This window comes from Dicentrarchus labrax, unplaced genomic scaffold (assembly GCF_905237075.1).
Source record: "Dicentrarchus labrax unplaced genomic scaffold, dlabrax2021, whole genome shotgun sequence".
In the NCBI taxonomy this organism is placed as follows: Eukaryota; Metazoa; Chordata; class Actinopteri; family Moronidae; genus Dicentrarchus; species Dicentrarchus labrax.
In genome coordinates, this window is record NW_026136714.1 from 10,800,951 (window position 1) to 10,871,580 (window position 70,630).

The window sequence follows — 70,630 nt, forward strand, 5'->3', positions numbered from 1 at the left end:
CAAAAAGTTAGTCTTTCAAGAATAAATCTGCCTGATTTTGTATTTGAAGGCCGTATTGTTTGGATTCGATTATTATTGGCTTTGGAGTCCTGAAGCTGATTTTGAATTTAAGCCCACAGACAGATTTATTTTGTCCCAGTGGAGGACAGATAATTGTGATTTGGATGAGGTTGAGAGTGAAAAGTATGTTTTATTTTACTCTCCATTTATAATGCTCTTAAAGTTAAGCTTTCCCTGAAAATATGTGCTGGACTTCCTCGTCTGGTTTTGATACGACTGATGAAAGTGGCTTAAAGCGCATGTTTACATATAGGGTGTTTGACTTAGCTCCAGTTTTGTTAAAGGCTTATTATCAATGCACGAGAGCACTGTTTATAACTGATATACTGATTTCAGACACTGTATGGAGACATTTGTTGGTTTGCTTTCAGTCTCTCACTCATTCAGATGTTACATTTTGTCAAGAGTTGATACACTTCTGTAGCAACTTATTATATACATTAATTCCAATATATTTCTCAACAAATTAAGCATCAGAAAAAAATGATCACAGCCTGTGATTTCTAGTCTCCGCCAACCAGAGGACAGCAGAGCAGCACAGAGTTTATATGCTGATGGTTACTGCACTCTGCTGGTCAACTGGAGAAGTGTTTTTGTGTATTTATACATAGAGAGTAGGGATTGTCATCTTCTCCTTGTCCCACAATCCCCTTTATCAATATTTTTAAGAAAATGTGACAAAGATAAACCTTTCACTTTTCTTATTCTGTCCCCCATCTGTTCCTCTGTCTCACAGAGAGACACTTAAAGTACGAACGGGAGAGAAAGGGAATAGTAAGAAAAGAGAGAGCCCTTAAACAAAAAGGTGGCTTTCTCAACTTCCTCAATGTTATTTATTTGAAAGAAACAGAGAAAAGAGAGCTAAGAAATGGAGAGATAAAGAAAGGGAAACAAAGAGAAAGAGGGATGACAGACAATTAAAGTCAAATTATGTTAGCATGCCAAGTACATTAGCTACCAAAGCTGATAATTAATCATCATTGTGCAGCTTGTCAGCGGATAATGTTCACATCCATAACTGGGACAAATTGGTAACCAGTGGGGCATTTAAACTTCAGCATGTGTGTGTGTGTGTGTGTGTGTGTGAGAGAGAGCATACTTTTATGTTCTCATTAATGTGCAGAAGGTAAAATGAATGTGGAAAAATCGAGGATAAACTGTGTCGACTTTTCTTTCCAACTTAACATCTCGGCAGCTGATTTCACTTAACTGATGATCACCTCGTTAAGCACAGAGGAGAAAATAATGTGTGAAATGAGTCATACGTCATACGTACATTAAACTGAAAACTTTAATCTATAACTTCTGCAACACCACAATCTTGAAATTCATTATTATTTATTCAATTTCTGTCAGCACATACTGTGGAATATGTTTAGATTTACATTTACTTTGTATATAGGCTCTTATCATCTTATTATATCTCTCATAATATTATATTTCCATTTTTATTTTATTTTTTTTTACTTATGTACATACCTATAGATACATTTCTATTCTGTATATTGTGTAAAATATTGTAATATAAGTATTATTTCTATTCTTTAACATGTGTCTGTAACAAACAAATATCCATCAGGGGATCAATAAAGTTTCTGATTCTGATACAGTATCAATATATTTTATTCTATTAGCACCTTTAATAATAATTATAATAATAATATACCATTTAGGAATAGGACAAGAAGTAATTAGTTATCTAATAAAGATACACACACGCACACACACACACACACACACACCTTCCTCATTTTACGCATGCGCAACGCGCCATTGTAGGAACTAGAGTGAGGAGCGAGTGAAGTGAGTCTGACACGAAATCTGAGGTTTGACTCTGATCTGATCCGCGCTCTCGTTTTGAGGATGTGAGGTTACATCTTGAGGACAAGGACTGTTTTTCTCTCTCCCCCCGGATCATGTCTTCTGTAAACAGTTGGTGAAATTTATGAGGATAATCCAGGAGGCGTACCGGATCAGCCCCACCGCACCGCACCGCACCGCTGGCCCCGTCGGCTCGGTAACTCGGTACAGAGGCAGGGCTCGTCTGCTAGCTGCCACACAAGCTAACTCCAGGTAGCGTGAAGCGCTAGCTATTTACGTGTCTTTTATTTATTTATTTTTTTAAATTAGTTTGCATTTTAAACTACCAACTAATGCTTTTCATAGTCGCATGCAGTTAATTTGTTGCTAGGCATCAAACAAAGTAGTCTGCGCATTTTATTTTTGTGCGGAACTGAGCGTGATAAACAAACACGCATGCTAACCTCGTAGTAGCATGCTACGTTAGCCAGGGTGCTATCAACAATCATCGGTAGCTAGCAACTGCGACGTCAAGTTTTTATGAATGAAAGCGGTTATATCCGGTTAGGCTCTCCAAAATAAAACTCGTAGTTAAACAGTAATCAAAGAAACATCTGACAACAGCAGTAAAATAAAAAAGTACAATTAATCATAGTTTGTTGTGAGCAAATGTGTTTAACAAATATATATGTTAAATATATAAATAGTTAGACGTATCAGTGCTTTATAAAGAATAACGTAAATAGACTAAAGTTACCTTCAAAAGGTAGGAAACGTTGTCTCAAGTTATATCTGATGCCACAGCCTGCATTAGATTGGTTTTATATCAGAATTAGAAATACTTTATTGATCCGGGGGGTAAATTTGTTTGTTACAGTTGCTCAAGGTGCTCACACGATGTTAAAGAAGAGAAAGTAATAGAACATAATAAAAATATTATTTATATTACAATATCTAACAGTAAAGGTCTGTATATATAGGTATTTACATATAAGTAAAAGTAAAAAAAATAGAAATATAATAAGAGTCTAAGTACCGGTATGTATTGGTTCTTTTGCATGCCTCCTGTTGATGTTATTTTTTATTAGTAGTACTTTGCATGCCTGTGAATTTCCCCTTGGGGATGAATACATACATACATCTATCTATCTATGTACCTTTTTATAATACAATATATGACAATATAGCCAGAAGTAAATGTATGTGACTGACAGAAATGAAATTAGTAGTAGTAGTGAACTATGTGTGTGTATACACTATGTAAGAAAAGCACATAATGTCACTTTTAATGTTAATAATTCGATGTCTAAAATCTCAGTTTGCCAGCAGTCGACTTTCATATTTCTAATACACGATGTAAACATGTTTGTCCTTCTGCTCTAAAAAGTTTGGCCTTTTATTTTGAAGACAATATGTGCTCACTTCCGGTTAGTTGTGTCCGTCTGCTGTAGCTTCCCCGGACTAACGGCAGCCAGAGTGGCGCCGCTAGCTTAAACAACAACGTAAACTTTCTTTTTACCCCGCAATAAACAGTTCCGGGTTTCTCTAAACTCAGTTGCAAATGTAAAAAATACCACACCGTCATGTCATGTGGTCGTTTGTGAGCTAGCGTTATTATTATACAGGTAAAAACTTGGTGAACTGGAGCATTATAGTTTCTGGTTCATGCTCTCTGCCAACCCAGCGAGACCCTCAAAACAGAAACATTGTGTGTTTATCGGTTTTTACTGGAAACTAATCTGTGCTCTCAATCTGCTCAGTAGTACAACACAATAGTAACAAGGCAGCGACAAACCTCTGGTAAAAAAAACAACAACAACACGGAGGTATATACAGCCTGTATTATTTACACATTTAATTACCTTAATGTAATCTAACAGCCCTGCAACAAATATCTATATCACTGCAATCTTTCATATGGGTTATAATGTTCAGATTTGTATTTAACTTTATGGTAATTCCAGAGGTTGTAATTCGTGGTGCTGTTGTTGAATTGTATTGCATTATACTGAGAGTTGTTCCTAATATGTATTTTCATTGAGCTGAATATTAGAAAGACCTCTTATTGTAACGTTATCAGCAGCACCGCAAGCTACAGCCTCCAAAATGACCTTAAAAGTTAATAACACCTCCCTGAAACAGTTTTGATAACTTGCCTGTTAAACCCTCTCGTTTTCCAGTCACAGATCTGTTTCAGCTGCAGCTTTTTTTTTTTTTTTTTAATCAAGGTCATCTCTGATCGTCTCTGCTCCGGCTTCCTGATTATGTGAAACTGTGTCAACAACACACACATATTCCCCAGAAAGTGCAGTCAGAGACAACAAAAAAAAAGCCAAGATGTCCATCACCAACACACCTACCAGCAACGACGCCTGCCTGAGCATTGTGCACAGCCTGATGTGTCACAGACAGGGTGGCGAGAGCGAGACGTTTGCCAAGCGGGCCATCGAGAGCCTGGTGAAGAAACTGAAGGAGAAAAAAGACGAGCTTGACTCCCTCATCACGGCGATCACCACCAACGGGGCCCATCCCAGCAAATGTGTGACCATTCAGAGGACACTTGATGGACGCCTGCAGGTACGACCATACGGTTTCCTGGATCGTTAAATACACACGGCTGCATAAATATGAATCCAGTTATCTTCTTAATAGTGTAAATACATTTGTTAATGTTTGGGGATTTTTTTCCCAGTCTTTTTAGTCGTAAACTACCAAGTCATCAGAATCCATTGCATTTCAATTAGGTTACATTTAAAAAATAATAAATAGCCTCAGTAAATTTTTTTCATTAATTAAAACAAAATCCACGATATTCGTTATTCAGCATAACATCCAGGTCTGCAACTCATGACAGTTTCTATATAGATTCATCTGCATTTATTGTTTTTGCCAGAAAATAGTGAATATATTCTAATATTATGATTTATTCTCATTGCTTGGTATATTTATAATAATAGTGCATTTATTTTATAGCCCTTTTTAAAAGGTACCCAAATGCACTTTATGTGGTAACACAAAGACAACATAATCGGCAATATCAGTATAAAACTATAAATAGAAGAAGCAAAACAGCATAAAAAACAAGTTGAGCAATGAAAAAAAGGGGGAGTGATAGATCACAGACTAAAAGCAGAGTGGGGTGAATGTCTGAGAGGTTGGGGAGGGGGGTGAGTTCCAGAGGGAGGGGGCAGCAATGGAGAAGGTCCTGCCTCCCCACTAATGGACCTAAACATTGGGCATTTTTTGTTTCAAAATAGCAGTAACAATAGTTTTCCAGCAGTCGGCTTATTGTTTGAGCTCTAACAACATCCAAAATGTGAGATGAGAAACCTGCCAGTGTAAACATCGCAAACTGTGATTATAAAATATAATCATCATTATTTTAGAACAAAAAAATAAATAAAGAAAAAAGTGAGAAGATTAAGGAAATCTGATCCAAGTTGCGCTTGAGCCATTTTAAAAGCATTTCGACGGCGTGTATTCGTGTAGTCGGCCTTTCACCACAACATTAGAAAATAAGCTGCATGCCAATAATTGTTTTAACACTACGTTTAGCCCCAGCTGTAAGGAGAACTAACTCTGTGTGGTGGTGGTGGTGGTGTTGTTGTTGTTTCCAGGTGGCTGGACGTAAAGGGTTCCCTCATGTAATCTATGCCCGGCTGTGGCGGTGGCCTGACCTGCATAAGAATGAACTGAAGCACGTCAAATACTGCCAGTTTGCCTTCGACCTCAAGTGTGACAATGTGTGTGTCAACCCCTATCACTATGAGAGAGTGGTGTCTCCTGGCATAGGTGGGTAACATGGAGGGTTTTTTTTTTTTTTTTTTTTTGTGAGAGGTTCAGTAGAAGCCTTGGAAACGAGACAAGAATATAAGAAATGAAATGTCAAAGTCTCAGTTCTCTGTTTGTAATAGAGCACTAAAGTAAACTGTGACCAAAAGCTGACTTTAAAGGAGGTAATCATTGTAAATACAGCAGCAGCAGTTGAAACTCTTTCCCTTCTTTGCTCCACAGACTTATCAGGACTGACACTGACCAGTTCTGGACCCAGCTCAGGACTAATCGTTAAAGACGAGTACGATTTTGATGGGCCGCAGAGTCTGCCCTCCATCGATGGAGGGCACTCCATCCAGACCATCCAGCACCCCCCATCTGGCAGCCGCCCGGCCCCCTCTGAATCATTTGCGACCCCAAACCTGCTCCCACCTGCTGAGGCCTCTACCTCTGCCTCAACGTCATCCTTCCCGGCCATTGCTGCTGGATCAGGCAGTAAGATACAATTGTGAAATATTTCTATGTGTGTGCTTGTTTGTCAGTCTGTTTTGTCTCACTTTGAAGATATTTTCTGCTTCAGTTTTGTGAATTGTCACTGTGAGATTTGTGAGTTTCTTCCTCTATCGATTCATCTGTGGATCTCTGACTTCTGTTCTCCTTTTCTCCTCAGGTGCCAGCTCGACCTGGACTAGGAACAACAGCTTCCCCCCCAACATACCCCACCACACCAACGGTCATCTACAACACCACCCTCCTATGCCACATCCAACACACTATTGTGAGTACACACTGGGGCCGCAGCTGTAAATGAATCCACAAACCAAATCACATACTTGTATTTCATTTTGTGCGAAGTGTGTAATCATTATTCTCCTGTTTTTCCCAGGGCCTGTGCATAATGAGCTCGCCTTTCAGCCTCCCATATCCAATCATCCAGGTGAGAACACACAGCCCACAAGTACATAAACCCTGAACAGAATTTGTTTTGGTGTATTAGAAAACTTGTGAAGAGATTTGATAGTCGTTGTTTACACATTTTTATCCACGCTTCAGTTGTTCACAGAGTACTCTTGGCTATCAATCATAGGCAGCATTGTTAAATGAGATCAGCCGTGTTAATACGCTCAGTTTGGTTGCCTCTGTGTTAAGTTTGTATTGGCATAATGGCAAATTCACCTTTTTATGTTATAGCATGTAGTTCAGAAACAGTCAGATAAAGTACTGTAGTTTTAGTATTTTAGTTTTAATGGTGAGATTATTTAAATTCAATAAATTGTAATTTTAGTCATTTATCAAATGAAAATATCAAACATTTAGTCATCACTAGTGCTGTCACTTTTGATAGAAATTACTGAATTAATTCAAACAATCTCAAAACAACTGTAAACATAACATAAAACCTGCTCTTATCACATCAATGGGCCACATATCCTTGCATATATATCTTGCTATCTTATCAGTGATGGGCTTTTTACGAGCTTCTTCTTTGGCTGAAGCTGATTGTGCCTGATAGAACCAGTCAGACGAGGTTGCACACTTGGCGTTGCTCCACACGTCTGTGGTGCGTCCGCTCCGCTGTCTCACTCGGGTGGCGAGCTAGCGTTAGCAAATGAGTCCGCTGATTGGTTGTCGTTGTAGAATTTGACAGCTGCAAAGTCGACAGAAGTACACGGCTTCTCAGATGCTCTGTGTCGCATTTGTCCACTTTATTCCAATGTTCTTCGTAGTAAACAACATACCATTACTGGATCACAAGAAAGACTACTTTAAACTGTCTGTTGTTCTTACAGACTGTACATTTTGAATTCAAACGGGTGCATTACAGTTTAAAGTTTGAACAAATTTCAAGTATGAAGTGACAGCCCTGGTCAATACACTTATAAATTATAATTAATTAATTATGAATTTTCATTCTATATCTACAACCTGAAAGAAGATGAGTTAATAATAATAATAATAATAATAATAATAATATTGCCTTGACATAGGGCAAGTGGCAGCACTGTTATTATTATTTTTATTATTATTATTATTTTCATCCATGACTTAAAACCATTGACATCAGGTTCTTCCCTCTGTTTCAGCTCCTGACTACTGGTGCTCCATTGCCTATTTCGAGATGGACGTTCAAGTTGGGGAGACATTTAAGGTGCCGTCTTCTTGCCCCATAGTGACAGTGGACGGCTATGTCGACCCCTCAGGAGGGGACAGGTTCTGTTTGGGCCAGCTCAGCAACGTACATCGCACTGAGGCTATTGAGAGAGCAAGGTAGGTGACCGGTTACCTTCAATATTTAGAGCTAAATAATTAAATCCTCACAGCTAATGTAGTTTGTGAAATAAAATGGCATTTTAAAGCAGGGAAAGAATCACAGAGCTAATCTTGTTTTACAGAAACAGGCTCTATAATAACAACACATTAAATCTTTGTCATTGGTGGTATCTCTAGATGTGTGTTTATGCAGATATAAATATCCCAACATATTAAGAGAGAATGCATTTTCATATTATGGAGCATGTATCGCTGTTTGGTAGCATATTTTGCTGGGTGCAAATAATGCTTTTAGGTAAAATTGATTGTATTTACAATGAAAAACCACATGGATCTGTCGTCTTTGCTCTCTCCCAGGCTTCACATTGGAAAAGGAGTTCAGCTGGAATGTAAGGGCGAGGGAGATGTGTGGGTGCGATGCCTCAGTGACCACGCAGTGTTTGTTCAGAGTTACTACCTGGACAGAGAGGCTGGCCGAGCCCCTGGAGACGCTGTTCACAAAATCTACCCCAGCGCTTACATCAAGGTAGGGACATGGGTCATTGGACTGTAAAAGGAAAAAAAAGAGGACATCACTTAAGGTTGACATTTCATATAGTGTTCTTTCGCCTCTTGGGGAAAAGACTGAGTGCATACTGCAAACACTCCTTTCCATGCAATCCCCTCAGGCAGTGTGCTCTTTATTGACATTGGTTTAAACAGGAAACGTTCCTCCATACTGCCACGTCTTTTCCCCTCACATTATCTCATTAGGGGTAATCGTACATCTTCACACAGTCCAGCTCTTACCGAGGTTCTCCCTGATTAGCTGCCTGTGGTGGTGACAATTTTCCTTAGGAGGGGGGTAATTGCTGTTGCATGTACAGTATTTACAGTCTCTTCTCTCCTGCCAGGTGTTTGACCTTCGTCAGTGCCACAGACAGATGCAACAGCAGGCTGCCACGGCTCAAGCAGCAGCTGCAGCCCAAGCAGCCGCAGTGGCTGGGAATATTCCTGGACCTGGATCAGTAGGAGGGATAGCTCCAGCTATTAGTAAGATACTGTAACTGCAAATACAGATTCACAGTCACACACGGGGACAGTGGGAGGTAGAGGCAGCGTGGCAGTGGTTCCAGCTGTCAGTAAGACTTATGATGCAAGTTGGATGTAAATTTTACTGCCAGTGAGTGTGAGCCATGTACTTGCAGAGAATTGCTCAGACAGATGTTCAACTCAATTTGCATCCAAATGAAATTAAATCAACATGCTCTTCAATATTTGATACGACAGCAGTACAGAATTATATTTATTCCTACTGGATGATACATATATGCTGGCTTCACTGTTCCAAATATGAAGCTGAAGGTTTTTACATATAGTGTTGGCCTGTAGGTTGTGACTTTAACATAAACTATATGCAAGTATTTCCATTATCGATTAATTTGCCCATAATTATATTGATTAATAATCCAGTATTTTAAAATTTCCTTCAAGTTTGAATGTAAAAAACATCACATGCAACATCACACTGACCTGAATGCGACTCCCTCTCCTCCCGTCCTCTCAGGTCTGTCAGCAGCAGCCGGTATTGGGGTAGACGACCTCCGGAGGCTGTGTATCCTCAGGATGAGTTTTGTCAAGGGCTGGGGGCCCGACTACCCCCGCCAGAGCATCAAGGAGACCCCCTGCTGGATCGAGATCCACCTGCACAGAGCTCTACAGTTACTGGATGAGGTTCTGCACACTATGCCTATTGCAGACCCACAACCTCTGGACTGAGACCTTCACAGCTGCAGCAGCACACTGCAACCTACAGTGGCAATGGAAAGTCTTCCTCAGTGAACTGTTTTGCATGGAGAAGCCAGTGAAACAGCTGTGACACTGAAGCTGTCCCACATGGAAAAAAAAAAATACTTTCAGGTTTGTTTGAGGCACCGTTGTGCACTGTGGCCCCTACTTTTACTTTTTAAGCAAGAGTGACACTAAAATGAGCCAAAGCCATATATTAAAGATATATTTAGCTATATTTTTGATAGATGGCTTTGATTTGTGATGACTGGAATCATGACTATAAAAATACGTTGCATATAACTACAGTTATAAAGCATCACAACATGCACATAGATGACCTGCAGATCCCATGAAACTGGAATGTACACCGACTACTCAGCGTCCCCGGAGTCCAGAACCACCGACTACTCAGACATTAGATTCACTGAACAATAAAAGGACATTCGAGTGCCATACAGCTGAGGGATGAGACGCTGTACACAGAGGCTCTCATATCCAGTGTCTGGGCACCAGAGTACTGCGGTCAGTTTCCATTCAAGCTGTTAGCTTTACATCTGGGATGACAAGCAAGTTCAGTCCGCCGTCATGACTGGATAGAAAAGCAGCAGCACTCCGAACAGCGAGGATCACTGCTCAACATCAATGCTGATCGCTGCCTCTCGGTCACTGGTCAGGGTTGGGGGACCACCCAGCTGGAACCGGTCATACTGGGGCGTTCACAGCCAATCCACAAATATCACAGAGAACATAATGCATCATGCCTAAAGCCGACTCTCAACCTCTTTTACTGGGTCTCTTAAACAAGGTCAAGTCTATGGACTCTTCTAGGTCAGGTGTTGTCAAACTACAGGTTTGGACCTTTTTTATAAACTGGCAGTGGGCCTGACAAATCTATTTTCTCCCCTTCTCAATTAACTAAGATTTCGGACTAAAGTTAGAGTTGAGGTTTTTGGACACAGACAATTATTTCCTCCTCTACATGTCACAGCTATGTTTTTTTTTTTTTTTCATGACACACAAAGTTGAATGAATTACCCAGTGATGATACAGTACATCTGTTTTCACTCAAATAACCACAAATGATGACAAGATTCTCATTTAAGTGATCATTGGTCACCTGGTGTATGGTTCCTGCCTTCTTCTATGCTGCCATGAAGGATTAATCTCACGCTCCTCCTTTGAACCGTTCAGTAAGACGGGAGCAAGAAGAGCCACACAGCTGATCACAGTACAAGGAACAGGGTTTATCAATGTTTTGGCCAACCAAAGTATTCATCGCTTACAAACATACTGTGAGCGTAGCGTGATCATGAGAGTGAAGACGTCCAGTCAGCTGCTGAACTTTGCCCCAGTTTCGTTAATTTGGAGGTTTTCTTTTATTTGAATTTTAAAGCTTAATTATGTTTACTTGTATTTCAGTTCTATCTTTTTTTTTTTTTTTTTTTTTATCTCCAAACATACGCAGCAGTATCTCCACACTCGATGAGAATCATTGTATTTAAATATCTTATGACTTGCAGCCCACATATATACTACTCGATCCAGGTCTCTTGTATGTAGTTTACTGATAAAGATGAGAGAATTTGAGATGGTTTCCCAGCAATATTCATATATTTTCTTGGTTTTATTTTGTTACTTTTATTAATTGATTTGTATTATATTTTTAGCACTTTACTTTTTTTTCTTGTTTTTAATTCAGTAACCCTTATTTTGAGGTGGTTGTCGTGCGATATGAACAAGGGAGTGAATAGGTTGGTTTATATTTTACATAGGATTGTGAGCAGACGTGAAATTGTGATGCATTTGTATTAAAAACATATGTAACACTATGACACCTTTTTATTTTTTAAATCTGCTTCTACCCTTTCACTCATAGCCATTGACACACACATCTGTAGGGTTTCTTTTGGCTGTTCTGAGTTGCAGTCTTTCTATTTTTGATTGCAGTTTTTTTCCCCTCCTTTTTAATCCATGTAAATAACTTTGTTTTTGAAGTGCATGTCAATGTTTGCATGAATTTTAATGGAAAATAGACCCATTTATCTCTACGCCCTTTTTGAAATACAGAACTCGCCCTGTACCACACAGGGAAACCGGACTATCTGAGGAGAGTAGGGAAAAAAAAAGCACTTGCTGTATACAGCGCAGCAGGTGTGTTGTCTGTGTCTGGTTTACGAAAACGGCATTAAATGCGCACAGAGCTACACATTCATAACTGATGTAAATGATCAAATCTGACTGTATAAATTTTAGCAGCCAAGCCCCTAAAAAGAAAAAAGGTTTTATATAAATACAGTAACGAGTCAGTTATTAGTGTGGAGCCTCTCTTGAAAGTAAAACAAGTACAAGCATATTTTCTCTCTCGCAGGCAAAGTTGGTTTGACACAAATAATTTGATTTCGGTCCCCTCCTCTCAGCCCCCGCGCTGCATGTGATACATTTTGTTTTTAAAGGCATTTGTAATAGATTACATATTGATTAGAGTACAGTTTTTTTTTTTTTTTATTTACTCACAAACATCTGCCCATGCTTGTTATTTTTCACACCAAACTGCCATACAGTATATTCTTTCTGGTCATCCGTTAACGTATGACATTCATCTGGTTTTATGTCCATAAACACGTGTGATTTTTTAAATTTTTTTTAAACAATGCTGTCTTGGTGGGTTACAGCTGAAATTGAATTTGTTAAAGGTTTAGTTGAAATTTGGGGTCTTTTTCTGCTGTGCCCCCATCTCTGTCCCACCTTTTGATTATTTCATCATTTGAATAGCATTGTTAAAAAATAAAATAAAAATGTATATCCTACATCAGGGAGTCCAACTTTTGGGATTTATTCTCATAATTATGCATCTTGATTGATTAAATGGCAGGAACGTTTCTGATGATTTTATTTTATGTTACTGAAAGAAGTGATTCTGAATTGTGTCTGGAGAAATAATCTGTTATTTTCTGTTGTGCTTTAAGGTGGACAGATGTTTTTATAGTACTTGCAGTTATTATAGGAGCCTAAAGACAACAGCTCAAATGAGTTGATGTTGACTACTATGACAGATTGCAGATATAAATTTTACCTGTATTTCTTATGTGAGAGTCTGTAATTAAACATGGAGTGGTATTCTCTAAGTGGTGACCTGTTTATTTTCTCAACAAGGGAACGTGTTTACCAGGATAATAACTGTCTGTCTGCCCTGAAAAAGTGGCTTGAGAAGAGGGCTGATCAGGCACCAAATTCAAAATCCATTTGATGGTTCGATTAAAAAGAAGTAAAGACAGTTAGAAATAAGCAACTTTCTGCCATTTGTGTGACAATTTACTCAAGCGCACACACAGGAACACCTTACTGACTAAAAAGCTAACACAACTATGCTCATGGTAAACCTTGACTGTGTTTCCCCTCCCTCTCCTGTTCGTTACACTTTTATCATACTCGTTTCACTAAAGTCTTTTTGTCACAGTAGGTGTAAATAACATTGATGATGGCTGAATTAGTTGCTGCGGTTTCGGGGGGTCCTGGTGTTGGGCATGCTGGCTTGAATAGAGCGGAGCCATTATTAGTGACACCTGAGATTCCAGCAGAGCGCCACCCTCCTACAACCTGAGCGGACGTCTAAGCAACGACAACTGAAAACACTTGTGTGTTTGCAGATTATGGTCAAAGACGTGCAGTGTGGTCTGCTGTCCATCACTCAGTTTTTTTAATTAGACCAGCTTCAACTGGTCTGAGGCGCCATCAAGAAGTGAAATTATTTCAATCCTATCCCCACACACTGCAAGTTGATGTGTGTGTTATTTTGTTCAATCTTCATTAAGAGCTATCAAAGCCAAATTGGTGTTTCAAATCTTTTTTTTTTTTCCTGTCTTCGTGCTGCAAGGTTCAGAGATTCAAACCCTCGTAGACCTTTTTCACAACCTTTGAACAGGCTTCTGTAGCTCTCCCTGTGACGTGTACAGCAGTGCTGTTGTCAAGACCACCTTCATCAATTCCAAGACCATCTGGAATATTTGGCAAGACCAATGGCCAAGTCCAAGTGCAAATACCAACGAGTCCAAATCTGAGACAATAGAAAAAATGTCCTGAGGCTGGACTCTAGTACTGCAGCCCTCTACGGGGACATGGGCCAGAGAATCTTTGTTTTACACCAGAAACATATCCAATGGGAACAAGAACATTTCCCCGTTTTGTTCCCCATTAGGAGCTCCATTGAAGTGTAAACATTAGAGAGGCAATAATGTGAAGAACCACTACATTGTGAGTACTGCACCTTGTATCGTTTTCAACTGCAAACTTGGACCCAATAAATTGAACTTTTTGGCCAAAGGGACTTTTTCATGCGGTAGGAATTATGACCAAAGAACCACAATCAGAACCAGAAGCCCGGAGTTCAAACATTTAATATTTGTGCTTACACTCATCTTGCATGTTCTGGAAGATCTTTTTCACAATGTCTCTCTAATTATTGACATGTTTCACTAATAAAAACATCACTGTTATTACCAACACATGAGCATCTGAGAGCCCTGTCGGACACGCATATTTAAATAAACACCATTTTACAAAATGAAGGAATCACAAGTCAGACGTGGCTTTAAATGAAACCGTCTTTATTAAGTAACTTTAATATCAGAAAAATAAAACTCTTAAATTCTCTTTACAGCAAATATATAATATCAGTGCTTTGGCCGCAATAACTTAAAAGGCCGTTATAAAATATAGTCTGCTTTTAAACTCCTGACTCAATTTGAAGAATTTATATGCCATAAGACTCCCCCTACATATACAAAACAAAAGTGTAGTAAAATTAGCAAATACTTTGAACTGTTGGTACAGCTTAACAATATATGTATTTATATATAGATAATCTAAGATACATTTTACAGTATACCGTTCTTAATTTGGTGGCGTACAGACATGACAGGCAGCTTGAATCCTTGGCCTTTATACAGTTGCAGTGTGACGTTTTACATTGGCGGTACATTATGAAGACATGCTTGTGATGCACATTCCATTTTCCACTAGGTTAACGGCAGCTATCAATACTATTATCATCAATACTGTAAACTAATAACTAGACTACAAGCAGATAGCATTGACACCCTCCTGCAACATTTCTGGGTTTCCAACTCTTCATTCACTTAAATCACTCGGAGAAAAAGTAAAAAACAAAATTTAAAAATCTTATTGTAAACATTTTAATATAGATATATTTATGTATATATATGAAATGTAACAAAATAAAAATAATTCTGTATATTTATCAGTCATTAACAGTAATATTATATGATACATACACAAAAATGTCATTAGATTCATGTCAATAAACTGAGGGCTGACACTGTATTGCATTCCCTCAGAGGAAGAGAGCAAAGAGAGATCGACCCTTCGTAGATCTGAGAGACGTAAAATAAAAAGGACGGAGAGAAGACCAGAGGGGGGCAGAAGCACTTTTTTTTGCACTTTTGGGACTCGTTGGTTCCATTTCCTCAAGAAAGCTCACTCATCCATGAAAGAGGCGATATTAGGGAAACGGAGCTAAGCGATGGAATAACACCCAAATACTGTTTACAGCTGGAATGCTAAGAGGAACTGCAGTCCAATGTCCACACAGTAAAGCAACAGTATTGACCTTGACGAAGAGATGAAATTATTCCAGCTGCTTCCCCTTTTTTTGAAATGTCCGTCAACTCATTCAATCCTGTAAAAAAAAGTCTAGATAGAGACACTGGTGTTTAAAGCTAAGATTTGAGATGATTTCCACCAATTTGTACCTTGTCTTCACTTTTCAGGCGGAGGAACGGACAGATGCACACATTGAAAGGGGGTGAAATAAAATAAAAGGTCAGAATGTTGTGTGGAGTCCAGTCTGGTCAATAGTGTGATATTGGGGGGGGGATCTATGCTTAGTAGAGCACAGGACAAAAGAAAATGAGCTGATGAAACATGAAAATCAAAAGTGTGTACCATTGAAACATCTCATCGATGCAAGGCTGACCCCCGACTGAAATGTAGTAGAAAAAGCAGACGTGATATGTCTGTCTACAAGTCAAAGCTCAAGATTGAGCTCTGTAATTAAAACCAGAGGAGTTTAATTTATCTAGCGCGTCCTCGATAGTTAACATACTGAGACGATTTTTGCATAGGCCTGGTAAATGACGTGGGATTAAATAAAAATGGAGTAAAGCCATGGGTGGCCTTCGTCTCAATTTTGCATCCCAACGGAATTATTTTGCTGACTGCTTACCAACAAGGACACAAAATGGCTGCAACGAGACGGCCACAGGGTGGAGCAGTTCAGGTGAAAGAAAAGGGTGCTATTGAGATGGCTGAACTAAAATCAGCAGGTCGTCTGTACAGTACGGGGATTCGTTTCAGATCACAGCTGTCTTCATAGTAGAGGTTTCAAAGAATATCAGCTCTTTTTGCTCCCAGGTGAGGTTTAACTATTATGTAGCCATACTACTAACATCTACTAAAGTGTCTGCAATAAAGGAGAGGAGGAATGTTTACCAAAGGTACGAGCTGTGCACATCGTTCTAGCTGAAAACCAGCACATGGATGTAAATCGACATATAAACAACAAAAAAAAGGCAGGGGGAAAAAAAAGCAGGAAGAAATATGAAAACAAATGAATTAAATGGGAGTGTTTGTTGCTAAAAAGATAAAGCAATAGGCGGTAAATAGGCTCAACAAAATAGGAAGCAAAAGAAAACATCCCTGTGATATAACCTTTGTTCCACCGAGATTCATTTAGGAGATTGAACTTCAAGAAATACATTAAGACTTCAGTCTGTCAGCTTGTGTTCTTTTGAGCCAAAATCTGGATTTGTAGATAGTGTTGTCAGTTAATTACAGGCTTTCCAAAAAAGGCCACAAGTTTGTTTTAAGACAGAGCAACACTGTGTCCGCTGAACCAGTTGTTTCCTTTTGTTTACTCAGAACGGAATTAGGCACAAGTTAACCGTAAACATTTTTTTTTTTTTTTAAGTAGAAATGGAAAGCAACGTGGCGATACTGAAGTGGTGTAACATCCTGGTACAAAAAGGAGTTGCCCACTTGTTGGTTCTAATCTGGGAAGAAAGAGACCCGGGGCAACAAGAGGTTGCCATTGGAGTGTGACATCTTTTGACCAACTTAGTTTAAAAAACCCTCTGTGGGTGTTTTTGTATGGGTATCAATATGCTATTAATATCTGCGATGCTTTAAAAATTCTAATTTAGGATCTGGCACATGTTAAAATCATATGCTGTTAAAAAGTAGTGCCTGGATAGTGTGGTATGTGTACATTATATCCAATTTACTACAGCAGGCATTCAAATTCTGTGGTTAAGAATACTATAAATTTATACATATTCATATGTGGGACTCACTATATGTAAACATGCTCACCTCATCTTTTTTCCTTTAAAATTTGCTGCTGTGAGCACAATAATAGAGAGGCAAAGGGGTGGGGCCATATTTCAGCACATAAAAACAAATGTAGCAGCAAAAGAAATATGTAAAAATGGATAAAACTTTTGAGATGTAGACAAAAAAAAATAAACTCTGACCCAAAAGCCAACATCATGTATCTAATAAGTACATTAAAAATGTAATAAAATATAGGTAGGCAGAAACTGATAACTAGATATTTCAGGGAGAAGAAAATGTAAATCAAAAATCATGATGAGCAAAAAAAAAATATATATATATATATATATATCCCACCCCACCCAATGCTACACAGAGGGTTTCCAACCCTCCCATTGATCAAATCAATCAAGGAAGAAGACTTCACAATAGCAGGCACATGAACGGGCTGCACACCCTTACCCATGCCCTAAATACAGATCATTCCTTATTCACCTATTCGTCCTCACCTTTGTCAACCAAACACCAGCTTGGACAAAACCGGGATGAGGACATACCTAGATACTGATTTGGGGTCAGTTTTGTAATTTCCCCAGACATGTTATGAGTTGAAAGAGTCGGGGATGCTGATCCCTCATCAGCCGTCAAGGTAAATGGATTAAAATCACATATTGCGGAGCTGAATGGCCTGTGTGGCCGGGGACAGGCACACAGGGCAGACGGCATCTGGACCCTGGCATATGTTGGTGGCACAATCTAGACAGAAGAGGTTATGGCCGCAGGGAACCAAGGCAGCGATCACCTGGTTATCCATACAGTGGATACAGATCTCCTGTCCTCTCACTGCTGATCCAAGCCCCGGTCGATAGGAAAGGGAGGATTCGGGTGGAGAGGAAGAGGAAGCGGTGCTTTCACTGGAGGAGGAGAAGGCCGAGCTGTAGGAGGGGAACCTGTGGGCATCGAGGGTCCCAGCCGAGACGAGGGGCCCTCGGTGAACACGCTGGGCCTGAGGGTGCTCCAAGGCTTCTGTCCCAGAGAAGGTTGGAGAGAGCCGGGGAGTCCCAGGCTGACTGGTCTGGAGACATCGACGATGACAACAGTCATTAGATGACCATCATAAAGAAAATAGCATCTTAAAAATACCTGTTTCAACCTGATTCTCAGATTACACATTTAAAATAAATAAACGAACACCCAAAGCATGTCGTCTACAATAAAAGATTAAAACTGTCATTTGCTTTAACCTGTGAGGTTCTGTAATGTCTACGCAGGGTGCCATAAACTATATGCACCAATTGAATTTCACCCACCTGAGACTGGCGAGAATCAAAGGCCTGGGGGGGTTGGTGGTCCACAAAGGGGCTCCAGACTTGCGGCTGTGCACCAGGGTGCGGGGCTTGGGCAGTGGAGATGGTCAACGGGTCAAATCCTGACGGAGAGCCTCCACCTCCCAGGGTGACGAGCTCCTCAGACCCCACAGGAAGAAGGCCGTCGCCAAACCAGAAACTCGCGGTGCCGCCATTACTGTTGTTGTTGTTAGCGTTGGCGTTAAACGCACAGGTCGGGCTGAAATCTGCCATCCGGTTACCATTCCCACTGCCAGGGAAAGAATCAGCTGAGCTGGAGCCACTGCCGAGGGAACTGGAGCTGTCGTTGCGGTAGGTGGAAGACATCCTGACACCACTGTTAATATTGCTATTGATTCGCTGAGTACCGTTGATGCTCATTGGCAGCAAGCCACCGCCACCCGGTGATGATGCACCAGCATGAAGCCACCCAGCCTCCCCCATCCCCACTGGCATCGCAGAAGTCTCAAAGCTGACGTCTGTCCCGTTGAATTGAAAGTCATTGTTGTCCACACCAGGAGCCTCAATCCCTCCGCAGGTGCCTGTGCGGAGGGCAATGTGCGCCTCTATCTCATCCTTCGCCCGGTCCACGTTCTCCGGCATCCCAGTGACCTCGAACACCGGCTCTTTGTCACGACTCGGTGTTACAATGTACGTGTGGGTCTGTTGCTGAATACGTTTGATGGTTGCCCCTGAAAGATATGACCAGACTAAGACCCTTGTACTACAACTCAAACACAAAATTTAAACCACTCCTGAGAAATATACATCTGAGCATCAACATACACAAGTAACACATTGAAGAGGACAAAAGAATAGTTAAGTATCAAGGAGAAAAGAATAAGTATTAATAGTGCTAAATATAATAGCTGGAGAAAATTAGAAAACAAAAACGTGCACAGATCTGTGTACTTTGTCCCGTCTTCACTACAGCTTGACCCAGTTGTGTCAAGTTGACAAATTAGCCAAAGCAGAGTAATGCTAAAGATGGCACAACAACAGCGTTATATATTTTCAGTAATTACGCTCGTTTCTTTCTAACAATAACATCTAACATTGAAATTGGAAGAAGCACAGCTGTGCAATAATTACAAGACTGAACTGCAGGCGGTCCTGGTGACTCAGCTGTCTGAAGCACGTACCACTCAACCTAAACACCATGAGTTTAGTATAGGAACCTTCTCAAATATCAATACTATATATATCTAAAAACAATGTACGTCTTTCATTTCCTTTTGCAATATGGCTCAATGGTTAAAAAAAAAAAAGAAAGAAAGAAGCAGCAGCACAGAAACAAACACTGTAGTGAATTCACAAACTGAATGGTCAAGTAACAGACACTTTATCTCTGTCTTGTCAACACTAAACATTTCTAAACTGCCTCTTCTGTGTGTGTGGCTCAGCGTTTCCTTGCTATTTTCAAATTTGATGTCATTTTGACTTGTTACCTCACCCTCTGCAGGTTAATGGCACATGGTTGAGAACCGCTGCTCAATTTACAAATCAACCCAAGGACTTTCTGACACGGAGGTGGGAATGTCAACAGGGCAAGGGGTTAAAGACTTGGTGACAGCAATAAACGTAACCTCCTGGAGTAGAGCTGAGCATATTAAAACTATGTGAGAAGCTCTGAGGAACTTAAGACATATTAGGTAAAGATTCTCTGAAAGAAACAAAAACCTGTTATGTATTATTGCAATGTGTCCCATTTATTAACATTAGCATTACTTTAATATTAAATATTAAATGTGAACAAATTCGCCTTTTGAGAGCTTTTTTTCTGTCCCCCACACCTCATTGTCATAGTATGAAACTCATAAAGACATATAAAATATATTGCCTTATTGTAAATACACATTGTGCAAAACAAACGTAACTTAATAAAACCAAAATACAGGTTTACTTTGCACGTTGCACCTGGTGAAGAAATTACACTTGTTCTGCCATTGAAACCCATAATTTGTTCTAAAATTACAGTTTGGCTTTGTTGGTGTATGCTGGCACACGCCTGTCCATACCTGTAGCTACACAAGCTTGTCGTTTTACAAACAGAAATCATTATCGAAACGAATACCAAAGCTGAAACCTGGATCAGAATGAATAAAAAAAAAGACCCACCTTTGGGACCCACGACCAGCCCTACAACACGATACGGCACCCGCACCTGTAGGGTTGAAATAATACACGGGTAACTATACATACTTTAAATGACAAACATAAAACGAACAAAGCCTCCTTCATTAAAAAACAAACGTACTTGTATGGAAACACACACAACCCTCAGTTATTAGAAAGACGTTAGGTGATTCACTGCATAAGAATGTCTGTTTCATATCTTTGACGGTGACCAACACCATGACTCATAATCACATGCTTGCTGACCTGAATGGTCGTCTGTCCAGGTAGAGAGGGGGTTCCTGGGCCGGTCGCAGCTGACAGAGGGCCCGTCTTGTTTCGAGAGGCTCTGATGAGGGAGAAGTGCTCAGCTGCAGACAGGATCTCCCTCTTAGCCATGGCCACATCTTCTTTGCGCCCTGTCACAACAAAGACAGGCTGCTCTCCCCTCACCGGTGTCTTAATGTAGGTGTTGGTCTTGGCTCGAAGTGCCTTAATCTTGCAGCCTGTTGGTTAAAGAGACACATGGAAAATATGGTGGAAACTTGGATTATTTCCAATTCTGTTTCAAAAATGTACCGCAAAACAAAACATACACGTGATAATAAACTTCAATACTCAAAAACAACATCTTCATATTGAACTAAAAAAAAAAAAAAAAAAGATCACAGCACCTGCAATTTCAGTATGCAGCTACTAATGTCATTAAGAAGTTGCATAGCTTATAAATTAAATATTCCTTCAGCTGTGGTTGAGAGTCCAACATCATTACCAGAGCCATTTCCTGTTGTTGTCAACACTGCAGTATGTGCACCCTCCCCCATCTGATCTCAAAGCCGACATAACAACACTCTCCCAACCCTACCATTGAGCTGTGTAAAGTTTATGTAAAAGCCCAGATAAATGCGTGGGATACCTAAGAAAGGCCAGTCGTGTTTAGAGGAACTCCGAAGCATTGGTTATGTCATGGAGCTAACTATAACCTACAGCTGATGTGGCAAAGCAATGGTGACCAACACACTGCTCTTCATGTTCTCCTCCGAGACAAAGCCGAGCCTGCTTTAGCTCGACAAGCCACGACTCAGGACAGACTCAGTGTCAGCGAAGCACAGACAAAAACATCCATAATACATAGGAGCTGTCAAAGCGAGGAGACACTGACCGGGGAGGGGGGGGGGGGGTCTGGTGGTTGATTATAACTTGTGATGTAAACTTTTGTGGAGGGTGTTTTGGGGCGAGGGTGGCGTTGACCCAGTTAGAAGGAGTGCTAAGCTAGCCTAGCCTGTTTCTAGCTAACGCTGATTGTGGTAACACAGCTGAATATACTGAATGATAGTTTGGTTTAATTATAGAATTTTTTTATTTTGTATGTTTAAAGTCAATCAGATCTAGTAGGATGTCCCGTGTAAAACGTATAAAAGTGTAAATTAATGATGTAAAACAGCGCGCACTCGTTGAGCTAGCTAGCTAACAGTGACAACAAGTCACTGCCCAGTTAGCTTTGATTCACAAAATAAACTTAAATTAACTTACACGTTGTATCATAACTTTTTTTAAAAACACTCCAACATAAATGAATGACTCTGTTTTCATTCCCTGCCCTGTTCTCCCTCTTATATACACACGTTATCCTGCTTTCTTTACTGCTGCCTGAACTATCTTCCCACCAACTTTCGTCCAAACTCTCATTAGCATCGTTAGCTCAACGGATCCGACCAGAAACCTCCCGACGGACCGCGGAGGACTCACCCTGCCTGCCCACAATCTCCGCGACGTGCTCGGAGCTCGGCACGGCCACACACTCGGTGGTGTTGACGCTCTTTCGCCGACTCAACAGCGAAGGCTCGGCCTCGTAGCCCGACTCCCCGTACACGCCGGACGGTAGCATCGCCATGCTGCTAGCCGGTGGTAGGGCGCTGCCGCCGACAACCGTATCATCCCGCTCGTCCCCGTTGTACAGCAACACCGTCTCGACGTGCGGCGGCTCCATCCCGGACGGCATCCCGGAGCCAACCGGCACCGATGGGAGGTGTCGGTGGAGGTGGGCCTGCGCTAACAACAAGCTACCGCCGCAGACCGAGGAGTCGGCTCCAACTTCGGGCTCCTCGTCTTCGGGCGCTGCCGTGATGTTCACTTCATCTCCCGAGGGCGGCCGGTGCAGCGGCAGGGGCTTCAGGTCCAGGACCGTACCGAGGAGGTTGAAATGAGGAACCGCGGGGAGCTGGTGGTGGTGGTGGTTATGGTGGTGGTGGTGGTGGTGAAAGGAGAGGTTCTCGTCTGCTTGTTCGGGGGTCTGGCTCTGGGTGCCGTGGTGCTCCTCGAGGCCCATACCGGCGAAAGCGTGCTCTAGCGGCGGCGGGACCTCGGACTCTCCCTCGTCGGCCTCCAGCAAAGACGTGCTACTAGGCATGATGCAAAATAATGTTGTTGTTGTTTTTACACGATAATTGATACGAATAATTGATCAAATGTGTTTTGATTTACAAAAAATAAAAAGCGACCAGCGCCTGTTGGTTGAAATGTGTGGCTTTTGTTTTGTCTTCTCTCCATGCAGCCCTCCCACTCTGTAATCTCGTACGGCCTGATCACGCGAGACTTTGATTTTTGGGTCAGACGTGTATTCGCAACTGTCAGAAAGTCGCTCTCAGTGCGCATCATGCACAGAGGTGAGGCTGTAATGAAATTAATTCATTATGAGATATGAATACTTCTGTGTGCCCTGCTGAGGCCTCAGAATAGATACAGCCACTGTGGCTTTTATACTTTACACTAAGCTCAGAAAGAACTAAAGTTTTATTGTAAAGTTGTAACATTTGTTTTGCAAAGGCATAGTATAATAAGCACAATATTTACTGACCCAGTTTCATCTACCATGGCTGTATGCTGGGGGCATAGGAAGTCTCCAAAGAGGTCGTTCATCTAATTAACTACATGCTGGTTCGGTACAACCATAATTTAATAGAGCAAAACATTCATTTTAAGGATAAAGCAGATTTAAATACAACTGTGAGCTTCCAGGGAGTTTATATAGAGATATAAAACAACAACAAGCTAGAGAAGTCTGAGAACATAGATAACCTCCACATGAAGGACCTTCATCTACTGAGGAGGACTTGGAGTCCGTGTCTGATATTCAGTGACTCTGTGGTGGTCTGGTACACGCTGGTGTAAAGCGGGGCAGCCAGCTCTATCCTGGGGTGTCTGTTTGACTCCATAGAAGAAATGACAGAGCAAAATGATGGTTGCATGGACAACAAATCCCACTCGCTATATGAAATCCAAAATAGGTCTACGACTACTATAGTGCTTTTATCTCATGTACTACAAGGCACGGTTCTCAGTTGTCCATTATAGCCTCAGTTACTTCATAAGGGTTGATATTTTGCTACTGTACGACACACTTACTCTCACCATTATCATTACTATATTGCATATATATATTAGAATATAGGAACACCTTCAGACACAGTGACAACCCGTTGTCTCTTAAGTCTCATAACTGGAAAAAAAAAGGTATCCAAGGAAAGCACAGAATCCGATACACCATCAGTTCTTAAAAACCCATGTCTTAATATGGATATAGCCTCATAAGTCCTATAAAAACAGTGGTCCTTGCATAATTTTGGGCACCCCCAAGAAATGTTGTCATGACTGGGGACTGATGATGATTTGGATTTTGGACTTCTGTTGAATGCATTCATTTGAGATTTTTTTATTTGTAGATTTTTGTTTAAAACCTTTTCAAATAAAAATGTATTGTCTCTGGTAATTTCCCTCTGGAGAAACACGTCTAACCACGTTACAGCAGCCACGTTGGAGAGCATTGAAGAAAGCTGATCCACTTCCCAGAATGTGACGTGGTCCACGTCATCTAACAAGCGCTCCTCCCATTATCTTCTGACCAATCAGAGAGAGCGGGGGGCGGGCTTCCGCGGACGACAGCCAATCCCGTGTCACGTTTGTATTACGTTACTTCGCCTTAGTCGCATCCGGGTGAGCACTTTGTGGTGAGTAGCTAACACAGATTGAGACAAAAATAATGAATTAAGAAATGTTCATGTTTGATTTTACTATAACTTAAATGACAATAATGCGCCAATAATGCGCGAACACACTAGCTACAGTGAAATGATCTAGATTCCACGTGGCTTTTTTTTGTCTTTAAAATATAGCTAAAGGCTAGCTAGCCAGCTAGTTAGCTTTGAGCTAACAACTTGTCGCTAACATCCATGTCCGGGTTTGCTTTGTCACCATTTTTGTCTTTTTGCCACCCCCTCGGCACTGGTTTTTAGTTTGATTCCTGCTCATGTTCATTTCGGTAGGTCCGCTCAGGTTGTTGCTTTGAAGCTTGGGCCTTGGTCTTCAGGATGTGCGGGTCGTTTCGGGTGCTGCTGCAGGTGCTGTGGGCCCAGCTTCTCTGTGGGTGGGTGCTGGGCTCCGAGCTCACTTTTGAGCTGCCAGACAACGCCAAGCAGTGTTTCTACGAGGACATCATCATCGGAACCAAGTGTACACTGGAGTTTCAGGTGCGTGGCCCCTTTTTCGGCCCAAAGCTAAGCCTTATGAGTTGTCCTAATGTGATGTTGTCTTTTTTTTTTTTATTCAAACGAGTTGAACCAGACTGCCTGGCTTGAAAGATTAACACCCCGAGGCTAGGGACAGCTTCATATGAGCACTTATCTGAATGTTGAATAATGTTACACCGTAAACTTTCTCAAATAAACACAGCAAAGGTTTTAAATATTATTTTACACACACATTTATCAGTGCTGTGTGGATGATCAAATGCATAAAGTATTGTTGGCTGATGCAGGTAGAGTTTGTCCACACAAGCAACATTTCATCCTCTGTGGGTAAGATCATTTAAATATGAATGATGTACTAGGAAGCTGGGTTTTTATTTTTATTTTATTACAATACACTGTAAACCATATAATTTATACATATATTCATATAAATCAGTTTTCGTGGTTCGTCTTCATTGTTTTATTGTCTGTATCCAGTTGTCTGTTTACCGTGTTTTAACAGCATTGTTTTATGTTACTTTTGTTCTGTAATAAGCTGAAGCTGTCAAACAGTCACGGGATATGTGAAAACCAGTTGTGTAAAACTAAACAACCGTATTATTGCCCACATTTGCCTTTAGAGAGAGCCGTATTTGAGCTTTAGATTTAATTAGATTGGTCTTTTTTTTAAATTAGATGATAGTAAACCCTCACAGTCAACTGATTTGCCTCTTTCCTAGTACTCAGCAATAATTCAGTATTTATTATAGTGGTTAGTTTTGTTAATAATGTCCACCCTTCTTCTTTCTCTCTATACAACTTAAGACAATTTATAATGTTTTGCAGAGAAAACAAATATTTAAATGAATGTGTCATATGTGACTGAATTGATGGTCCTCCTGTCTTTACGTGTTCCCAGGTGGTGACAGGTGGCCATTATGACGTGGACTGTCGTTTGGAAGACCCAGATGGCACTACACTCTACAAGGAGATGAAGAAGCAATATGACAGCTTTACCTTCACTGCGTCCAAGAACGGCACCTACAAGTTCTGCTTCAGTAATGAGTTCTCCACCTTCACACACAAGACCGTTTATTTTGACTTCCAGGTCGGCGATGACCCTCCACTCTTCCCCAACGAGAACAGAGTTACTGCTCTCACCCAGGTATGTGTGTGTGAGGATGCACAAGCTCATGTATTTGGTAAGGGACTGCATTTATATAGCCCCTTTCTAGTCTTCTGACCACTTAAACCACTTTACACTACATGTCAACATTTACCATTCACACTTATGGACATGCAACGTTGTCATCATAAACGGAAACCAATGCTCATTAGCATACACACGCACATACCGATGGCCAGGGATTGAACCAAACAAAGCATTTGTATGTTTGTGTGTGAGGTAGTGGTTTTTTTCCTTAGGTTTCTCCACATTTTATTTTATAATACTGAGTACATCACAGATAATTGTGTACATGCTCTGCATAAGCCCAAATTTGACTAAGAAACTACAGGCTCTTATTCCAGACAGCATGTGCTGCAACATGAGATGATACACATCTCTCTTACTCCAACAACCAACATCTTTGCACTTCCTATTAGAACATGTAGTTTTGCGACCTCTACAAATTTCTCTCAAATACTCTCATTGCCTATAAGAGCATCTATAGTTTTAACCAGGATGGACATCAGCTGGCAGAATAACAGACAATATATTGAAAAAGATAAAAACACTTTGCATATACTGCAAGGCTGGAGGTGCTGGCAACTACAAGATAAATGTATAGACAGAAAATATAATAAACCACAAGTGTTTGTTGTAGTGATCAAACTGAACATTTTATTGTATTTTTACAGGCTTTTGTAGTCACTACCACACCCAGTTGTGGTTAAGGAGTTACTTATACCAGTTAACCTAATATTTTATAGCAATAAACTAGTTAGATGCTTGATTCTAAATCCTAAAGGGGATGGATGGTTGTGCGGTTAAAATATCTGATTACCCTAACTTAAATTTTTTTTCCACTAGTTTGTGATTTACGGTTAAAATTGTCGCCTTGTTAGCTGATCGATCATTTATTTGCAGCCACTCTAAATATCTTATATTGGTGTTTGCTTCCATTTTGTTACCACCTCCAGATGGAATCAGCCTGCGTGTCCATCCACGAAGCCCTGAAGTCGGTTATCGACTACCAGACACACTTCCGCCTCCGTGAGGCCCAGGGACGCAGTCGGGCAGAGGACCTGAACACCCGTGTTGCATTCTGGTCCATCGGAGAAGCCATTATCCTTTTGGTGGTCAGCATCAGTCAGGTGGTCCTGCTGAGAAGCTTCTTCTCTGACAAGAAGACCACTACAACACGCGTCGGATCATAACAGTCTCTGAGCCCTGGGATCTGATTCGTCTTTTTCTTTATCCGTACCTCGGCTTGTGTGCATAGAGCGAGTCAGAATATTAGTGCTGATCTGAAATTGGATCATATCAAACTGCCAGGTCATACAACCTGACATGTCATCCTCATTCAGCATTGGTATTCTTACAAACTTTATGCAAATTAGGAGGAAAAAGGTTATTTGTGTTTAAATTGTTTTTGAGGGGGTTAAAGAGAACCGGAAGAAATGCTTGCTTGTGTTGCTTGTAACTATCTGTATTGGAGGCAGGTCAAGCCACTGGTCATATAGTTAAAGCAAACCGTAAATACTTTAAATATTTGAAATTGTTTCTAAATGTGTTCTCATTTTATTTGTGTCCTTTTCGATCCCCATTATCTCAGACCCCCTCTCCCTGATCTGTTTCATTTTTCATCCCAAACTGTGCACTGAAATAACCAAGGGAGTGGAAGTTGTGACTTAATGTACTCGAGGATTTCTTTCCTTATCTGCAGAGCATTGGGGCTCTAAAACCACATTGTCAAGGCAAAGGATTTGGTTATGAAAAAATCTGTTGTTTTATTTTTTTTCTTTGTTATTAAACCTCACTGTGTTAAGTGAGAGACTAGATTTTTGTGTTTGCTTTTATCAGCTTTGTCATTTTAGAGGAGTTATTAGAAGGGAGTATGCTGTACAGAGAGTAAGCCATCCTTTAATCTATTAATAGCTTGAAAAAGGTTTGTATTTGGGTTGAAGGGTTGAATTTAGAGATGCAGACAGTCTCCCTGTAGGACTGCAACCAATTCCTTTAGTAAACTAAGTCAATTTTTCAACTTTTAGATTCCATTTGCTCGATTATACATTGAGCTAAAGTCATACTTTGACCACACCTAGGTGAGTGGTCTCCAGGTACAGGTTGGGGCTTCTTTATTACATCAATGTGATTCAGTGTGGGAGACAAAAAAAGAAGGAGAAATAACTAATACTATTATTGTGTTTTAAAAATGACACATATGGTGTGTTAAGTGGCAATGCCGGCAATTTCAAGTGCACCAACTTGTTATAAAAACTTTGTCTTTCACTGGTTGTGTTCCAATGTCTAATTCTGCCTTTGCTGTTTGAAGTGTAACAACTTATTTATCTCTCGGGCTGATATTGTCCTCTTGGTTTTATACAGCACTGTTGTAAAATTCATGTTGTTTTGCAAAAATATTGCTTGAATATAAGATAATTCTAGTAACTTTGAGTTGTAGTTGTAATTTGAAATTTGATCCCCTCACTGATTACTCAGTTCTCTAAAGGAGGGAGGAAGATCTTGACATATTTCTCTAATATGACTAGTTGTGGCCCTTTCCTCAATCATTTTTTATTTAATTACTTGGCAATACTGAAATGAAAAACAGGCTTTCAAGTTTCATTCTTCAGATTTTCAGGAAGCACAACATATAGCAGTTGTGGGCTTAGTTTAATCTGTCGGTCAGTCAGCAGGTCAATCTTTCTCTCACTAATCACTGATTTACAGACAATAGCTGACGGCTTTTAGACAAAGGCTTGTCTGAAACATGAGATAATTGTCATTCTGCAGTTTACATGTATAATCTCACACAGTACACAACATCAGATCAACTCCTGGCAAAGATAGAAGACGTCACTGTTGTAATGTGAGAATTTTATCATAAATATAACTTTTATATTTACAACAAAGACAGATTACTTCTACGCCTAATCCACTGAAAGACCTGACTTTTATAGTTTGGTCTTGTTTAACTGTCAGAATTGATTCCAGACACATGGAAGAACTGCTAAAAGATTTATTATTATTACAATTTATTGGTCCTGGCCTTGGCTTCCTAACTTTTGTTATGCTTGCCTTTCTCTCGCTATAGATCAGTTTTGGTAGGCGGCACAGTGCTGCCATTTCACTTTTAGATTTTTGCACTGGCCGGTCAGTTTTGGACACAAATTCAGCTCTGCTCGGCATTCTGGGGAACTTTGTTAAATTATTGGGATGGCTGAATAAACTTTCTGTTTAAATGCTTGGGGTTATGCTTGTATTTAATAACAATTAATGTACACCCTTGGGATGAAGTTTCTGGATACATCCTCCTGGTCATGCTTCTTTTATCCTGCAGGGAGTGATATAATCAAGGCTATCACTGTCAGCATCGCATCCATACAATATTTAAAAATAATCCTTAATCCGGTAAATACAAAGAAGGTAATTTAAGATCTCTTGACGTTGGTTTCCTTATCCATTGTTGTACTTATAAAGCAACAATTCTGTTTTAATTAGTGTTATTAGTATTATTATTATTATTGGCTACGTCATCGTGTGCCAGCTCCACGATTGGTTGTTTCTCACGTCAATCACGCGCGTTAGTCGAGAAAAAAGGGTGCGTTGGGTTCGCGATTTGACAGAAACTGAGTCGTGATCATCCGGTGGAGCCGTGGGTGGACAGCCTTCCCTATTTACCTTCCCCTACGCTGAGATTACTGTCGGTGCCAGCTTGCTTGGGTGGCTACATGGACGACAACTATTCGCTGCATTTGAGGGGGTAACGTCGGTCGTTTGTTTCTCGGTTGTGTGGGTGAGAGTGAGGGAGAAACAGACTCGGGATACTGGGGATATCCCCTCTCTACCCCCCCACCACCACCCCGGCTCGTTTGGACGAACAACAGAGCGAACGTCGTTTTCCCAGGCTAAGCTAACAACAGCGGCGGCGGCGGCGGTGTTACGGGTGGGGGTGGATGTCTGTGTCGGCCCTCCGAAAGCAAATGTAAGTAACGTCTCAGGAGTATGTTGTGAAAAGATGACAAGCACAGGAAGCGGAGCTAATGGAGGAGAGCTTCTTGGAAGGGGAAGACGTGTCAACGGATGAGTATCGGTTGAGCGATCGATAATAAAAAAAAAGAAAAGTGTTTTAAGCTAAGCGAAGCTAGTCGGTTAGCTTGCGTTGATCAAGGAAGTTGACTAGCCACCTTGCTAACTCGGCGACAATTAACTGCACCAAGGGTTGTTTAGAAAATAAAAAGGAAAAACACCGAGTTGTTCGATAGAGTTGGAGATTCATATAATAGGCAAGTGATGAGACATTTTTTTAGAAAAGCTGAAGTTTTAATATAAAGTCACGTATTGTGAGCTTTTAACCCCAAAACAGAGGAAACAAAAAGGTTAGCTGGTTCGTTTATCGTTAGCTGTAAAAGCTTGTTGTAAACAAACAAAGAGGGGTCCGAGCTCCACCGGTCCACGGACGCGGGTACACCTCGGGGGGGTGGGGTGGGGGTTCACGGACATCGCTGGCTCTTTTTTTATATTTAACAGTGAACACTTTACACTCAGAGATGGATTTAAAGACCGCAGTTTTTAACGCAGCCAGGGACGGTAAGCTCCGTCTGCTTCAGAAACTGCTGGAGAACAAAGATGGACACGAGGTGACCAAGCTGATGGGCGAGAAGACTAACGGGGCCACCCCGCTCCTGATGGCCTCCCGGTACGGCCACCTGGACCTGGTAGAGTATCTGCTGGAGTGCTGCAGCGCTCCCGTGGAGGTCGGTGGATCGGTGAACTTTGACGGGGAGACCATCGAGGGAGCGCCCCCTCTCTGGGCGGCCTCGGCGGCGGGTCACCTGAAAGTGGTTCAATCCCTGCTGGGCCACGGAGCTTCTGTCAACAGCACGACCCTGACCAACTCCACACCCCTGAGGGCAGCCTGCTTTGATGGCCACCTGGACATTGTGAAATACCTGGTGGAGCACAAAGCGGACCTGGAGGTGGCCAACAGGCACGGACACACGTGTCTCATGATTTCCTGCTACAAGGGACACAAGGACATAGCGCAGTACCTGCTGGAGAAAGGAGCAGATGTCAACAGGAAAAGTGTAAAAGGTGAGTGCTGGTTTGCTGTGAGTGTGCGACCCAGTTTCCTCTTTTTATTCACATGTTCTCTGACCCTGAGATAAGAAACTGATTCTGCAGATAAAGGTGTTTTATTGGCTTCATAGCAGTGTTTTTTTCTGATTTTTATATGAGGAGATCTGTTCACTTTGCTATAACAGCAATATGAGATAATCAATAAAAAAGGATTTGCTCTTTCCCTTCTGAAATGACTCAACATAAAAAAAAAAAAACACGAACTTCTGGTTCCACAATGGAAAGCTGTGAGGATGACTAGTCAGCTTGGACCGATTCTGTGGGTGTGTCTGAAAGATCTTATTTTCTCCTTAGATGGTATTTTATAAATGCATGAAAACCAGTGACCATCTGTTTTTGTTTTTTTGGTTTTTTTATAAAGTCACAGACCACAGGATTGCTTAAAAAGAAAAGCATTGAAGTGATATCCTGCATTTTAATAATCTTCTGTATCCAACACATGACCACTGTAGATGAATAAGAATGCGGGGAAATGTGTATTGTTCCTTCCTTGTTCCTTGAATCAATGTTCGTTTCAGTGGATTTTGAGTGATCAAAATGTCCTTTTTTTTTTTTTTAAAACGTCTCAAACAATAGTCCACTTCCCCTTTTTGACCAGCTGTTTGCTCAGTGTGTTCCAAATTATCTTGCTCTCAAAATATATGTGGCGTCTGTGTTAATATTCATGCACGACTCCGTCAAACTTGTGAGCAGGCACTTTGTACATGTGTTGCTTTGTGCACATTTTGCGTGTCCACCTCCTACACAGAACTGTGCTCGCCTTGCCTGATGAACCCACCGTAGGCCACTAAATTCATTCACTCCCAACATCCAAAACACTAAAGTCAGGCAAGTAGAAGAGCAGGAGGAAGGCGATCTATTGTGCACAAATCATTACAAGTGAGCTTGACAGCATCATGTGATGACTGAGGAGGTCTTACTAGCCCACTATTCAGACTCTTGCCTTTCCCGTAACAGTTGACCCGACAGGAAGGAGTAGATGTGTAATATTAGATATGAAGTTTCAAATTTCGCAAAAACAATGGACGTTTTGTCGGAAGGCAAGCAAGTTCGGTGGAAAATTGTCAGACCAGCCAGTTGAACTGTTTAAAAAAAGCGTGGTCAGCTCTCTTCGTTCAGTAACAACACCTGTTAGTGAGGTGCTCTGCTCACTTGGCTTTAAAGGTAGCCTAAATTCTGTTTGGAGACACATAATGAGTTTTCAGACTAATCCCTGGCTGTAGAAGGGATTTCCCAAGTTTCTGGATTAACTTCTTTTGTAAGTGGTAGTGAATTTATCATCTCAACAAGCAACACACATTTTCTACACCACGTAAAACTATTGATGTTGTAAAAAATTAAGACTATTGAACATGTTTCCCCCTCAAAAGTGGTGTCAAATCCAGTGGAAGCTGGTTTAGAGACCCAAAAGAGACATTGTAGTTAATAGTTACATGGTGATTAAAAAATAGAGTAATATTCCTCTAGAAGAGACTATTTATAATATAAGAAACATTAAAGTATTGACTGTATAATCACTTGAAAGCATTTAGCCATCCACAACCACGTTAAACATTTTTTTTTTTCCTGCAATCTTAACCCAGCTTGCCCTGTCAATCATATACTAGAGGAGAAGCCACAGTGCTTCTCTCCCCAAGTTTCCATTGTCAAGAATAAAATAATCTGATTGGCGTAGTTTTGGAAGAAACTGGAGAGTATACATAATAGTTAATCCCTGACTAACCCTGTTTGGTCTCGTCTGCTTGAATATGGATTAGCCTCAGTGTACTGAGAGTGGCCAGGCTGGAGGGAAGCGAAAGCAAAGCATTACACTAAAGTTTTATATTGAAATGATGGGCTGGTCAGGATCGACATGTATATTTTTTTTATTTTATTTTATTTTATTTTATTTTATTTTTATGGATTTATTTGAAGGAATTTACTTGTATTTGTTTTTACTTTTAACTTTCACTAACATCAGTCATCGTCATGTCACACCATATACTGAAGTGTTACTCACAATGACTTTTATACATAAGGACTTCTTGCTTTACTCATTAAACACTGAAAATAACCTATCTTTTTCTAGGGCTCCCTTCAGTCTTTCCACTCAAACAAGTGTTGTAGTCAGCCTCAGCACTGATCACACGTACATAAGCTGAAATTGTCATATTGCATGCTTTCAGTGAGGACTTATGAGGACATGAATACATATGTTACAGTTCACAAAGTGCTCCATTACGTGTTGATGGCTGTTTTTAGAATACCAAAAATGTCTTAAATCACAGCCCCGCCAGGTTTCACCTATGACGTGACACACCCACCAAGTGAAAGAAAACAACTCGGACAACATTGCACAGTGTCACGAGAGGGCATGTTGTTTAATGGAGAAATCGTTGCAAACAGGTTTGCTGCAGTTGAGCTGACATCCCCACCGGAAAGCTTTTACTCAGTCGGTTTACCCATTAAACTAACACTAGTGGCAGCATGACCTGCTGTTTTCTATCCGAGTGAGTGGTGTAGAGAATTGCATGCACATATTGTGAATCATTGGGTGGAAATGAGCGTGTAACAAAAACTGAAAGCTAGAATCCACAATAATCATGGTATCAGCAGATCTGCAGCCATTTTGAATATATTCCAAGAAGTGATGGTGTGCAGCTGACTTCTAGCTAACTCTGATTGTCTATGTAGAAACAGTGAGGATGTTATTATACTAAATCTAATAATCTACTTAATAAGTGCCACTTATTACCAGTACTAAAACTATACTAGGCTTTATCAGTGTAAGTGTATCTGCAGATCCTCTAACATTACTGGTTAACTGGTCAGGAGTTCGTGTATATTAGGTTTGTAGCTAAATATAAACACAAACCCTTCACTGCATGAACATATAACGAAGCTTCTGTGTGGTGACACGTGTCTGTGTGTACCAATGAATATAAATGACATAATCTGTATCTTATTGTAAGACATGTGTGTCTTCTTCTGTACGCAGGCAACACGGCACTTCATGACTGTGCAGAGTCAGGAAGTCTGGAGATCATGCGGATGTTACTGCAGTATGGGGCATCCATGGAGCAGGACGGTTACGGCATGACACCCCTGCTCTCTGCCAGCGTCACGGGCCACACGAACATTGTAGACGAACTGACGACGCACCAGCAGGTCAGGGTTTCTGTCCCTTACAATGGAGAGCGTGTGTGAAGTTGTGGCTATGATGTTTTTGAATCTTGAATTGTGTTGTTCTGTTGTCTGTAGACAAGCCCCATGGAACGCATTGATGCCTTGGAGCTCTTGGGAGCCACGTTTGTTGACAAGAAGAGAGATCTGCTCGGAGCTTTAAAATACTGGAAGAGAGCCATGGACCTCAGGTACATGGACAGTAACAACATTGTCCATAAACCAGAACCCAAGCAGCTGATCATGGCATACGACTATGCGAGAGAGGTGAGTTTCAGTTTGAGTCTGTCTTTCCAAACCTAACACTACCCCTGGGTGATTCTGCATGGCATTTAATGTTCATTAAATAGGTTTTTACTATTGCTGACGTGGTTATATTTTAGTGCAGGTGGCACACAGTTAAGAAAGGTGACTGTCACATTGTCACAGGCTTGTTTTCTCTACAAAAATGGTTCTTAGACACAAAGGAAACAATAAAAAAAAAGTATTATGCTGGAGTTATATTCATCAGCGAACCTACAGTAAGAGTCTGGTGTCAGGTGTTAAAGCTATTTGCTTCTGGAAAGCCTGACTTCATTGCATGTACACGGAAACCCTAAACTGCTTAAATCACTGAACCCTGTCATTGTCTTCACCTTGTAATCCTAATCCCAGGTAACGAACGGAGAAGAGCTGGATGGGCTGATATCTGACCCGGATGAGATGCGCATGCAGGCACTGCTCATCCGAGAGAGGATCCTCGGCCCCCAACACCCAGACACCTCTTACTACATCCGTTACCGCGGTGCTGTCTATGCTGACTCTGGGAACTTTGAGCGCTGTATCAATCTGTGGAAGTATGCACTGGACATGCAGCAGAGCAACCTGGACCCCCTCAGCCCCATGACAGCCTCCAGCCTGCTGTCGTTCGCTGAGCTCTTCTCCTTCATGCTGCAGGACAGGGCCAAGGGGCTCCTGGGGACATCTGTGTCATTTGAGGACTTGATGGGGATCCTTTCCAAAAGTGTGTTGGAGATCGAGCGGGCAGTTAAACAAAATGGACCTATGCCTCCTGACCCTGCCCAGCTCAGCAAGGCCCTGTCAATCATCCTGCACCTCATTTGTCTTTTAGAGAAGGTGCCGTGTACTGCAGAGCAGGACCACTTTAAGAAGGAAACTATCTATAGGTGAGTTTATGTGTAATTTACTTGTATTGGCAGCAATTTGTCTTCAGTGATGGAAAAATCAGTAACCTTCAAATATAGAGGGAGGCCATTCATGTGTGTCATCCACTTAAAACATGGAGGGAGGGAACGCACATGTTTTGTGATTTTTTTCTTTGACCTCATTTCTGAAAGTCTTTTTCCTGCCCTGCCTTGTCTGGGTTCCAGAAAATAAGAAACAGATTCCACCTCTTGTCTTTGGTGAATTTGTATGCATTTGTGTCAATTAATCATAAAGATGACTTTTGTCTAACTTAAAGTTCTCATTGTCAGTTGCGACCTGTTCTTCCATAGTGCTGTTACCATTGATGTTTGTAGATAATTATCACTTTTTTGCTAATCCTTGACGGAAAAGTTGTCATCCTTTCCATATCTTCACAGATTCCTGAAGCTCCAGCCGTGTGGTAAGAATGGCTACAGTCCACTACACCTGGCGGTCGACCGCAACACCACCTGTGTGGGCCGCTATCCCGTCTGCAAGTTCCCTTCCCTCACAGTCGCTTCCATCCTTCTCGAGTGTGGGGCGGACGTTAACAGCCGCGATGAAGATGACAACAGGTTTATTTATTATTTTTCTTCTACACTATTTTCAGCTCTCATCAGTTCTTTCGCTATCCTGGTTTTAACTTTTACCAATAATTGTGTTAATAAGAAACCGGGTTCAAACAACAATTGTTTCTCTTTATATTGTAAACTAAGAAGAATACTTAACTGTTTAATCTCATATATCTATTATCTTTTCTAACCCACCAGCCCCCTTCACATCGCCGCATCCAATGGTCACCCAGACATCATGAACCTGTTGATTTCATGCGGGACTCACTTTGACAGCACCAACGCCTTCCAACAAACAGCCTGCGACCTCCTGGATGAGAAGGAGCTCTCCAGGAATGTCATCCAGCCCATAAACCACACCACGCTGCAGTGCCTAGCCGCCAGGGCCATCATCAAGCACAGCCTCAACTACCGGGGAAACATCCCCGAGAAACTAGAGGCCTTTGTCTTGCTCCACAGATAATCGTGAAGAAGTAGAGAGGGGTGGATGAAAAGAGGAAAGGGTGTGACTACATCAAGCGGGCTAGACAGACCGAGGAGCACTATAGTTCAAGCCTAACCCATGAGGGGTTTGAGGAGCTGAAGGACAGTTACATGGGTTAGGTAAGGAGTATGAACTTGAAGAATCATGTGAACAAAAATGTCCTCATTTAACCAGGATAAACTGAAAAATGAAGGGAGTAAACGGAGGAATGAGTTACCATTTTTCTTCCTCTGTTTGCTCTTTCATGGAGCCACAGCTCTGACTGGTCACAGCCCGATCTGTGGGGATGTATTTGGAGTGGATTGCAACATGGACAAACACAGTTCGATCTCTGGATGAAGTGAACAAGGGGGTTTACGTGTTTTTTGCTTTAGAAAAAAATGATTTTTTTTTTTGCATATTCCACTATGCTATTTATTGAATGAAACTTGAGAGATTTTTCTCCATGCTGGCTCCAACCCAGTCTCAACTTTGCCTGCTTCTCTCTTCTCAAAGCAAGGATTGAGGCATTTCTACATATGCTGGGACTTCAGGTTATTTTTTTGGTTTGTCCCATCACTGTTGCCAACAGTCATGGACCCTTCCTCAGTCATCATTAGGTTACTCCTTTTTTTTTTTTTTTCCTCCTCTTATTTTTTGTACTTTTACAATACATTTAGTTATTGTCATGCAACTCTGGATATCTGCCAAGTGGTGTGGAGTCTAGACTCATTCATCGTTCCCTCTTTAGTGTATAACAAAGCTTTACGAGAAGGGTTTAATGTCTGCGAACACCATAAGTGCTTTATTCTTCCTATGCACAGGCTAGGCTGTTGGAAAGAGAGACTGTTGTATTCTGTGCCGGCACTTGTCTGTGCAATATCTCTCATGAGTTTTTGTGTTTACCTCATTGCTGCCGTTTCCTTCAGTATCCCTTTACTTCACTCAAAGAAGGTGGGGGGGATGCAAAACCATTGTACTGATTTGTTTGTAAGAAGAGTGAATGAATTTGGGTGATTGTGTACGTCTGTATGCGTGAAAGAGAGCATGAGTGCCACACAGTGCGTTTCTTGTATGCAGAGTGATGATTTTTTTTTTTTTTTTTTTTTGGAGCTTACACAAAATATTGAGGACAACAGTTTGGTGAAGTGGCACTCCTGGTGTTTCCATAATACACATGACTGCCACTAGAAAACCACAGCAGGCCAAACTGTCTACAACCGCTGGAGTGTGCAGGCTTGTACACAGAAGTGACCTCTTTAATGTTCGTACATGGCCGACCTTTAAACGCCGTCATTCTTTTTTAATAATCATGATCAAAAAGCAAAATCTTGAGTATGTCACTAACATTGGCCCCACTGTGCATGTGCAGCAGCAGCAGCATACCAACTAACCAATCACTGCAGAAAACCTTTTTCATGACAACTCCTAGACTCCAAACTAGACTACAGCTAGGATAGTTCTGCTCATTTTGTACAAATGTCGTCCAATTGTATGAGAACTGAAGACATCAGTGAGTGGGAGGACACGTCAACGTACAGAATTGTGAAGCTTGTGAATTATCTTTTTTGCACATTAGCTTTTTAGATGTGTGGGTTGAAAAAAAGGGCTTTTCATAATTCGTAGGATTTCATATTGCAGTCTACTAAACCTGACAGTTCAAAACCAGACATAGAAAATGTATGAGGACTCCCAGGGCAACTTGATTTGAATCTGCACTTTACTACAGCGGAGTTTAAGATTTGATATGGCATTAATCAAGTTCATGTCTTAATAACCAGTTTCACAATAAACCCATGTTGCACTTGTCTCCTTGTCTGAATGTCTTTATTTGCGTGTTCTGTCTAATTGGGGGGGGCTTTTTGCCAATGGGAATTTAAGAAAGATTTAGGTTTCAGCCATGTTTAGCGGTCTGCATTTTCTTTTTTAATTGGTTCTAATGTCCTATGGCCTAATTAGGATGAAAAGTACCCTTCCCATCAGGAAAATTGTATTTCATTAGGAAAAAAGCTGCTTTCAGTCCTTACTGACCTTAATATAAAGGTGCTGAAATACATAAAATGTATTGCCTCGAAGGTTCACATAGAAATGGTTACACATGTAACCACAACAAAGGTGTGACCAATATACTCAAAATAGTCAGTTTGTGTTGTAACCTCACAGCTATTAATACTTAAATACATTATCTTTGAACCAGTGGTGTTTCCTGCATCTTAACCTTTTTTTTTTTTTTTTTTTTTTATAAACTCTTTCAACTTTCCTAATTTTCTCCACACTAGGTCTATTCTCCTGCTTCTTTTACTGCAGCCACTGAGCAAAAGACTCGTTCCAGATACTTGAGCTGGGAGCAGGCGTACAGAGGGACCCATCTGGACTGGAATGTGTCCAGAGAAACGTTTGACATTGCTGGAGGGGTTGCTTATGTTGTGCATCCAGTCGCTTCCGAGAACCCTCCCAAATAGAAACTTGCTGATTTGTTCAAGACTTGTTGCTTGAATAAATCAAAGAACAACAGTAGCCAACTGGGTGCTCTGCACAGAACTTGGACTGTTGTTCCTTGTTGAGAGGTTGACTGACGTTATTTACCCACTCAGTCAAAGGAACCAACCAAATATTTTTGCTTTTGGCTGTAGTGCAAGAAATGAAACAGCTCCCGGCTTCGTTGCTCAGCACAGGCATCACAATAAGAGCTTTTATCTGGTACAGTAGCTGATATGAAAGAGCCTCTAAAATCCTGTGAGGTGATATTTTTTTATCTTGTGCAAAGAAGTTATGATCATAACTTGTATCAGTGACTTTTGTTTTACATCTCCTTATTTCTTGTCATTTTTTTAGATAACAAAACCATGAAATATCTATAAATACTGATTAGAGTATCCATTATTTTTATTGGATTTTTACACAGATTTTTTATTAATACACCTGTAATATTACTATTAGACAACCATACACTGTAAAATCCCCTTATTCCTATACTATTACAACAATCATCTAATCTTAAACCATAATTCATATATTATTGGACGTTAAAGTTGCATCATCATCAAGCTCACTGTGTTCACATCATACACATCAATCAAACAACTTGATGATGAAGCTTCCTCATATTCAAAGAATAAAGGAGTCAAGTACTCTCTTGATTTATTACATACAGTAATATAAATGTCACAATGGAGATACGTCTTGATCAGTGGTGTAGTGGTGCCTGGGGAAATGGATATACTCTTAATTTATAACCAATTTAAACACCAGCCCAGCAAAGGATGGTTATAAGCAGCGACTACTCATATGCATATTTAACTTACCTAAAAATAGACCAGTAGTATTTGCACAACGTCACTTAACTCGTGCTGCTAGACTTCAAGGGAGTTAGGATCATTGTGAAAGTAACATTAGCCACAGAAGAGGATCAGATTTTGCATCAACACTGGCCCACAGACAGATCAGATGAGACAACTACATCAATGCATCTTGAGTGAAGTATTACTTACTTTTCTTACTCCACCCACTCATGAGAATTAGACAACTCATGCCTTTTTCCAGCCTAGAAAAAAAAAAGACCTGCACTGCACCACTGGTCTTGATCATCAACAAATTCAAATGCAAAGATGAATTAGGGTTTTTTCCCCCCCACCCTCTCCTCTCTCACAGTGAGGATCTCGCCACCTGTTTCCTCCTCATGTATAGCAGCAGCAGTCAGTCCCAGAATGTCACACCTATCCTGAATGTTCTCTGATGAGTCACTGCCAGAAAGAAAGTGCAGAGTGGGAATTTCTTAATGAGTCACGATTACTGTAGGTGTGTGTGTACTGGGCAGCTGAGGTAGAACAGAGCAGGTTTGTGTAGGTATATTTTTTTTAACCATCTGAGTGTGTCATAGCAGAACAAGAGTCCATTTTGTGATCTATGAACAAGGATTTTGGAACCTCTGAGGACTCTTAACAAGCCATTTCAAACCATTCTGTGAGTCTTACATAACAGAAACAGGACCGCAACTTGTTTGAGTTCACCGAGAGCTTGGGGAAAACTGAGAAAACAAGTTGTAAAGAGAAAAAGAAAGAGACAAAGGAATCAACAGGATATTTTTAGATGTGTTTTTGAGTTGACATGGTTTACTGACAGGTCCAGTGTCAGTGAACTGTGTTGCTTTATCATAACCACACCCGGAATTACCTGCTAAAAATAGCACAGATATTATGAGGTGGAAGAAGACACATTATTTTTTTTCCTAGTGTGAGGAATAACATATCACTGGGAACTTTATCGGTTGGAAAATCAATCTTGCTTCACCCTCATCTCTGTAACTCTTCTTTCTTTCCAACCTCAGTTGTGTTAAATTCAGGTAATCCAGATTTCCTCCAGCAGGAATGTTAAACGTCACTCACTGACGGTAATTGTGAAGTATATAGTGTAGGTGTTTCTGGGTCTCAGAGTCTAGAACAAGTCAAGGCTTGTCCCGGCTCAGTGTAGAACATGCGAGTGTTACGGTGGCGCAGCCCCACTTATACTAGCAATGGAGGTTAACTGTGCCATCAGCCCTGTGTCGTACTAGATGTTGACATAATGAGGGAGAGATTCAAAGGGGTGCGCAGAGAGGGAGAGAGAGAGAGGGATAGAGGAGTATAGCTGAAATGAGCTCTGTGCCACACGAGGAAGGTGTGTATGTAGGAAGATGGTGATTTTCTAGAAAAATCACTTGTCAGCTCAGCAGGGAGGGGGTGGAGTGAGTCAGAGGGTTGCCCATGAAGTCCCAGGCATGAAGCTGGCGAGAATCTACCTCTCTGGGCTGTCTTTGAGCAAGATATAGACTCCTTATGAGCTTCAAAAAGAGAGTATTTGTGTGTTATTGTGTTATAGGATGGATCCACAGTGGATATTGTAGAGACAGGAAGTATAAACGCTGTGTGTAACATTTAGGAGGCTCTACTGGCAGAAATACAATAGAAATATCATAATATTCATAGGTCAGGTCCTTTAAAACACAACTGACACATACATATGTACATTAAAACAGTAACTGGCCACTTTAACTATTCCTTTTGTTCATACTGGCTGTTAAGAGATCCCCTCTTCTGTGTAAAAATGCATTTTAAAGTTCAACTGAAGATAAATATGAAATCTTTAGTCTAATCAAGTGGATATCTTTCAAAGTTACAGTTATTTTACTACCAAATGTCCTCTTTCCATCACTATCCTTGTGTTGCAGCTGCCTGTGGAAGCACGAAAAGGACATTTTGTAAGAAGAAAAAAAGGAAAAAATGATGTAACACAGTTAAATGCAACAGATTTTCTTATGCTATTTATCCATGATTGGTGTTGAGAGAACATTTAATGCACTTCACCTCCCACACCACAAATAAGTGTGTAATGTAAGTTCCATAATAGTTTATTCATAAGATGTCTGATAGGGAGTTAGACCTCTGCAGGGACAAAGTCACTCATTATATATTTGTTTGTGAATAGACTATATAACCTATAAAACATGAAATATGTCTTTATTCGGTGTAATACTTTATGGTAAATTCTTGTGTTTTGTCACCTTCATTATCACCTGCAAGCTCAGTTTGTAACAAAAAGTAAAGTTACTGCTTCAATACATTTCTATATATTGGGTTTGAACAAGGTCATAATAACCACAGTGATTAAATGATTCTGCAGACATTATGAAAACATCTGGCAGTCCTCACTCACTGTTATGGCTTATTTTCTTGGCCTTTTGGCAGCGCTGTTAGCTCAGCCTACTTCTGTACTGTCTATATTTAGGGCTGAATAATGCCCTGTTGGAAAGCTGTCCTACATTAAGCGTGCTCCTCCATCTCTGAATACCTGCAGGTGAACTCGCCTGAGTCACCAGGCACCTTTCCCGCTACCCGTGCCTGCGTCTGTCTCCACGTGCCACTCAGTCCATTTCAGTGAGGTTTTACTGACATGACAGACAGGTTAAAATAAGGCAAGAGCACCTTCACAAGAGCAGCAACAAAGCAGAAAATCATGAATAAGAAATTAGGCCTATTGTCTGTTTTAATGTTTCATTACTTTCCCATCTCTACCTTTAGCTGTATCTGTCATTGTCTCCAGCTCTCTGTCTCCTCCCTGTCGCCTCCTCACACTCTTATCTTTTCTCTTTTTCCTCATCTTCCTCTCTCTTTGTCGCCACGGCAGCAGTAGATACATTTTTGCTTCTCTTTATGGATGAATTTATTTGATCACGACTCAACAAGTAGTTTACTCCCACCTTTATTTTTACAATGAGCAACAAAACCAAAAGAGAGCACTTTTTTACAAGGACATGATAAAGAACAGAGCAATTTTTAACTGGAAACATATTAATATTGAGCTTATTTACTAAAATATCCAAACAAGAGTTTTATTGTGAACTTTTTTTTTATATCTTCCAGCACTGAAATGGGTAAAAGCATCAAGTGCAGAATAATTTAGAGTTATTGTGTGTTTGTATCTGTTGGAGAAACATGCTCAAAGTTTGTTTATTACACGGTAAGAAGTTAGTTTGAATCTAGTTTATAAGATTAGTTTTCTTCTAGTCTTCTTTGATGAACCATTTTGGATTACTGTATACACTTACAGGGATTCACAATGTGTCAACTGAGACTGGAGTTCTGGTGAACTGTCACCATGATTGAATGATTCTAAAAGATTTTGTCAGGTGGGTATCAACACACAAAAAAAAAGTTGCTGAAGCATCGTGGACTTCTCTGCTCACTTTGTCTTAATTCACGCTCTAGATTTAGAACTGAAACAATTAGTTGATAAGTCAATCAATAGATATGTCGGGGGCAAATTATATTCAGTTGTATAATCAAGAAAAAATGTCCATGTACATGTGTGTCTGGTCCTAGCTCCTCCAATGCAAGAATTGACTGATTTTCTCAGTTTTACATCGTAATTTAAATTCTTTGGGTTTTGGACTGTTGATTCAACAAAACAAGGCATTTTTTTATTACCTTGAGTTTCATTGACTAAAGTAGTTGTTAGTTGCTATCCTAAATACATGGTGGCAGTGCATCCTTTCACAAGTACACACATTCTTTACTTAAGTTGAAGTACAGATACTTCTGTAAAAAACTTTACTGCAATAAAAGTGAAAAAGTATAGGCTCTGAATTGTACTATTAAAAAGTGCTCTCTTGGTTTCATTGGACATTTTGTTTCTGTACAAGGCTAAGTGAAACTTCAAATAGGGTCGAGTCTCCTTTTCTTGTCTGTTACGTCTTTTTCGTCATGTTACTCAGGCTTCATGCGCGATATGCGCCCGTCTTGATGTTGGGAAGGCGTGCTACGATGATAAATATAAAATAAATAAGGAGTAGAAAGTACAGATATAATGTAGTGGGTAAAAGCTAAAATTGTCAGAAAAAGAGATACTCAAGTAGGTACAAATACCTGAAAAAATACTTAGGTACAGTAACATTATTAGTACGTAGTTACTTCCCACCTCTGGCTGTCATATATCAACATCTGCCTCCATATATCCTTAAAACCAGCTGTTTCAGTGCTGTTTGTACGGATTATGTTCGTGTTCCTAACAACCCACACAGTCACTTTGACTTGAAAGAGGACCCTCATGTTGAGGCATCTCAGTGCAGCTTTTTAGTGCCCAACAGAGTGCCAGTGTGTTCACCTGCACTGAGTGTCCAACACAAACACTCTGGAGTTCAAATACATTTCCACAACTTCCTTGGTGTGAATACAGGCTGTGCTTCCTTTTAGCCCTCCAGCCTTGGGACTTTCAATCTATCCACACGGTCTCTGACAGATTTGGCCCTTTGTACTGATTCACCAAAGTACCGCACTGTGTTTTCTTGTTTACTTTGATGCTCTGTCAGTGAATTGCTATGGATAAAAGGGAGCACCTGCTGAATGTGAAATAAGAAGGTGGTGACTGAGAAAGTGGTGTTGGGAAAACATGACCGATAACATAAGAGCCCCCCTGTAGCTAAAATAGATAGGCATGGTATTAATATGGGGATCACTGTGGTCTGAATCTGATACTGGTCTGGACAGGGCACCACGGTTATTGCCTCTTTCTCCTTCTGTCTCACAAACACACACATGTCCAACCCTGATTGGACCAGGGGCTGCTAATTGTGTGTACATAAGTGTGTGTGTGTGTGTGTGTGTGTGTGTGTGTGTGTGTGTGTGTGTGTGTGTGTGTGTGTGAGAGAGAGAGAGTGATTGCTGCTCTCCAAGCACACTGGCACCAAGACTTTCCACTTTGAGTCAGCTGTCAAAACAACACTCATATAAATAGAGGGAGAATTAGCTGGCATGGTAGTGATTATGACAACAAATACACAAATTCAACACACACATATGCAAACAACACACACCCACGCACACACACACACCGAGGCAGATCCTCTATGGACTGTGGATTTGACAGTCACTCAAGTTAATTCATGTGCAGTGTTGAATCGTCAGGAATATTATTACGACAACTGAGGAATAACTTTTTATGTATTTATTTATTAAGTTGCATTTCCATCTTTATTGGATAGATGACACTATTGAAGATGTGGAGTAACAAACATATCTGTCTGGAATCAAACCAAGGACGTCGCTTTCACATGGTCCCAACCACCAGCACCCCCTCTTTATTAATCTATTTTTAAACTATCCTTCCAGTAACAGTGCCATGTTACTCAAGTACAGCTGGGTTTGCTCAATTGTCTTATTTCTAACATCAGTCTTCATTCATTTTAATGCAACATTACACTTTGGACACTTTTCCTTTTCCAGTGACCTCTCTGATGTAGTCACACGATCTGTGAAACTCTTTCTGTCAGTGTTTTTAAACACCAGTGATTAGGACTGCAGGGAATCTACACATACATGATGTCTTGTTGACTCTTACAGATAAAAAATCACATGCCCTGTGTTTTCCTTAAAAAATCAGAAAACAAAAATTATAAAATATAAATGTATTAACATTTATATTTTATAATTTTTGGTTTCATTATGGTGCCTTATACCTTTGCAGCCAGCTGCTGTCAATCAAACAAAGACACTGACATACCATATATACATATATATATATATATATATATATATATATATATATATATATAAAGCTATTAACAATACATTTAAACCATATTGACATTATTTTTGACGACATGAAGGACGACTAAATGTGATTTCAGTTGGACTTTTTATTTTTCTTTGACATTAAATATTAAAGACAATATAACCCACAATTAAAAAAAATCTCCTAAACTCAGTAAATTGGGGCCTGTGTGGGTGTAGTTTGATCAGATTTGATTGACGGTGACGGTAACAACCCACCAGCTGTCATCAGATTTTGACTCAAATGTTGCTTAATCCTGATTGGTGCAGAATTATGAATGCCATCAACTTTTTTCTAACAAAGCCCCGCCTACTCAAAAACTACTGACAGTACAGTTTGAGAAAATACGTTTTCATGCTCATTAAATGTTATAGATAACACCACCATAACTTATCCTGAGATAATTACTTGGAAACCAACAGACAAAGACCACAGCTGTTAACACTTGGGTTGCCTTATTTGATCTTCTGTGTGCCAGAATAGATTTCATTCTGATGAAAGCAAATCAAGAGCATGCCACCGCTTCTCAACTAAAGATAGTCAGCTCAGGAGATAATAAATATGGATGCACGCTCTGTAGCTGCATGGGGGCGTTTGGCCACCTGGGCGGCTGATATTGGTGGCTGTCCAGACACGAACACGCACAGGAGAAGACATCCTGAAACTCAAGCATCGCTCAGTGACAGTTGGCTGACCATTTTACACACCACTGAGACTAATGAGGAATTTGTTACCTCACAATCCAGAAACCAGGCGCTGCTCATTTACAGTGTGTGAAGGATCAGGACTTTTACTTTGATACTGAGAACCAAAAGCTTATGGAAACCATAATTAATTTTATCACCTATATCAGTGTCTTTGGCTTTATTCCATCCTTTTCGCTCTCACACATATGCTAATATCTGTTGACCTGGGAGGGCTAATCTGGGGTTTCAGTTATCTTCAGGGAAAGTCACGTTTAAAGGTCCAGTGTGCAACATTTAAGAGGATCTATTGGCAGAAATGGAATATAATATTGGAGGCCGCCATATTGAACCAACATGTTTCTACAGTGGTCCGGAACAGACAAATAAAACACTGGCTCTACATAGATGTTTGTTCATGCATTTCTCTGCCACCGTAGTTTCTCCTTTGTGCTTTGAGAGGAAGGTTGAAGCAATCAGAATCAGAATCAGAATTATGTTTATTGCCAAGTAGGTTTTTACACCTACGAGGAATGTGTCCTGGTGCAATTGATGCATAAAATATACAAATACAAATATACAAATATACAAAAATCACACAGAAAGATAAAGTACTTTCAAAATATAAATAAATAAAGATAAGAAAGATAAGAAAACTGTGCAGAAGACAGGAGTGCATTACTGTAATGCATACTGTATATACAGGGTGGGTCTAAGAGTCAGTGGGTCTAAGAGTCAGTGACAAAGGGGGTTGCAATCTGCAACTACAAATGCCACTTAATCCTGCACATTAATCCTTTTAAAGGGTAATACCATTCTGTTTTGGCTCAAGAATTTACATGAGGCAGCACTTCAGAGACATTTTACGAACTTCAACCACTTTTCTTTCAAGAGAAGGAAACAGAAAGCTGTAAACTGTGCTCGCTAATCTGTAATTGGCAGCAGGGATGACAGATTGCACAATTTTTTAATTAATTTGTACAGGCCTAAAATAGATTGGTGGTTTCATGACCTTCACATACGAGAAGCAGTTTTACTATTTACCGTACATTACTGGTGTTTGGCAGGCAAGGTAACAGGCAGGCAACATAGTCAGCAAACATGAGAAGATAAACATCAAAGTCTGGGCCTTATCACAAAACCTATGAAAAAGGGCTGGTCACGTTCTGCTACAAGCTTACATTCATCTCCCAGTGATAGTGATAGAAAAGCATGTTGGGTTAAACAAAAAACATCTCTGTTGCATTCTGTATCTTTGAATAAGGTGTTTTCCAATTAAATGCATTCATGTTAAGAGACATTCATCTCATACAAGACTGAGATAAAAAAGCCTTTATTTTCCTCATTCAGAATGCACCTCGTACAACAATTCCTCTTGATCAGTCTAAATGTTTGGCTGTGCCCACATTTGTTGCCAGTGCCAAACCATCTGCCACAAAGCAGCACTGACTCACAAGGCCCGCCTACGCTCTTCTGAGACTCCACGATTTCCACAAGGTACCTCCTTTTCAATCTAATCACCATGTACTGTGCCTTCCCCAGTATTTCACTGCAATCGAAAAAACGGACCTGAGTATGCGGTTGCAAAGTGTTGCAGATAAAAGAGCAGTCACGGCCAGAACTGCAACAAATGTGTGAATACATTATGCATTTTTGTCAAAAGCTCATCCAAATTTTCTCATTTATGGAACAAGGTTAGGTTCTTTCCTTTATTCTAATCCTGTGCCTTGTCTTGTATTGTCTAGTTTGCCTTGTTTGACAATTATGTCATGCCTCCAGTGCCCAGACACATAATGACTTTGTGAAAATGCACACACACACACACACACACACACACACACACACACACACACACACACACACACACACACACTAACACACACACGCAGTCTCCTTCTCTTTTTCTGTCCTGGAACCTATCAGCAGTTGATAATTTACACAAAGAGCGTCGACAGTGTTTGCTCTGGTCCTGAGCTGCCAGGGACAGACAGGGACAGATCCAGTGTCCACAGGATAAACTAGATGCTCCAAGCTGCTGGTGTCCATTACTCATGATCACACTGATACAGCTGATACCTCAATCCAAGCTTTTTACATATCTCTCTCTCTCTCTTTCTCTTCGCCCTCTCTCTTCTCTGAATTTAGCTCTCTGTGTTTTCTTTTTTTTTCATCTATCTATCTATCTACATGAAAACACAGATAGACACAGAACTCTTAGGAAGTATCACTACATATGTGAAAACAGACCACTGTAGCTTGTTGCTTCGGGCTGCATTAGCTGCTACTAGCACAACACACCCAAATCTCAAAGGTTGCATTGTGGGTCATGGGTTTGGGAAGGAAGAAGAATGTGTGGAATAAAAAAGACGGTATCTCTCATTCCGCTGCATCAATTTCTTTCCTTTTTTGGACCGTCTTTCATGTGCCAAACAATGTTATAAGAATGTAAAGCTAAATGGGCCCAGCATTTTTTTTAATAACAATCACAGGTAGAAAACATAAAATGTAACAATAAGTGTGTTTCTGTCCAATGTAAGTGTTGTTGTTTTACAATAGGAATGGATATTTCAATTAATCTGGTATCAAATCCTGTGATTATTTTGGGTAGAAAAGGACTCATTTAGATATATTACAAGAAAAGGTGCAGTCACAATTCTAATGAGGACTTGGACTCAAGCTCTATTTCAGATAGAGGTTAGTGTCAAACCTACGGGGAAAACTGCATCCATCTTCTCAGCATGTCTGGCTGCTACTGTGAGAACACTAGAGCTTCTCATCCAGACTTTAGTGTTTGACGTAACAAAGTCTTTCTTCAACCATTCAATCAAGGGTGGTGCACTAAATTACAGTGTTGCTGGGCCTTGTCTTGTATATAGGCTATGTTTGTGTTCTGTTTGTCTCTCAGGGCACAGAGAGGTCATGGGTGTGGCAAAGGGAGGGCAATAAACAAGAGCTGATCTGCCCTCGTGCCAGAATTAAAGTAGAAATCCCAGTCTGGCACCAAAACTCCTGTCGATCAGAGCGCTTCACAATCCTTCACGTTTCTGTTGAACCTTTTCTTGCTGTGGCTGATGAAGTCCTTGAAAATCCTCTAGGCATGAAAAGGCACAAACCTCCAAAGAGACAGAAAGAGTTCAAAGGTTAAATAAAAGTTAGGAGGGGGTTTTAAATTCAAAATATATGAATAGTAGTCTCCTTCCTTCCTGCTGTAGAATCAACTTTTAGAGGTAATCTCTCTCTCTATCAAAGAGGCACTTGCTCTGCAGCGTTATCCCTCCTCATAAAACACAGGGGGTAGGGTGACACCAGCAACCTTAGTGGCCAGTCTGCTCATTAAACCACACACACACACGCACGCACGCACGCACGCACGCACGCACGCACGCACGCACGCACGCCACACACACACACACACACACACACACACACACACACACACACTTGCATGTACATTCTGTGAACCCAGAGTGGCACGTCTTGCAATTAACTCCTCTCTAAGCCCCCTCAGGTCATCTCTGTAACTTTAGCACTTCTCTCTCTCTCTCACACACACAGACACACAGAAACACAAAGCGGGGCATAAAGTTAACTGTGGTCAGTGACAGAGCTGCACGGTAAAACCCCTTCTAACAACCCTCCACGTGAGCTTTCATTCACTTTCCTCTAGTTAATACTTAATCAACTTGTAGAAAGCCTACATGTTCGGATAGCGGCCAGGCCACAGCTGCTGCTCATTATTTAACAGATGACGTTTTCTGTAATATGATGTACTGTGTTAACTAGAAGTCATTGAAGACCATGTACTGTACTTACGACGGGGATATTTTGACATAATAAACACTTTCACATGACATTGCTTTACTGTTTGAATTTGGTCCAGGTGATTTGGGGACAGTTAAACTCCTGCGGTTGGTAATTTACTGAAAGAAATTAAACATGAGTCACTGCTAGTCATCCATGAAAAATCTCACAACACACTGAGGTAATTTAGTAACAAGGAGTACCTTGTACAGTCTTGCAAAGACCATCAACATTTTGCAATTTTCCTGCACACTGTTAGTAATTTCAGGTTTTCAGCACTAGTTTTAAGGGGCCAGTGTGTAACATTTAGGAGGATCTATTGGCAGAAATTGAAAATAATATTCATAGATATGTTGTCATTAGTGTATAATCTCCTGAATATAAGAATCGTTGTGTTTTTCTTTGCTTGCAGTGAGCTGTTTTTATTTATAGATGCTGCAGGTCCATGGAGTCGACTATGTTTCTACAGTAGCCTATAATGGACAAATCAAACACTGGCTGTAATAGGGACTTTCCATTTTTTTGCAGGTTTCGCAGCCACGTTGTTTCTCCTGCACACTTGACAGCCCATTCTCATAACCAGGTCATCAAATACTGACGTGAAGGTTGTGTTCAGTTAGTTGCAACCTGCAACTTCATACAAGTGGTAAAGAAAATGTTTCTCGTCTTAAAACATTCTGTGTTATGGTGTTTCAACCTTGGCAGGTGCTCAGTAAACCAAACTTCTTAAGCAATTCTTTAGCAAAAAATCTAAATTATTTAACGCTCCATCTGAAGTATATTTGTAAATCTAAAGTCGGTGCGTATCCCTTGGCTGTAGATGATTCTCTGAGGGGAGTATCACTCTAGTCAGAGCAGGAGCACACACACGTCTCTGACAGGAAGGTTGACCCACTTGCAACAACGTTATTCTCATCTTTGTCTTATCAAATTAGATACATGCTTTATAAGGAGTAACATCACAGTATTAGTTAAGAGCAAATTAAAATCGTGGGACTTTCAATGTAATGTGTAAAGTCAACATCGATTTTAAAGATAAGTTGTATATGAAAATGGGACTGGCTCCCTGCACATCCTCTTTTCATAGATACACTTATATACCGTCAGAAAGTAGAATATAGACTTATATTTAAATTTTATTATACGTTATAAGAGAGAACTAGGCCCTTCACTTTTACATAAAGAATCTCATCCCAAGGTCTATGTGATAGCTTGTCTGGAGCTTTGGGTCATACCACATGATCCTTATCTGCAAATGGAGATAGACAAGTTGTCAAATTCAGTTTTTTATGAGCAAGAGTGCTTGTTCATATTGGCTTTTCCAAAAAAAAAGTATTTAAAGCGCTCACAAAAAATAGAGATTTGATCTTAAAACTGGGCAAAGGTTGATGAAGACTAACCTTGTTTTACAATGGAAAAATATTAACTTTGAACCTCAAAATGTTCCAGTTAAGTATGTATTTTCTAGCATAACAACACATAACTGTCTCTCAACAGGTCATATGAGGCAGTGAAAGGCCTCCACTGTACATCACCATGTGGAGTGTGTGGGTGAGGTAAGGACTTATGTCACGGTGGGTATGTGAGAGGCACTCTGGATAAGAGCATCACTTTAACGTCTGATAATATAAGTGAAACGACAGTCAAAAGGGAGCTGCTGAGTTACAAAGTGGGGGCATTTTATAAGGTGTTTCAAAGAGTAGCAGAATGTATAGCCTCTCTGAACAAATCATCCAAATAAACGTCATACAACTGGAGGCGTGACAGGCTCTCAGTTTTCTCGCTCAAGATTTCAGGGATTCAGGGATGTAACCCTCTCAGGCTTCTACTAATTAAGGTTTAACTTCCTGGAAGCACTGATATAGCTCGTCTCTTTAGGTGTATAATCCAATAACCTGTATTTTCTTTCATAAAGTTTTGAAGCAATAATACGTTTTAGTGAAAAAGAAATAACAACTATTCAATTCAATTCAATTAAATTTTTTTTGTGTAGCGCCAATCCATAACAGAAGTTATCTCAAGACACTTTTCAAATAGAGCAGGTCTAGACCGAACTCCTTATAACATTATTTACAGTGACCCAACAATTCCAACTATACATGCATTTGTTGCAGCTGCTATCAAATGTGAACATGTTTTCAAGCAGTCTAAAAACTTTTAAGCTAATGGGTTTTTATATAATGATGATGATAGTGCTGCAACATGCAACAAGCAAATGCAACAAAATCAACATTTTAAGACTAGAACATTCAAATAGTTATATGCAATATAATATATTATATGCATTAATACTGCAACCCATGTCGAGCTATCCTAGTATGAGCTGGAGTGCTGCACAAGTGGAAACTTTGACCTGCTGGTGTTGTTAGATGAAAGGTCAGAGCGATCATTGAGGTAATCAGGAATCAGACTCTGGGGACCGTTAAGGTCTCGATGCCAAACATTCATGGCAACCTGTCCAAGCTTCGCAGTGTTTATAATGAAGCCTTAAAATGGAGAAGAGTCAACTTGACACCCCTTCTTCACACACGTCAGAGTCGTGAGAGTGATTTTTAGAGGTCTGAAGAAGTAAAAAACTGTCAGGAAATTACAGGAAATTCATAAGTGGCATTTAAGGCACTTACACAAGCAAATGCATTAGATAACTAAAATAAAAGTTACACGAGACATTCAGTTCAAAAGGTACATTCAGAGACATGTTGATGGGTTGACGTCACAGAGAGAGCATACGAGTCTGAAGCACAGCAGGAAAAGCAATTAGTCTGATCACTTTCCCCCTGCCTTCATAAGCTCTCTACCGCACACTGCAGTAACTGCAGTTAATTTACTGATATGTCACACACACACACACACACACACACACACACACACACACAAACACACACACACACACATGAATGCATGTGCAGTTGCCTGTCTGAGTCTTACATGGCCAACATGTGCAGGACGTAGCCAGATCATGTTGCGTTTTAACACCGTATACAATTACAGCACTAGTCAGGTGTCAGAACAAATTGTGTGTGTGTGCGTGTGTGTGTCCGTGTAGGTACGCATTTTTGTCTGTGCATGTTGTTTATGTGTTTGTCCACATAGTTAACCCTTATGAAAGCAGGCATGTTGACTTAAAACACCCCCGTTTAGCAGCAGTCTGACAGCCAGCAGGACAGAAGGTTTGCACGCGTAAACACGCTCACCTGTGGAGTAAGACTACGGACAAGATTCAGGCTCTCCCGCTGGAAACACACACAAATAAACACAGTGGCAGATGTCGTAAATAAGCACGTCTGATTTAAAGAACTGGCATGAGTGTAAGCTCAGAGTTCCTCCGTCCATGAATGCAAAACTGACCTCTCCGTTTACAGGGATCATGTCTCATAACATTTCCAAATAGGCCTGTCTTTTTCTTCTCATTTTGGTTCTTGCCTGTACCGGCTATTCTACGTCAGACTCCTCCGGTCAAAGATTCATGGATTCAGCTCAAGTTTTAATACGAATGTGAAAGCTCAGAAATGCTGAATGTCAAGTTTTAGTCTTTTGAATGTAAGAGAAGATTTAAGGGAAACACTGGCTGACAAAAAGTGTCAAAAAGAACCAAATTAATTGTTTGTTTAAAGCAAAAAACTCAAAGTCCGCTTAGCTACTAGCTCTTCCCAGAGCTTTATACTGTATCTTGAGATCTTCCTCCTCCAGGAATAGAGTTTACTCAGCTGTCATCACATGATCTGAATTTTACTCATGTGCAGCGGTTGGAAAGTATTATATTCAGTCACACAAGTATTGTATTTATTACTTTCTTCTGGTTTATATTTATACTCCACTACATCTATTTAACAGCTTTAGCTTCTTTGCAGATTCTGATTATTAATCCAAACTTTATCAAGAACTATCATTATAGATTATTATATGTAATTATTAATGTTATAGAAGCTACCCAGCAGTATACAAAGTAGTTTAAATTATGCAGATTTAATATATATTGTTCAATAGTATTTGTTACTTATAATGATAATTAAAGTATATTTTGTATTGTAAAAGTTGAGAAAAAGAGCTGAGTACTTCCACCGCTGCGGTTGTGAGACATAAGTCATAGGACCACCTGTTAACTAAGGTCACGTGATGACAGTTGAACCGTCGCCATGGCAACTGAGAAAACTCTATCCTACAAAGGAGGACTGCGAGAGATGCAGTTGAAAGGTCTTACTAGGTGGACCTTGAGTTATAAGAGTCTTTTGTTTCTTTAGTTATCAGGGAGAAAAAATCAGCGAGATCTTCCTTTAAAAAGAAGAAGTCTATTTTAGAGCTGACCTAAATATTACGTCTCTCTGACATCCACATTTTTTTTACCCAAATATACCCTGTCTGGATATCCCCTATTTTATACCAGCTGTGTTATTGTCTGATTTGTTATGCCAACCAGTTGAATGTTTATCTGATTGTCTCATTTATCAAATGAAGTGTGTCCCCTCGGCTGACGATGAAGACAGGAAATTGTAACTCTCTTCATTAAGGCGAGCGGTTGCTATTTATGTTGCGATGACAACTCTGCCTCTGCACCCAAGGGAGAGACCATCCCCAATATCTGCACTCAATAATGGATTCAGGTTTCTATTTATACTCCCTCTCACTCTCTCTTTCGCTCTCCTCTTTTCTCTCTGACTGTCACTTGGCCAGCTCTCATAATAATTATAGCTGTTGGCCATCATAAAAAAAAAAAAAAAAAAGGCTGTTACAGAAATAACCAAGGCCTCTGCAGATAGGCAGTTATTTGAGGGAGTGAGATGCGTGGGTAACTCTAACCATCCAGTTGTAGCAGGGTAGACTCAGATGTTTCTGTATCTCAGGAACTGGGCTACAGAAAGTGTATCAAATGTTGCCTTCAAGTTGAAAAGTTTTGCAATGCGGAGGGGGAGGTTACATTCAGTCATTAAAAACGTACAGATAGTGGGTCATTTATAGGCTGATTCCAGTATTTTTAGACCCATTCAGTCTGATATAATAAGTAATACTGGAAGCATGAGCAATTAAACCACCTGGTTATTTGGTAGGGAAAGACAACACACACAATGCACACAAACATTTTGGTTACGGTTAAGCAGTCTGGTTAATGTAAGTCTGTCGTCATGGTTACAGTCTCCTGGTTACATTAGGTTTGTCTCCCAGCATCTATGATCAGGCCCTTAATGGGAGCTAATATATTCCAGTTTGGTCCAGTCTTTCAGGCTAATACAATCTATGAATGATGAGCAGCGTCCTCTGCTGGTGTGAATCATCAACTACAGGAGGACTTGACTTTGACGTTTGGGGATTTGTTTTCTATGTTAAGATTTAAACATACAGAAGTCAGTGTTACTTTACATTCATTGTGAAAAAAGTGTCAGATAAATGTGAGACTAAACTTTAAGGGATCTGTTGAACATGTGATGATGGAGGACGAAAGAGAACAGTTAAAGGAAGAGGTGGCAGACAAACAATTACAGGGGTTCAAAGGGCTTTATTCAAATAGTTAAACAAAACAGGTTTAATATCCAGAATACAACTTCTTTATACACACTAAAGTAATTCAGTGTCACCACTTAAATAAATGCGTGGTTGCAAAATAAAACTTCAAATTTATTGATTCAGATAAACCTTACCTTTAAACATTATTTTGATGAGTTGTGTTGAGATAAATAACGTGGAAATTAATTAATTAAATATTTTTTATGAGAAGCCTAATGAACTTTAAAACTTTAACAATTATTAAGTAACTGGTTATTAAAAATACCTTTGTAGAGGTATAACTCAATGCAGTACATTTGTCTTTTGTTGTTGAGCCCAAACAATATTTTATAAACACTGTTAATGGTTTTAGGGTGTAAAGTCATGCTGTTACACACTCTGGTACAGTAGGTGGCGGTATTCACCTTCAACGTTGATTTGTAGACAGCAAAGGGAAGGAAGAGGAAGAGGAAGAGGAGGAAGAGGAGGAAGAAAAAAGTTTTGTTTACAGATTCACTCAAACATGGCCACCCTAGCAACCACTCATTGCTCGGTAGGTGTGAGAGAACTGTTTGCTGTATTTGTTCTTATATCGACATGTAACAGTTATTATTTGTCAGTCGATACATTTAAATTATCTGAAATGTTTTAATGTTCAGGGGAAGCGGACGACTGATTCGCTAATCAATGTGAGCTAACGTTAAGTTTGGGTGAAAGAAACCGTTTGCTAATGTTATGGCTTTGTTTCACATATGCTTGACAAAAGACATACTGTAGTTAATATGTACGTCCGTCATTAATTGGTGTAATTATTTTGCGCTGTTAGCCTTTTATTTTATAACTGCAGTAGTAGCTACTAGATGTCCGAAAATGGATGCTTCATGTGGTACTTGGTTACCCATGGTGCTGTGTTTCCAGATTGATGAAAGACCCAGTGTTCCATTATCGGACGCGTTGAGGAAGACCATTAAATATATGCATACCTGCACAACTGTTATTATATATTGCGCTATGATCAGCTTTTGTGTTTGTGCATTCATTAAATTAATTTGATCAGGAAGAGGGAGACTCTCTTGTCCAGCATCCCTGCACATCATCCCCGGTCAGCAGTGATCATGTGGACGACAGACTGGCCAGACAGAAAGCTGCACAGTTTCTCAGGGAGGCCGAGAAGAACAGGAGGCAGTAAGTGAAACTACCCAGGGTTATTTCATATTTCATTCAAAATCTTCAAACGCTTAACTTTCACTGTAGCGATACAGTGGGTGGCAGGAACGCCATACAATAAATGAAATCTATCACACACGTTATTACCTCAACCAACACAATGTACATTATTTATAAGCTTTGAAAGCCCAGTGTTTACAGCAGAACTAATGTATTGGATTGCATAATATTGTAAGGTCATTTTTAGCCTCAGTTATTTCACACACTTCTATTGTATGAGGAGTAAGTTAATTCTCCCTTACAGGATCAGCAATAGCAAGAATGCCACTGTAAATGAGACAATCAAAACTCATGTTATACTTTCACTTTCAGATTCAACGTAATAATAATTTGAAAACAGACAAGTATGGTATTATTCGTGCTGTATTAATGTAACCAATCACAAAACCACTGTAACACGTCAAAGAAGTACTTGAACTGTCTTCACCAGTCAATGTTGTGATCTGCCCATATAACTTTCCTCTTCTTTCTTCACAGGATAGAAAAGTTGGAGAAAGAGAGGACACTGAGTGTTCATTGCAGAAAGAATGGCTGGACAGATGTGACTGGAGAACTGGAAGAGCATGAGAAAGGGCTGGAGGAAGAAAGAAATACAGAAAGTGGGTTGTTCTTTGAGCTACAGTATCTTAACATTTCCCCTGTGCATTTTAATTTGACAGGGTGCCATGGGGTAGAAAATACTCTAGTTGAAACAGTCAACCTGTGTTAAAGGTGAACATCTGCCGTCAACACTTGACCATTTTGATAAAAACAGCTGTTCATAACATTCTTTGTATTTATTTTTAGAGATGAATCTTCAAAAGCAGCTCGTGAGGATTCATAATGGTGTACGGAAATTTCAGAGGCAGCTGATAGACGTGAAGCCAACTCCTGAGTGTAAGTTTTGTTTCTACCTTTAAAAAATATTTTATTCAGCCATCTTGTGAGACATTCAGTATTTTTATTTGTATCAATATTTGTGCCATTCTGCTACATCAATATAAAATATGCTATTGTAAAGTAGTGCACTGCTCAATAAAAGCATGGTTATTGTAGTGTCATAACTATGAACAATGGGAATAAGATTGTTTTAGGCCAGATTGTTAATACTTTCTCTACCTTTCTGCTTTTAGTGATTGAAAGACTGAAAGAAATAATGTCAGAGGTGGAAATCTCAATTAACACCCTAAAGGAGGATCAGCGGTCATGGTAACAGAATACACTAAACAACTTTATTAGACTTTGTATGTTCTTCTTAAAATGTTAGAGAACCTATACACACATACAACATTTAATATTATTTTCTTAGACAAAGCAAACAAGAAGTCAAGTAGGCAGCCAAGTAGGCAGGCAGATAACAGATTATGACAAATACTGATCAGTGTTTTCTCGACACTGGGAGTTAATGCGTGTAATAAAAATGTTATCAACAGTCAACTTTTGTGTTTCTTTGCTCCTCTCAGCTTTGAGGAACTTCTGAAGGAGGAGAGGGCATGCAGACAGGAGATCACTGCTTATGAGAAGAAGATTGAAAACTGGAACCTCGCTGTCAAATCCGACCCAAAACTACCCACAGCTCCCACTGTCAAGGTCTGTCTCTACTCAACTTCCTTTATTTGTTTTTGTTTAGTTCATCGTTCATGCAATTAAAAGAGAGTCTTTTTTGTTTGTGTGAGAACAAAATGCATCTAGAATTCTGACCCATGTAGTACTTTATTCATATATTTCCCATAAGACCAAACCTCTGGACAGAGACCTCCCTGCAGAGGTCAGAGCACTGGAGGCTTTCCTGCAAAAGACGGGAGGCCTTTATGGTGGCTGGGACCAATATGACCACCAAACCTTCCTTAAAGTAAGACATTGTCTTTCTCTCTCTTGTAATAACTTGTTTTAATAGAAAGTCATGTTTCTTTTGCCAACTTACACTTGCAGATCATTGCACACAGCCACTGAACACCACTCCTTGAACTAACACTCTTTAATGTTTTTTCCTCAGGCAAATGTCAAGCCAAAGATTGATTACCCGCAAGATTCCTGTCTGACTTACTGTAATCTGTTTGATTTACAGGTCTGGACAAAGCACAGTGGGCAATCATCTTACAGGAAGGAAGCCAAACTGTATTTGCCTGGTAAAACACTGGAGGATATAGAGCAACATGAGGACTGGCATCAGGAGCTGATTTACCTACAAGATAGAAAGAGAGAGGTAGAGAACTGCAACAAAACATGTACGCTCAATAGGAAACCTCATTTGGATCGGTAAATGGTACACAGTCCTCACCAAGCTCATCACAAGAAGTCTTTTTGACATCGCAAGATCACCTGACTGTGTATTTTTAAAGTGATTTGAATACAGATTGTGAATCCAGATATTTAGTTCTCAGAACTAATTTGTTCTAGTTAAATGTATACCTAAATTATGACTCAGAGAACACCTGCATCAGAAACACAGGGGCAGAGTCATCTTTATTCCACCAGGTTGCATGTACAACGTACAGTAGATCAGCCTCTACTATAAATTGATTGGTTTCTAATAGTATACCTACAGTGCTTGTACACTTTCACTTTATTAACCTCAATTAAAACTTTCTTTATTCTCTATAAACATGACATAGCCAAGAGCTCAGAAGGATCTTCTTTGGAAGCTGTGGTGCTGTCTTCTAAATGTTTTGTGGTTTCCATTTTTGCCACCTGTCTTCATACCACACACAGGCTATTCAGCGATGGAAAGCCAGCAAGCACCAGGAACGCCAGATCAGGATACAGAGTCAGGAGGATGCGGAGGAGGCAGGAAAGAGGGAGAAGGAGGCCAAGAGCCAGGCCCGCCAACACAGGTGAGTCAGAAATAGAGTCAAATGGAAAACAGAAAGACGAGGTGGAGAAGACATTGATTCTATGACTACCAGATCTGATGAGTGTTTGATTGGTCACGTTAAATAAAGGTGAATTTGGGGGATTTGTTTTCTCATAGTCTTCGTTATTGTCACTTTGGTGTCATGTTTGATTTAGTGTGTTCTATCCTCTTCTGTTTTAGGACTGAGGAGGAGAAGAGGGAGGCGGCCCGGCGATTAGAGGAGTGGAGGGAGGAGAAGAGAAGAATGGAGGAACAGGAAAAGGAGCAGAGACTGGCTGAGGAGATACAAAAGAGGAGATGGGAAAAGGTGCTGTTGTTGAATTTGTGTTTGTGTGGAAAGTAATTTTACTGTAGTTGTGGTTATGTACAATAACAAACGTACAGATCAACGGTTGGTGTAAACAGGTGTTATGGTTGGTGCAACAAATATTTACCCTTACCAATCTAAATGATTTCTATTCATCAGGAAGAGCGTCGCCGCCAGCTGGAAGTGAAGCTGACCATTGAGGAGCAGCTACGACTGCGGAGAGAGCAGGAGGAGGAGGAAAGGAGGAGAAGGATAGAGGAGGAAGAGAGGGAGATGGAGGAAAGGAGAAAGGAGGCAGCAAAGGGCATCAAACGCTTTAATGAAAGGGTACAACTCTCAGAGACACACCAACACCAGACTTCATGAAGTGAAGTGTAGTATAAAGGGTGCCTTGGTAGCTCACCCTGGTAGAGCTGGTGCCCCATGTCCTGCAGTGGCCATGGGTTCAATCTCTCTCTCTCTCTCTCTCTTTCTCCCCCTCTCTTTCTCCCCCTTTCCTGTCAATCTTAGGCTGTCTTATCTATTAAAGTCAAAAAATGGAGAAGTCACCATACTGTGTAGAATACAAAGCTTTATTCTGTCTTTCTCGTTGCAGGATCTTCACAAGGTGGAGGCAAAGCTTCAGGAGAAACAGCTGAGGGAAAAAGAGGAAGATGAAAAACAGAGGAGAATTGCTGCAAAGTTAAAGGAGAAGGTGAGGGGTTGAACCGTCAACAACTCAGTCATGTATCACAAGATCTCTCAAAATCATTAACACAAAGATGTGAATCTGAATCTTAAATAAATGAGGTTGTGGGTTTAGGAAAAGGTTAATGTTTATTTGTGGTTAATACAGGGGGATGGTCACATCAGTAGAGACCCCTCCAGGCTTACACGTCCCACTAAGGGATGGGAGGAGCGAATGAAACACATTGGACCTTCAGGAGGAGGGCCACTGCTACAGATGTTTCACAGGTCTGATTGTCCCTACTTGGGTTTCTATTAAGGAATGTTTTGGGTAATAATAGGTGATTGCTTGCTGAATCACTGAACTCTTCTGTTGCTTTGTTGCAGAGCTGTTCCCACTTGGAGACAAGGCCTGTGATGAGCAACAGTGGAAGCCAACTAAACAGTCCTGACATGATTAAAATTAAAATGTACACAATGGGAGCTCAACCAGATTTTATTTGACTACTGTGTGCTGCTGTCTGAGGTTTTGTACAATCCATGGATTAAATTAAAGTTTTATGAAATTGTTATTTTGAATAATAAAAAACTCAATCATTACATTACAGTTTTGTATACATTTCACAACTTCTTGTCTCTGGAGGTGTATTTTGCTTTGTTAAAATGGTTGACTGGTCACCGTCAGTGTTATTGGAAATCAGAATGAGAAATACTTTATTGATCTCCTCTATATATTCTACATATAGAATAGAAATGTATATATAGGTATGTACATATGAGTGGAAAATAAAAATGGAAATAGAAATATAACAAGAGTATAAGTATGTACCTTATATAATAATACAATATATGACAATATATAGACAGAAGAAAATGTATGCCACAGAATGAAATGAGTTATAGTAGTGATTTTTAAAGATTGCAGTATTACAGAAGTTACAAAGTATAATGTAATAAGCCAGAGTATTGCACATTGACCAGAGTATAAATTATATTCACAGCTTTCTAACAATATTTATTGAGGAACATCAATACATTTACCAAAAGTCACATCCAAAGAGACAATCTGTATAATATGTACGGGTTGTGTTTTCAACAGAGCTTCACTGTGCCTATAAACAAACTATAAATGGCGCCTATACATTGCGCTGTAGTGTAAGCTTTTATTTTGAAAAACAATAGTACCGGAAAAGATTCCTCATAGGTGCGGATGCAAAGATGGCGGAAGAGGAGAGCCAGTTTGAAGAATTTGACCAAATAGACTTTTTAAGGGATCGACATGTACGATTCTTCCAGAGGACACTTCAGGTGCTGCCTGAGAGATACGCCTCGCTGGAAACGACCAGGTACGTTAACTGGACTGAAAAGTGTTTCTCTGATTCATGTTTTGTTGGAAAGCCTTGACTAGCATCCAAGCTAACTGGGGCTCAACCGTTTTGAATGGAAGCTAGTGCTACTTAGCTTAGCGTGCTGGCTAGCCTCAGCAGTGAAGGGTTGTGAAGTTGTGACAGATTGGTTGTTGTAAAACGGGAAACTGGCGCTACAACGAGGCACGACGCCTTGTGGAACGTATTAGTCAATGTTAGTAGGTTACAGTATAAGAATAATCAAAGTGAACTTCATGTAAAATGGACTGTAAAGTTGTTCATTTGTCAACAACTACTGTGTCTCTAGTTGGATGGAGAACCAGCAGCTAGCTCTAACTAACTTAAGACTGATCAGGAGTTGTTAAAATATGGTTTTGAGTTGGGTTTTATCATCTAATGTAACTTCACTGCCACAGAGTGCCTTGTGTGTCTTTCAGTCTATTAATATTAGATTGGTTTAAAATGAATAATGTGTCTATCTGCCTTCTTTCCAGGTTAACTATCATCTTTTTTGCCCTGTCTGGTCTCGATGTGCTGGATGCTCTGGATGTGATTGATAGAAATGTAATGATTGAGTGGATCTACTCATTACAGGTTCTGCCTACAGAGGATCGTAAGTCTCATATCGTCTCACTTTTTCCACACCTGGCTGTAAATATGATTAGTTTAAACAGTTAATTATATATATATAAAAAAAAAAACAGGTTTGAAGTACAACTATTAATTGCTAAATATAATTATATAACAAAGGTTAACAGTGAAATCAAACGTTTGTTGTCAAAGCAAATAACTGCTTCATGAGTAAGTTGAATGAATCACCTCTGATGCACGGGGCTTCAGACAAACAGGTGTTATAATAAAATACTATACTACAGTATGTACAGTACAGTGCCTTACTGAACAAATAGCCTGTGTAAGAACATGTATGTCAGATTTCACTGGTGTTAACTGCTGCACTACGACTTATATCTGTAACAACTTTAATAACACGATCCCCCTGAGTCAAAAAGTAGAGCTGCTAAAGCCCCGTGGGAGCTTTATCGATCAAACAAAGCAATCATTATTTTGTCTTTGTTAATATAGCTATAGTTAATATAGGATTTTAGATTCTTTCAGAGTCTATGGACAGGAACTCCCAGTATTTCTGAAAAGACAGAAGAAAGAAGCAGTGTATGAGATCATACTTTTAGAAGTACAGAGGCTGGCTTAGAAAAGGTGCAGGATGCGGCACCCTGGTAGCTCACCTGGTAGAGTGAATGAAGGCTGAGTTCGTACTGCAACGGTCCGGGTTCGGTTCCCACCTGCAGCCCTTGCTGTGAGTCGTCCCCTCCTCTACATACTTTCCCGTCTCTCTTTAGGTACTCCTATCTAATAAAGGCAATAAAAGCCCCAAAAATAACTGAAAGAAAAGATGCAGGACTCAGGCTCATGCTCACACTCTGACATACAAGGTTTCTAATTACCAGGGCAGGGAGTTAAAGTGGGGTGGGTGGTGGTGTGTGAATGCTCACATCAAGAAAAACATAATCTTTCACTTGGAAATGACAGAAGCTGAAACACTTAAGTTAAATTATTCTATTAATGTTGTCGAATGTGTGTGTGTGTGTATGATGGTCTGTGGTTACATCAGGGTGGGAGAGAGGGAGGGCAACTAGGGCACTGCTGGATGAGGGGTTCAGGGCAAGTTTAGGTTACTACCAATATGTGTTTTTCTTAGAGCATACATTTCAGGAAAATCTTGTCAAGTTTGACCACTTCAGAGTTGTCAAACTTAAAAACTCTGTGAAATATTTATGTTATTTTTTTTAAACAGATATTGGCCTCCTCCTCACCTAACCTGTTCTGACTGTACCTCTGTTCCTCAGGAAGAGTCGGACTCTAAATATTTAATGGCTTGTTGTTTTGTGTCCCTTACAAGCCACTCTGTACCATCTGTTTAGATGCCCAGTTATTTAATTATTCATGACATCAACAAAAATCATGTCGGGAAAGCCACGCTTGATTGGTCTCATTTCTTTCCTGCTGCCATATGTTTGGTGTCTGGCTGGTTTCTTGTCGTTACATGTCAAAATACAGCTTGAGAGGCACTTGAGATATCCTAAGGTATCATTAGTATGAAAAAAACATTTTTTGTTTGAAGCTTTTAAGAGTTTACAGTCATTGATGGGTGTGTTGCTGCTGTCCAATTGAGTGCAAATGTGCTGAATGAATTCATCTGTATGGGTCTGAAATGTGTGTCTGCATCTGCTAGAAGACAACCATCCCTGATGTAGTTGTAAGTGCCATTTAACAAAATGAACATTAGTGTGCTGAAAATATATAATGTTTGAGACCTTTTCTGGTTGCATTGAATACATTTTAAAAGCACAAACTCAAGAATAAGAGACCATATGACTGCCTGTCATTGAGTGCAACATGATCACACTGTACAATAAGCCTGTTAGTCAAATCAGTCAGCAATGGAGATGTGTGTGACAATATTGTATGGTTGTTATATGTTCTAAGTGTCTCTGTAGCATAATGTTGGGTTCATTGTGTGCTATATTTAATGGTTTTTACTATGGCCAGTAGATGGCAGCAGTACACTTTTTTTTTTTTTTAGTTAGTTGAGCATCTTTGCTGCACCTTACTGAAGGTCATTACCAAGAATGAGACCAGGGTAGTGCTTTCTCGTTCTAGTTTCTCTTAATGGTTACCAATACCTAATGCAGAGTGTTTCTTAATCTCTATCTGCCCTTCCCCCTGTTATTCTCTTCCAGAATCTAACCTAAGTCGCTGTGGGTTTCGAGGATCATCACATATTGGAATTCCTTACAGCACTAAGGTATTTTTACCAAACTGTGTCTTGTCTGTAAAGCATCCCCTCCCCTTGCTTTAGTCTAAAGATATATTTTTGGGGTATTCATCGCTCTGATCTCGTATTTTCTCTAATTTCCCTTTTGCGTTAATCCTTCTCAAAATGTTTGGATTATTAAGCCAGTTCAATCATTGCACCGATCCGTTCTCTCACATCAGGGTGTCTGGGCCATTTCCAGTTTAATTAGCATCACCCCAGCAGCTGTAATATCAAGCCATTGTGATAGATGTATTTTTCACATTTGGCATTACTTCTCTATCCCCGTGGAGACATAGTTGTGGATGTAACGACATTGCCAACCGGAGTCATTTCCCCAAAAAGGTATTTTTTAGCTGTCTGTGGATGGCTAAGTACTTGATCTGTCTGGGCCTGTTATTGCTTTTAAACAGTTTTTCCCCCTCTAGTTGTTTGTTTTAATAACTGCTTTAATCTCTTGGTTTTTTTTGGTCATTCCACTGCAGTTGTATTGAATAATATCTCATTTTGATCTTTTCTTCAGGGACCAGGCGTGCTCCATCCATATGACAGTGGCCATGTAGCCATGACCTACACTGGGCTGTGCTCACTTCTAATCCTGGGAGACGACCTGAGCCGGGTTAATAAACAGGCCTGTCTGGCTGGTCTCAGAGCACTGCAGCTGGAGGATGGCAGGTCAGTACGCACACGCACACACACGCACACACACGCACACACACATGCACACACACATCTAAATTTGCACTGGCACTTTCACTCTGACTCATATACACCTGAGGTCATGTGAACTCTCTCGTCTTTGTGGCTTTCCGTGTCCATGTGTCCTTCCAGTTTCTACGCAGTGCCAGAAGGAAGTGAAAATGACATACGGTTTATCTACTGTGCAGCCAGTATCTGTTACATGCTGGATGACTGGTCAGGCATGGACATCCAAAAGGCCATTGAGTACATCAGAGGAAGTTTGGTGAGTAGATGTTAAAAATGTAGACTGAGACGTTAGACTGTGGGGTGTATATGAAGTTTTTACTGCGCCTCTTATGAATGAATATAATGAGACCTATATTCCGGACCGACAGACCCACCCCCTTAATGGTACATCCTCTGTTTGTGCACCATTCAAAGCAGTGCCTCTACACTTGAATGGGGAGAATAGGCCACCCACCTTCAGTAGGTGGCAGTCTGCCTAGAAATACTTCATTTATAATAAATGGGGGCGGTTGAGCAGTGCATCATGGTCTTAAAGTTGAGTTTTTTTCCACCCCACCAGGAGGAAAAACAACATGTTCCAAGTTTATGATGTGGCACTTGAGTGATATTTTTGTCAGATGTTACTCAACCCTTAGTTTAGCCTCAGTAGTTGTGATGTGGGGTCGACACATCAAAGTGGTCTGTGTGAGGTATTGTCTTCCCTCGGCATCTCCGTCTCTTGTACAACTCAAGTCCCCAGAGCACAGAGATTGTCCCATTCATCTCTTCAACTTCAGCTTATTTTAAGTCTGACATTTAACACAAGAGTGTTTCATTACATAATTTCTTCATTGTGCGCAGGGTGTGTCTCGCACACACACGCACACACACGCACACTAGAAAGGGAGAGGAAAAGCTGTGTTAATAAGTTAACAGATAACTGTAAATCATGTCTGAAAAGTATATTTATCCACTTGCCACATGTTGGTGGCTGGATTCCAAAAAACATCTTTGGCAACGCAAGTTAGTTGTTGGTGAATATAAGTATACAGAAACTAAAACAAAAACACCAGATGATAGGTGGTTTTGTATGGAAAAGCCCTGGAACAGTAGACAAGTTTACCAGCCACGCTGACGTTTCACTTGCATGCGGATGGCGCCAGGTTTCCATTTACTAACCATATTGTTATGGTTTGATCAGACCAGACACACAAGCAGACAAGGACTCAACCTTGTTAGATTTTCCCAAGTGACAGCCATCTGCTGTTGAACTTGTGTATTTTTGTAGGAACCACTGCCTATAATAGGTAGTCGTGTTGCTTCGAAACTTTTCAAAGTTTCAGTGAACGGATATAACCATGTCTCCAAGTGTAATCTCAAAACGGGGTCTTAGAGGATGCTCATTTTTAGCTGCTCTGTTCCATTAAAAGCTGGTTTAGCTGGTTTAGGCTGAAATACAGGTAAACCCCATTTGGGACTATTACCAGCTCTCGTGTAACATTTATTGTACTTAAATGACTGAAGCTCAAAGGTTGGAAATATGTTGTGACGCATCTCATTTGAACTGATCTGTAGTCTACAAAGTCGGTTAAAACCGCTGTGAGGGAATGTTGGTGTTTGTGGTGACATCTTTCCATTCAGTTTTAAATTATGACTCACAAATGGGCTTTTTTTTTTGTTTGGGCATTTGGCTTTATTTTGGATAGTGACAGTAGAGAGAAGCAGGAAAGGCAGGGTAGAGGATATCAGGAGATGATATACAGGAAAGGGCCTGGGCCTGAGATGGGTTCAGGATGAATAAATGAATGCAGTTTCTTTTTACATTTATCTCTTTCGTTAGCCTTTCTTGCCAGATGAAATAATGCCTGTAATTGCTTTTTCTTTGTTCTCTACACAGTCCTACGACAATGGGTTTGGCCAGGGAGCTGGACGAGAGTCACATGGTGAGTGCGATCTTCCTTTAATGGTTCATACTTACAGGGTATAGATAACAGAAATGTGAGTTTGAAAGCCGAATGCACATCAAGGGGATGGTTGCGTAGGTCAGAGAAGAAGAGTAAAAATGTACACACTTACACAACCCAGATTTAAGTCTGATTTATGAACATAATTTAGATTTTCATATTAGATCAAAACGTGTGTGGGTGTGTTGGCAGTGTCGTGGTAGAGGGCATGAAAGTGGCTGATGGGAGTAACTGGTTTAAAGGATTAGCCAATAAAATCTCTGTAGATGCATTGTCCTAATTAATCCCTCCCTCATGCAAATTAAACCTTATTATTCTGACACAAAAGCCTTCCTCCCACACACACACACACACACACACACACACACACACACACACACACACTTCAAAGCACTGCTTGGGACATATCTGTAGTTGCCTTTTTGACACGGTAAAGGTAGCATTTCCTGTTGAATCTATAGAATTAAAACTGCTTGAAGGGGCAGATCCTAGTTTGTCTTGGTAATTTCCCTTGCGATAAATTCAACTTCTATGATTACAGGCTTTCATTCATCTGTCTGAGGGCTGATTACACATCAGTAGAGATATACAGTAGATCCCCCATTACCCATCCACCCTTGAAGTATATGTGTTTGTTCAGCACCGAGACCTCCCACACTGTGTGCTTTAAATGTGCTAAGACTCTTGCACTGTTTTTGGAGATAACTGTGTTTGAGCCTCTGTGTAGTTCAATATGTGACACTTGGTATTACAGAAGCTGGGTGCCAGGGGAAGAAATTAACTTTCTCCTATGGTTTACGTTTTCAGCATTTGGCTTTTATCTTACTGCTTTCTCTATATTTCCAGTATTTCTTCTTCTTTTGGCCCCAACCTACTGTTAAGAGTCAGTGCTGTTGGGTTGCCCACAGTTGTGTTTGATCCAGATTAATATTTATCCCCTCTGATCTTCCCGTGCCTCCAGAAGATAGCGAGCTCGACATGGTTGATTGGAGGCGAGTGTAACACATCGTCAGATTTACACACCTGACCCACACACTTCACCCCACCTCTTCTTTGTTTTCTCCCCTCATACATGAGCACACACAAACACAGATAAGCGGCCAGGGATGGTGGGAATATTTAGAGAGGAGTTAAAGGCATAGTGATAAAGAAAGCAGTTGACAGTTGGGTTGTAGAAGGTGATGAATAGCTGCTACTTGTGGCTATACTGATAACAGCCTGTCATCAATCAGTGCACACACTCATGTTTGTATGACTCTAGCTGTAAAGACGATCTGCAGTCAGTCCCTGGCTAAAGAATCTTTATTCCACTCAAAAGTCTTACATTATTGTACAGAGAAGTATAAAAATGCAGCCGTTTTCCTCGCACACATTTCTGTGTATTCATACGAAACATAAGGTAGCGCCACATTGTGATAACTTCCAAGAAAAGGTGGAAAGTGAGAGTAGCAGCATGCTAATCAAATATTTGGCAGTAAATAGGCCCACACGCAGACACACCCTCTGTTTTTACTGCAGTGTCCTGTAATCATCTAGTTGTCAGTCATTAAAACATGTCTGCGTGAAACCACGGAAACTGCTTTTCAATTTGAATATATTGTCAGAAATTAGTAGTCTCATTTAATTCATGTGTGTTATGAGTTGCTCATATCTACTTCGTGTGTGTGTGTGTGTGTGTGTGTGTGTGTGTGTGTGTGTGTGTGTGTGTGTGTGTGTGTGTGTGTGTGTGTGTGTGTGTGTGTGTGTGTGTGTGTGTGGTGTGTGTGTGTGTGTGTGTGTGTCGCACACTCCTGTCTGTGTGTCCAGGTGGCTGGACGTACTGCGCCATAGCCTCGCTGTGTCTGATGGGTCGACTGGAGGAGGCGCTGAGTCAGCGGGAGCTGGACAGGATCCGACGCTGGTGTATCATGAGGCAGCAGACCGGCTTCCACGGGCGCCCTAACAAACCTGTAGACACATGCTACTCCTTTTGGGTGGGAGCTACGCTAGAGGTACAGACGGGTGTAACAGTCACAGTCCTGCGTGCATTTACATGTTTAGTGCATTTAAGCATTTAAGTTTGCAATGGAAGAAGATAAAACAGAAGTTTTGAAGAGTGCCTTTTTAAAAATAATACTGTATGTACTCGAACTGCCTGAACAACTGACTTAATCCCCCCAAAAAAAAAGTGAGCAAACTATTCAGCATTTGGGTCATGACTGTGCCAGAGGTACATACATGCATACAAATGATCCAAAAAACTGTGGATCAGCTATGAGTAAGCCAGGGATATATACATACACACACACACACACACACACACACACACACACAAGCAAACACAATGTATGAAAACTGTGAATTTCTGGGTCAAAAGTAGGACACTGGGATAAATGCACACACTCAGACAATATATCTGAATATGGCAAACATCGAGGCTCCTGTATAGAAAGAGAATAGCAAGTGTTTGATCATTAATTTCAGTGACCTTTGTGGAATGAAATGCAATGATACGAGCCTTGTTTCACTCTCTCTTCTGAAAATGTGTTTTAAACTTTACAACTGGTTGAAAATAATTTAATTTATATTAGATATATATGTTTAGTTTTTATATTTGTTCCCAAATGATAAAGCTTCTTCCCTCGTTCCTCTCCTTTTCTCCCCCACTCCTCCCCTCGTACCCTCTCTCCTGTCCCAGCTGTTAGACGTGTTTCAGTATACAAACTTTGAGAAGAACAGGAGCTTCATCCTCTCCACGCAGGACCGGCTGGTGGGGGGATTCGCCAAATGGCCGGACAGCCATCCAGGTAAATGATCTGACTGTTAGAAGTGGCGTGTGGGATGACTAAAAGACACGACCTGAAAGCTAATTACAGAAGACTGCTGTGGTTGTTTATATTGGTCTTGAGTTTTTCTGGGGGTTTTTTTGTATCCGCAGGCAGATTTCTGTCAAAGTGACGCAAATCCCATGTACCTTTTTTATATTGCTGTAAAAGCCACAGGAGTGGAGAGGTGGAGTGGGGTTGAATGGCGTGTTTAATGGCCAT

At 40.4% G+C, this 70,630-nt stretch overlaps 6 protein-coding genes across 8 annotated transcripts in view; 5 read left to right on the forward strand and 1 right to left on the reverse strand.

The window, feature by feature from the left end:
• Positions 1-1,824: 1,824 nt before the first annotated feature.
• LOC127376611 (mothers against decapentaplegic homolog 4) lies at positions 1,825-12,800 on the forward strand. Of its 3 annotated transcripts, none has more exons than XM_051423657.1 (10): positions 1,825-2,133; positions 4,089-4,437; positions 5,478-5,652; positions 5,875-6,129; positions 6,305-6,412; positions 6,521-6,571; positions 7,719-7,902; positions 8,263-8,431; positions 8,799-8,937; positions 9,452-12,800. In XM_051423657.1, exons 2-10 carry the CDS (start codon positions 4,198-4,200, stop codon positions 9,661-9,663), a joined length of 1,533 nt encoding a protein of 510 aa, XP_051279617.1. In that variant the 5' UTR covers positions 1,825-2,133; positions 4,089-4,197; the 3' UTR covers positions 9,664-12,800. The 3 variants fall into 3 exon arrangements, with proteins under 3 accessions (XP_051279617.1, XP_051279620.1, XP_051279618.1); XM_051423660.1 differs by having other exon boundaries at positions 1,847-1,863; XM_051423658.1 differs by lacking the exon at positions 1,825-2,133 and adding an exon at positions 3,009-3,686.
• Positions 12,801-14,262: 1,462 nt separating this feature from the next.
• On the reverse strand, positions 14,263-23,066 carry LOC127376609 (RNA-binding protein MEX3B). The gene is made up of 5 exons (XM_051423655.1): positions 22,233-23,066; positions 20,751-20,989; positions 20,487-20,532; positions 18,333-19,060; positions 14,263-18,097 (listed from the first exon to the last, which is right to left on the reverse strand). Exons 1-5 carry the CDS (start codon positions 22,891-22,893, stop codon positions 17,687-17,689), a joined length of 2,085 nt encoding a protein of 694 aa, XP_051279615.1. The 5' UTR covers positions 22,894-23,066; the 3' UTR covers positions 14,263-17,686.
• A 1,308-nt stretch (positions 23,067-24,374) lies between these two features.
• tmed7 (transmembrane p24 trafficking protein 7) lies at positions 24,375-29,397 on the forward strand. Its single transcript, XM_051423661.1, has 4 exons — positions 24,375-24,490; positions 24,806-25,009; positions 25,908-26,153; positions 27,131-29,397. Exons 2-4 carry the CDS (start codon positions 24,851-24,853, stop codon positions 27,365-27,367), a joined length of 642 nt encoding a protein of 213 aa, XP_051279621.1. The 5' UTR covers positions 24,375-24,490; positions 24,806-24,850; the 3' UTR covers positions 27,368-29,397.
• Positions 29,398-29,771: 374 nt separating this feature from the next.
• On the forward strand, positions 29,772-38,483 carry fem1c (fem-1 homolog c). The gene is made up of 6 exons (XM_051423656.1): positions 29,772-31,247; positions 34,270-34,439; positions 34,533-34,721; positions 35,109-35,620; positions 36,038-36,214; positions 36,410-38,483. The coding sequence occupies exons 1-6, from the start codon at positions 30,704-30,706 to the stop codon at positions 36,672-36,674; spliced, it is 1,857 nt and encodes a 618-aa protein (XP_051279616.1). The 5' UTR covers positions 29,772-30,703; the 3' UTR covers positions 36,675-38,483.
• A 17,736-nt stretch (positions 38,484-56,219) lies between these two features.
• Positions 56,220-61,358, forward strand: LOC127376004 (coiled-coil domain-containing protein 112). The gene is made up of 14 exons (XM_051422468.1): positions 56,220-56,273; positions 56,778-56,905; positions 57,425-57,546; positions 57,734-57,823; positions 58,060-58,135; positions 58,390-58,516; positions 58,662-58,778; positions 58,995-59,132; positions 59,639-59,760; positions 59,961-60,087; positions 60,247-60,414; positions 60,683-60,781; positions 60,923-61,041; positions 61,141-61,358. Exons 1-14 carry the CDS (start codon positions 56,244-56,246, stop codon positions 61,169-61,171), a joined length of 1,494 nt encoding a protein of 497 aa, XP_051278428.1. The 5' UTR covers positions 56,220-56,243; the 3' UTR covers positions 61,172-61,358.
• Positions 61,359-61,942: 584 nt separating this feature from the next.
• The window catches only part of pggt1b (protein geranylgeranyltransferase type I, beta subunit), a 14,947-nt gene continuing 6,259 nt past the window's right edge, over positions 61,943-70,630 (forward strand). The window contains exons 1-8 of the mRNA XM_051422469.1: positions 61,943-62,099; positions 62,615-62,733; positions 64,880-64,944; positions 65,477-65,628; positions 65,785-65,917; positions 67,538-67,583; positions 69,411-69,595; positions 70,282-70,390. Of these exons, the coding sequence (XP_051278429.1) occupies positions 61,972-62,099; positions 62,615-62,733; positions 64,880-64,944; positions 65,477-65,628; positions 65,785-65,917; positions 67,538-67,583; positions 69,411-69,595; positions 70,282-70,390 (937 nt within the window). The 5' untranslated portion in view covers positions 61,943-61,971. The remainder of the gene's footprint in view (positions 62,100-62,614; positions 62,734-64,879; positions 64,945-65,476; positions 65,629-65,784; positions 65,918-67,537; positions 67,584-69,410; positions 69,596-70,281; positions 70,391-70,630) is intronic.

Excerpts from the sequence above, each read along its gene's own strand:
- LOC127376611 (XM_051423657.1), top strand. The coding sequence starts at position 4,198 with ATGTCCATCACCAACACACCTACCAGCAACGACGCCTGCCTGAGCATT. Across the intron at positions 4,438-5,477 it reads CACTTGATGGACGCCTGCAG|GTGGCTGGACGTAAAGGGTT; the intron begins GTACGACCATAC and ends TGTTGTTTCCAG. Across the intron at positions 8,432-8,798 it reads ACCCCAGCGCTTACATCAAG|GTGTTTGACCTTCGTCAGTG; the intron begins GTAGGGACATGG and ends CTCTCCTGCCAG.
- LOC127376609 (XM_051423655.1), bottom strand. The coding sequence starts at position 22,893 with ATGCCTAGTAGCACGTCTTTGCTGGAGGCCGACGAGGGAGAGTCCGAG. Across the intron at positions 20,533-20,750 it reads CTGGACAGACGACCATTCAG|GTGCGGGTGCCGTATCGTGT; the intron begins GTCAGCAAGCAT and ends TCAACCCTACAG. Across the intron at positions 18,098-18,332 it reads TTGATTCTCGCCAGTCTCAG|ACCAGTCAGCCTGGGACTCC; the intron begins GTGGGTGAAATT and ends CGATGTCTCCAG.
- tmed7 (XM_051423661.1), top strand. The coding sequence starts at position 24,851 with ATGTGCGGGTCGTTTCGGGTGCTGCTGCAGGTGCTGTGGGCCCAGCTT. Across the intron at positions 25,010-25,907 it reads AGTGTACACTGGAGTTTCAG|GTGGTGACAGGTGGCCATTA; the intron begins GTGCGTGGCCCC and ends ACGTGTTCCCAG. Across the intron at positions 26,154-27,130 it reads GAGTTACTGCTCTCACCCAG|ATGGAATCAGCCTGCGTGTC; the intron begins GTATGTGTGTGT and ends TACCACCTCCAG.
- fem1c (XM_051423656.1), top strand. The coding sequence starts at position 30,704 with ATGGATTTAAAGACCGCAGTTTTTAACGCAGCCAGGGACGGTAAGCTC. Across the intron at positions 31,248-34,269 it reads CAACAGGAAAAGTGTAAAAG|GCAACACGGCACTTCATGAC; the intron begins GTGAGTGCTGGT and ends TTCTGTACGCAG. Across the intron at positions 36,215-36,409 it reads CGCGATGAAGATGACAACAG|CCCCCTTCACATCGCCGCAT; the intron begins GTTTATTTATTA and ends CTAACCCACCAG.
- LOC127376004 (XM_051422468.1), top strand. The coding sequence starts at position 56,244 with ATGGCCACCCTAGCAACCACTCATTGCTCG. Across the intron at positions 56,906-57,424 it reads GCCGAGAAGAACAGGAGGCA|GATAGAAAAGTTGGAGAAAG; the intron begins GTAAGTGAAACT and ends CTTTCTTCACAG. Across the intron at positions 60,782-60,922 it reads CTGCAAAGTTAAAGGAGAAG|GGGGATGGTCACATCAGTAG; the intron begins GTGAGGGGTTGA and ends TGGTTAATACAG.